The sequence below is a fragment of the Eschscholzia californica genome, unplaced genomic scaffold (genome assembly GCF_041429995.1).
Source record: "Eschscholzia californica isolate CP2 unplaced genomic scaffold, dmEscCali1.0.p SCAF_5, whole genome shotgun sequence".
In the NCBI taxonomy this organism is placed as follows: domain Eukaryota; kingdom Viridiplantae; phylum Streptophyta; class Magnoliopsida; order Ranunculales; family Papaveraceae; genus Eschscholzia; species Eschscholzia californica.
The window spans coordinates 25,507,472-25,565,094 of record NW_028238472.1 but is presented as its reverse complement, the minus strand read 5'-3'; the positions used below and the strand labels follow the sequence as shown (position 1 = coordinate 25,565,094).

At 41.0% G+C, this 57,623-nt stretch overlaps 3 protein-coding genes across 3 annotated transcripts; 1 reads left to right on the top strand and 2 right to left on the bottom strand.

Moving 5' to 3' along the window:
- The first annotated feature begins 6,598 nt into the window (after positions 1–6,598).
- LOC147537980 (uncharacterized) lies at positions 6,599–9,688 on the top strand. Its single transcript, XM_086642896.1, has one exon. The coding sequence runs from the start codon at positions 6,599–6,601 to the stop codon at positions 9,686–9,688; it is 3,090 nt and encodes a 1,029-aa protein (XP_086499022.1).
- A 6,173-nt stretch (positions 9,689–15,861) lies between these two features.
- LOC147537979 (uncharacterized) lies at positions 15,862–17,411 on the bottom strand. The gene is made up of 2 exons (XM_086642894.1): positions 16,925–17,411; positions 15,862–16,427 (listed from the first exon to the last, which is right to left on the bottom strand). Exons 1-2 carry the CDS (start codon positions 17,409–17,411, stop codon positions 15,862–15,864), a joined length of 1,053 nt encoding a protein of 350 aa, XP_086499020.1.
- A 10,411-nt stretch (positions 17,412–27,822) lies between these two features.
- LOC147537978 (uncharacterized) lies at positions 27,823–28,572 on the bottom strand. Its single transcript, XM_086642893.1, has one exon. The coding sequence runs from the start codon at positions 28,570–28,572 to the stop codon at positions 27,823–27,825; it is 750 nt and encodes a 249-aa protein (XP_086499019.1).
- Between the last annotated feature and the right edge of the window lie 29,051 nt (positions 28,573–57,623).

Genomic DNA, 57,623 nt, shown 5'->3' with positions numbered 1-57,623 from the left:
CCTGTGTACGAGCAATCAAACAATCCCAAATCGGTAACACAGTCAAACATCTCATTGGAACCTTAAGATGGTGAGTTGTTACCACCTCTCTTTTCATTGGCCAACATCGTGGTGTTAAAGTCACCTAGCACCAGCCACGGAGCCTCAGAACCCGTCATAAGAAACTCAAGGTCCCTCCAAAGCTCCCGGTGATAAAAAATACTATTACTTCCGTACACCACTGCCAAATGGAATCCCGAACCATCTGTAAACCGAACACCACCTGCAATAACTTGCCCTCCAACATGGGACACAGTAAAGTCGACCCTACTAGGGTGATGCATTTTCCCGGAAGCGTGAGTACGGAATGAAGGGGGGGGGGGTATCGTAACAGAGTAACCAGGAAGATCCGGATCACCACACTTTGATAAAGTTGCCACCACAAAGTGATAAAGAAACCGGTTGAGCTAACACCACACCTGGATAAAGTTGCCACCACCAGATGATAAAGACGCTCGAAAATCCACCGCCAATGGCTCTTCCAAAACAAGAGGATAAAGGAATTGGTCTAAAACAGATCCAAAGTCACAAAGACTCTATAATTTCCAATTCAATATTCTCTGATTTTTCCATTGTAAACTTTCTTAGTATAAATGGGAAAATAAAAGTTAGTCTAAATGCATAGAGGATAATACATTAAATGAGGAAATAAAAGCTAGTCTAAATGCATAGAATCTAGTTACATTGGAAACTTTCTTAGTTTAAATGCATGAATGTAGAAAGACTAGACTAAATTTAATTCAAGTTAATAAAACGAGAATGACTCTTTAAGTCGGCGAGAAACTTCTTTAAAGACCATAATTATCCAGTAGATTGGTCTAATTTCAGTAAAGTAACGCTCGGACCCTAGGTAGGAATGTCATCGTATCCTAGCGATGTTTGTTTCAGACCTGTTTCGTGATCCAGAGCTGTTTGGGTCAGCTCGGGTTGATCTAGCTCCGATGCTCCCGCATCTGACTCTCCGGTTTGGAAAGGATTTGTCCTCAAATTTTTTGAATTGTCATCTTCAAAATATAGAGAAAGATCACCTACATTGAATGTAGCCGAAACACCATAGTCACTTGGAAGCTCTAATTTGTAAGCGTTATCACCAATTTTCTCAAGTATCTTAAATGGACCTTCTGCTTTGGCATCAGCTTCGACTTGCGTTTCTTTGGAAACCTCTCCTTTCTTAGGTGTAACCAGACCAGATTACCTGGTTCAAAAGACTTAGTTCACCTGTTCTTGTTAGCCTTGTTCCTGTACTTCTCATTAGCTCTTTCAATTTCTGCTCGAACCTTCTCATGAAGCTTCTTCATAGTAGTTACCCTTGCCTTTGCTTCAAAATCTGCCTTAAACCCTAAAGGTAGTGAAATCAAATCAATTGGAGTAAGTGGATTAAGACCATACACAATCTCAAAGGGTGAACGTCTTGTAGTGTAGCTTGTTGACCTATTATAAGCAAACTCAACATGAGCTAGCTTCATATCCCATTCCTTCAAGTTCTTCTTTATCAAGCCTCTCAAAAGAGTAGTTAAAGTTCTATTTGTCACTTCTGTTTGATCATCAGTTTGTGGATGACAAGAAGTACTAAAAAGTAGCTTAGTACCAAGTAATCTCCACAAAGTCTTCCAGAAATAGCTCAGAAACTTTGAATCACGATTGGACACAATAGTCTTAGGAATATCATGAAGGCGTACAACCTCCTTAAAATACAAGTAAGCAACCATACTAGCATCATCAGTTTTGTGACAAGGAATAAAATGAGCCATTTTGCTGAATCTATCAACTACCACCATGATAAAATCTTTACCCCTCTAAGTTCTCGGTAGTCCCACAATAAAGTCCATGCTCACATCATCCCAGGGTTGTATTGGAACAGGTAAAGGTGTGTACAGACCTGGTTGGAAATGACTTTTCATTCTTTGACACGTGACACATCGTTCTATGACTGAATGAACATCTCGTACCATCTTGGGCCAGAAGCAATGCTCCTGAAGCATGTCCAACGTTTTGTTAATCCCAAAATGACCAGAAAGACCTCCGCCATGTGCTTCACGAATCAGCAACTCCAAACAGAACTCCTTGGCACGCAGAGCTGGTTTCATTTAAAAAGAAATCCATCTTGCAAATGGTATTGATTTGTAACTCCCTTGTTGCACTCATTATAGACTTCAGCAAAGTCTAAGGCCTCATTGTATAGAGAGTTCAACAAATCAAATCCCATAATTCGAGAATCCAGTATAGAAATTAAAGCATACCTTCTTGAGAGTGCACCAGCAACAATATTTGTTTTTCCAGCCTTGTACTTTGACACAAATGAGAAGGATTGTAGAAATTCTACCCATTTAGCATGTCGGTTGTTTAGCCTGTGCTGGTTGTTTATGAACTTCAGTGCCTCATGATCAGAATGTAAAACGAACTGATTTAACCTCAAATAATGCTCCCAGTGAGTCAAAGCTCTTACAATAGCATAAAACTCCTGGTGATGGTAGACACGGGAGCGAGCAACAACTTTGTAGACGCAGAAGAGGCGAAGCGATTGGGTCTAAAGCTCCATAAGGACCCAAGTCGCATGAAGGCCGTTAATTCGGCGCCAAAGCCCGTGAATGGAGTAGCCCGTGATGTGCCCATGGAGATTGGCAAGTGGTCAGGAAGGACTAATTTTACTTGTGTGCCTTTGGATGATTTTCAGGTCATCATTGGTCTAGACTTCATGGTGGAGCACAAGATGGTGCCGATGCCGTACTTGGGAAGCATATGTTTCCTTGGAGATAAACCGTGTATGGTGCCGATCGTTGCCGAGAAGAGTCGAGGCGACAAGATGATCTCAGCTATGCAGTTGGAGAAGGGCCTAAAGAAGGGAGAAATGACATACGTGGCAGCTTTGAAGATGGAGACCACAGGAGTAGATGCAGAGCCTGTACCTGCCAAGATCAAAAGCATCCTGAAGGAGTTCAAGGATGTGATGCCAGCAAAGCTCCCAAAGGCGTTACCCCCACGGCGTGTTGTTGATCACCAGATTGAGATGGTTCCAGGAGCTAAGCCACCTGCTAGAGCTCCCTACAGGATGGCTCCCCCAGAGTTGGCCGAATTGAGAAAGCAACTCGATGAGCTATTGGAGGCGGGATTCATCCGTCCTTCGAAAGCTCCTTATGGTGCTCCTGTGCTATTCCAGAAGAAGCACGATGGTAGTTTGAGGCTATGTGTGGATTATAGGGCATTGAACAAGGTGACCGTGAAAAACAAATACCCAATCCCACTTATAGCGGACTTGTTTGATCAACTTGGTTCGGCAAGGTACTTTTCGAAGTTGGACTTGCGTTCCGGATACTATCAAGTTCGGGTTGCAGAAGGTGACGAGCCAAAAACCACGTGCGTGACGCGGTATGGTGCGTTTGAGTACTTGGTGATGCCTTTTGGCTTAACCAACGCGCCTGCCACGTTTTGTACTTTGATGAATCAGATCTTCCATGAGTTCTTGGATAAGTTCGTGGTGGTATATCTGGATGATATTGTTGTGTATAGCCACAGCTTGGAAGATCATGCAGAGCACTTGAGGCAGGTGTTCAGGGTCTTGAAAGAAAACCAACTATATGTGAAGGAGGAGAAGTGTTCGTTTGCGCAAGGACACATCGGTTTTCTGGGCCATATTATAGGCGATGGGCATATCCGAATGGAGATGGAGAAGGTGAGAGCTATCCAAGAGTGGAAGGTGCCTACTTCAGTGTCGGAGCTTAGATCGTTTCTTGGACTTGCAAATTACTATCGCAGGTTCATAAGGAAGTATTCAGCCAGAGCGGCACCTTTGACAGATTTGCTGAAGAAGGATAAGCCTTGGGTTTGGTCGAAGGAATGTCAAGAAGCATTCGAGGACTTGAAGCAGCAGGTTGCAAAAGATCCCGTATTGGCATTGCCCGACATATCCAAGCCTTTTGAAGTTCACACAGATGCATCTGATTTTGCACTTGGTGGGGTATTAGTGCAAGATGGTCACCCAGTTGCATATGAGAGCCGAAAGCTTTCCGAAGCGGAACGACGTTATACTGCTCAGGAGAAGGAGTTGTTGGCCATTGTTCATTGCTTAAGGGTCTGGAGGCATTATCTATTGGGGTCGAAGTTTCTGGTGAAGACCGATAATGTTGCTGCCTCACACTTCATGACTCAAAAGAAGCTTACTTCCAAACAGGCTCGCTGGCAGGAGTCATTGGCAGAGTTTGATTTTGAGATGGAGTATCAGCCAGGAAGGGTGAACAATGTTGCGGATGCACTGAGCAGGAAGGCGGAGTTGGCCGCCTTAGTTACTTCGGGGCAGAGGAGCATGTCCCAGTTGAAGACCACCATTATCGACAAGGTTCGTGAGCGGCTGCAGAGTGATAAAGAAGCCAAGATCTTGTTCGATATGGTGAAGAATGGGCGTTCCACAAGGTTCAGAATCAAGGATGATTTGTTATATACCACAGGTGGGCGTCTATATGTACCGCGCTCTGCGGAGTTGCGGCGGGAGCTTATCAGGGAGTGCCATGATACGGTCTGGGCTGGCCATCCTGGCAACCGACGTACTTGGGCATTACTTGAGAAAGCTTATTATTGGCCGGGCATGAGGAATCAAGTGGAGGAGTATGTACAAACTTGCCTCATTTGTCAACAGGACAAGGTGATGCGGAAGAAACCTATGGGACTTTTGGAGCCATTGCCGGTGGTGCAGCGTCCGTGGGAGAGTGTCTCCATGGATTTCATTAGTGGCTTGCCAAAAGTGGGGGAGTATACTTCCATCATGGTGGTGATTGATCGGTTTTCGAAGTATGCAACCTTTATTCCGACACCAGCTCACTGTACTGCGGAAGAAGTGGCCTTCTTGTTCTTAAAGCATGTTGTGAAGTATTGGGGAGTGCCTCAGACTATTATCAGCGACCGTGATTCAAGGTTTACAGGGCGGTTTTGGACCGAGCTCATGAAACTCTTAGGATCGCAGCTGAACTTCTCAACGAGCAATCATCCGCAGTCAGACGGCCAGACGGAGCGTTTCAACGCTCTACTTGTTAGGCACTTTGTTCGTGCCAACCAGAAGAATTGGGTGAATTTACTGGATGTAGCTCAGTTCTGCTTCAACTTGCAGGAGAGTTCTTCAACCTGCAAGACACCTTTTGAACTGGTAACAGGGCAGCAACCGTTAACTCCCCACACGGTTGAAACAGGTTATACAGGTACCAGCCCACGGGCATTCACTTTTGCTAAGGAGTGGCAACGAACAGTAGAAATAGCCAAAGCTCACTTGGAGAAAGCTGCTGAACGCATGAAGAAGTTCGCGGATGACAAGCGAAGACCACACAACTTCAAAGTAGGTGACTTGGTGCTTGTCAAGATCAACAGGGATACATCCAGGTTCGTGAAGAAGCTACATCAAAACTTGGTGAGACGGTACGATGGTCCTTTTCCTATCATTGCTCGGGTCGGGAAGGTCTCTTTCAAAGTACAACTCCCAAGATGGATGAAGAATCACCACCCTGTATTCCATGCCAGCAACTTGAAGCCGTTCAACCAGGATCAGGAGGATCCCCAACGTGCCAACCAACAAAGATCAAATCCGAGGCCGGAGCTCCAACTGACCAAGGAGGTGCAAAAGATAGTTGCTGATCGTCTTGCTCAAGCTCATCACAATTCACCACCAGAGCTCGAGTACTTAGTGAAGTGGAGGAACCTGCCAGATGCCGAAGCCAGTTGGCAACGCGCCAGCTCCTTGCTAGACCATGCCGACAAGATCGTGGAGTACTTGGCAGCGAAGTCGTCGAGGACGGCGACATAACAAGTGGGGGAGTCTGTCACGGCCATCTTGTCAAGCCATGTTGGTATTGCCGATGGCCCGTGTCTTTTTGCTATTTTGATGCATTGTAATATGTCTAGCATATGCCTTAGGCTATCTTGGCATATGTCTCATGCATTTTAGGAAGGTGCCTCTTGTATATAGTAGCTTCCTAGAGAATACCCTTGGCACGGGGACATAGATGTCATTTAGGCCAAACAAAGGAGTATGCCTGGTGAAAATATTGATGTTTCCTTGTAAAATTAGGCTAAACGGTTATTTGACACTATGTAGGGGAGTGGATGGTAAGCTTTGAGTGGAAGACCCCTACCTTCCAAATTGTGGGCAACCAAAGAGCCGGAAGCTTCCCTAGCCTTTAGGAAGCTTACTTAGTCATATGCTTGTTGTAAATTGTAGCTTTCAACTTACCATCAATAAAATCTTGTTGCTTTCAATTGTAGCTACCCAATATACTTGTACCCATCTCTTGTAATATTACTTTTGTTAGGCTGACTTGTACCTAGAGTGCGCACAAGTGCCGCACGACACCTTCCAAAGAAGTAGGGTCGTGACACTAGGCCTTTTAAATTCTTCAATTGCTGGACTGAAGAAGAGGGGTTCTTGAAAATTGTTGATGATGCTTGGGGTAAGACTGTGAATGGGAATCCTATGTTCAGACTTGTATCTAAGTTGAAAAATGTTAAGGTTGCCTTGACTAAGTGGAAGAAGGAGAGGTTTTGTGGGTTTGCTAGTAAAGTCCATAAAGCTAGGGAAGCAATGGAGGAGTGGCAGACCCTTTTGCAAAAGAACCCTATGTGTGAGGTTACTAGACAAGAGGAAAGGAGATCTGTGGGCACTTACTCTAAATTAGCAAGGATGGAGTCTATGACCAGACAAAAGTCTAGAGTGCAGAAGATTGAGTTGGGGGATGGAAATACTAGATTTTTCCATGCTTCCTTACAGGAGAGGAGATCAAGGAACTATATTCAGGTTTTGTATAATGGGTTGAATGAGAAATTGATAGAGCCTGATCTAGTTGCTGAGGAGTGTGTAGCTTTCTACCAAAAGATGTTTGGGGTCTCTGAGTACCCTGAGGAGACTCCTCCTTTACTAACAGATATGAAGTTTGAATCTGTTTTGCAGGAACATGAAGGTGAGCTGTTAACCAGGAAGGTAACTAGGGATGAGGTGGTGGAGGCCTTGGCTGCTATTGGCAATGAAAAGGCTCCTGGGCCTGATGGCTTTACTGCCTATTTCTTCAAAGTTTGCTGGGATATTGTGGGTGATGACTTTACTGAGGCTATAATGAGGTTCTTTGGATCTGGGAAGCTATTAGGGGAGGTAAATTCCACTTTCGTGACCTTAGTTCCTAAGTCTCCCGATGCTTCTAAAGCTAGTGACTTTAGGCCAATTTCTTGTTGCAACATTATTTATAAATGTATTGCAAAATTTTTTACTATGAGGATGAAAGAATGCATTTCCAAGTTGATAAGTCCTTGTCAGTCTGCCTTCATTTCTGGTAGATGCATCCAGGATAACATATTGCTTGCCCATGAACTCACTAGGGATTATCACAAGTCTGTTGGTCCTGCTAGGTGTGCTTACAAGATTGATCTCCAAAAAGCTTATGACACTATTGAATGGCCTGCTCTAATGAAGGTTATGGAACTAATGGGTTTTCCTAGTAAGTTTAGGCAATGGGTGTTTGCTTGTGTTTCTTCTTCTAGATTCTCAGTGATGGTCAATGGAGGCTCATATGGGTATTTTAAAGGAAAGAGGGGGTTGAGGCAAGGTTGTCCCATGTCTCCTTATCTCTTTGTCCTTGTGATGGAAGTTTTCAATGTTTTAATTATGAGAAAGGTGGCTGAGGGAAGCTTTAGTTTACACCCTAGATGCACTAAACCTTTAGTGACACACCTTGCTTTTGCTGATGACTTGCTGGTGTTCTCTAAGGGTGATTCTGCCTCTGCCAAGGCCCTCTTACATGTTCTGGAGGTTTTCCATTTGTGTACTGGCCTGAGAGTTAATCATGGGAAGAGCTCCATGTTTGCTGCTGGAGTGACTGAACCTATATTGGCCCAGATAGGTGACATCTTGGGTTTTAATTGCTGCTCTTTGCCTGTGAGATATTTGGGGGTTCCTCTAATCTCATCCAGATTGAAATACTCTGATTGTCTTCCTCTTCTTGATAGGATAAGGACTAGAATTAAGTCTTGGAAAACAAAGTTCTTATCTTATGCTGGTAGAGTGGTCATCATTAACACTATTTTGGTCAGTATGGTATTGTTCTGGTTGAGTGTTTTTGCTCTTCCTAAGAGAGTCCTTAGGGAGATGGATCACATGTTGAGTAGATTTTTATGGTCTGGAGCTGGGAATGAGGTTAGAAGGGCTGCCTTGGGTTGGACCAAGGTCTGTTTTCCTATGTCTGAGGGGGGTTTAGGCATTAGGAATGTGTATATCCTCAATTTTGCTTGCTGCTTAAGGCATATTTGGGACCTGTTTTCCAATAAAGACACCTTGTGGGTGAATTGGGTACAAACTAACTTGATAAAGAAGAGGGATTTCTGGCTGATGGATGTTCCAAACATGGCATCCTGGGTTTGGAGGAGGCTTTTACAGTTCAGGAAGTATGGGCTTCTATTTGCTTGTCATGTTATTGGAAATGGTCAGAGCACCAGGTTTTGGAAAGACAATTGGCATCCTATGGGGTTACTTAATGAGGGTTTTTCCAATATTTTCAGATACAATAGCAGGCTTCATGCTGATGCTAAGGTCAGTTCTTGTATCTCCAATGGCCAGTGGGTGCTCCCTTGGGAATTTGCAGAATTCCTTGAGCCTTTTGCAGCTAGGATCAGTGAAGTGTCCATTGATGAGGAGTATGAGGACATTAAAATCTGGATGGCTAGTGACTCTGGAGTTTTTACCTTGAAAGACACATATAATGGCCTGAGATTAAAAGCAGTTGTTGTGCCTTGGCATGGGCTGGTATGGTTTTCTCATAATATTCCCAGGCAGAGCTTTATGTCTTGGTTGGTGCTAAAGGGTGGGCTAACAACTAAGTGCAAACTTTTATTTTGGGGTATTGAGGTTGATCCAGCTTGTATTCTTTGTGGACAAGGAAGTGAGGATGAGTCTCATCTTTTTTGTGTTTGTGAGTTCTCTCAGTACATTTGGGGCAGAATCTTAAGATTGATGGGTATAGTGCAGGTCATCGAGAGGCCTTGGGAAGAAGAGGTGGTCTGGTGCACATCTATGTTCAGTGGTAAAGATGGTTTTGCTTTGGTAGGTAAACTTGCTTTTAATGGGTTTATCTACCATATATGGTGGGAGAGGAACAGGAGGATCCACAATGAGAAGGCCTTAAGTAAGGATGTTGTGCTACACAAAATCATTGAAGATGTGAGACTCAAGCTTAGTTCTCATCCTAGTAAAGCAGTTGATAATGCTAGAAATAGAGGGGTGGCTGCTGCTTGGAATTTGGAGTTCAACTTTATTATTCCTAAAACAGTTGAGTGTAAATGGCAAGGACCTCCAAAGGGTGTTGTTATGATCAATTCAGATGGATCTTATTCCCAGGGGAGAGCAGGATATGGGTGTGTCATCAGGAATGAAGAGGGAACTGTTCTGGTTGCTGTTAGAGGCAATGCTGCTCCAATCTCAGTGACCTTCCATGAACTTCAGGGTATAGCAGCTGGGCTGAAGATTGCTAGGGAGATGAAGATGTCCCAAGTTCTCATTGCAACTGATTCTAAGGTCTCTAAAGCTCTGTTAGATGGGAAAGGGGCTAAGGTTCCTTGGAAGTTAGATTTCCTTTACAGAAACATCAAAAAGATGATGGAGGACTTTGTAGTGTGCTCCATTCAGTAGGGGTGAACATTGGGTATCTGAACCGCCCAATCCAAACCGATCCAAACGGTTTTGGCCGGTTCGGATACCGATCCAAAGGTATTATGGATTGGCTCGGGTATTCAAACCCCAAACCCGAGGGCGTCGGATCGGTATATGGATATGGGTTTCGGATAACCGAGGTAACCGATCCGAACCGTCCCACGACCCATCAAACTAAAAAACCCAGAAACCCTAACTCCCAAATGCCAAATTTCCCAAAATTATTTCGCCCTCTCTCTCCTCGAACAGACGAACTCTCGCCTTCTCTCCCTCGAAATCCTTTCGCCCTCTCGATCATCTCTCTTCCATTCTCTCTTCCATTCGAAACTCAACTACTCAAGCTACCAGTCCACCATCTCTCTTCCACCGAACTCTCTCAAGCGAAGGATTAAGGTAATGAACTATTGAATTCCATGGTGATTATTAGGGTATATTTTTGAAAGTTCTTTAGTTAGTTTCATTTAAGTGTTTATTAGAGTTTATTTTTGTTCATTTCAGGTGATTAAAGTCATTAAATTTGTAGTTTAAACCTCCCTCTCTCTACAAAATCAGGAGGTAAGAAAAATCTAGGGTTCATTTAATTTTTTTTCTTTATATTGCTAAATTTAAATGATTTGATTAAGATCATCTATGTTAATTAGTTAATTACTAATACATATATATGAATGATTTGATTAAGATCTGCATGTGTTATTATCTAATTATCTCCTAGAATTCATGATAGTGATAAAATTAATTAGTCAATTCTATATATATAGATATATTCATTTGTGTGCATATTCATGTGACATAATAATTATTGTATTTTATAACAGCCTTTGTGTTGGATTTGATAGAGTAGAGAGTTGTGTAATAACAAAAGTAAACACTTTGGTCGACACTAGTTGAAGCAACACAGATAAGGAGCAAAACTTGAGTCTGTACCTTATTATATATCTATACTAGTTGAAGCAACACATTTCAATTCATTTGGATATGCTTTGAGATCCAAGCATCCCATTTAGTGGTTGACTTTTTGATGAATCAACAGCCGCAAGGTCTTGGACCAACCAAAGTTTTTAGCCGTCAGATCAACCCCTTGCTTTAAGTATTTTGGTCAATAGTCCTTTAATTGACGGAAATACCCTAACCAAACACAATAGTTTCAAGTATAATTAGTTTGGAAAGGTAAGGGTTTTTTGTCATTGCACATTAGAGAGGTAAATTTGCGGTTATAAAACACAAAGGCGGTTATCTAATTTTCTATTTGTATAATTGTATATATAAAGATAGAGTCTTTTATAATTATTTAATGCTTTCCTTTTATCTTTCTTTCAGGTTTAATGTGGTTTTGAATATTTATCACTTCGAATTGTTAGTATGGCTACCGCTTCCTCGTCTGCATCAGTTACGGTAATTATCTTTCTCACTTATCTTTTATCTTTATAATGTGGTGTTAAACTTGTTTATATTCCTTAATTATTCATCTCTTTAAGACTTGGTTTCTTCTTCATTTTCAGATGGGACATGCAGCTCCGTCATCATCGGAGCCTACAGATCTCACTCTTGATCCTCCAACACCTATGGAGCAAAACGATGAAATTGGAGGGACAACCCAATCTGCGGCAACCTTGACTCAATATCAAGGAACTACCCCTTCTGGTAAGAAAAAACCTGTTAGACCTCCTTCTGAAGCTTGGACTCACTTTACCAAAATAGGAGGAGATAAAGCTAAGTGCAATTATTGTGGCGCACAATATGCATGTGACTCGAAAAAAAATGGAACATCTAATTTGAAAAGTCACATAGCATACAAGTGTAAGAAGTATCCCGGTAGAGAGACAAATCAAAAAAGTTTGTCTTTCGAAAAAGTTAAGGGTGAAGGAGGGAAACTAAGTACCACTACTTTTAGTGCAGCGGCTTGTCGTAGAGCATTAGCCAGAATGATTGTGAAAGACGAATTACCATTTAGTCACGTTGAAGGTGAAGGTTTTAGAGATTATAGTTACACTCTTGAGTGTAGGTTTACTGTCCCATCTCGTATCACAGTTGCACGTGATGTCTTGTCCATGTATCTGGAGGAGATGAATGTTTTAAAGACATTCTTAATATCATCTGGTCAAAGAGTGTGTCTTACTACAGATACATGGACTTCTGTGCAAAATCTTAATTATATGTGTCTTACTGCTCATTTCATTGATAGTGAATGGAAATATCATAAGAAAATCTTGAATTTTTGTCAAGTTTTGAGCCACAAGGGAGAAATGATTGGTAAAGCAGTAGAATCTTGTCTACTTAGATGGGGAATTGACAAAGTGTTCACAATTACCGTTTATAATGCTAGCTCTAATGATTTGGCTGTGGCACATTTGTCAAAAACTGTAAACAATTGGAAGGGGTCAATAATGGGGGGTCTCTTTATGCACATGAGATGTTGTGCCCATATATTAAACCTTGTTGTTACTGCTGGGCTCAAGGAGTATGGGCCATCAATTGACAAAATTCGAAATATAGTGAGGTATGTTAGGGCTTCTCCTGCGAGATTGCACAAGTTCAAAAAATGTGTTGAAAGAGAGAAAATAACTGCGAAGAAAAACTTGTGTCTAGATGTTACTACTAGATGGAACTCTACTTATCTAATGTTAGAGAGTGCAGACCCATATCAGAGAGCTTTTAAGCGATTAGAGCAACAAGATAAAACGTTTGCCCGTGAGTGTAGTGAAGGTGAGAAGAAAGGGGTTCCTACAGATGAGGATTGGGAAGTAGCTCGTGCTTTTATTAAATTCTTGAAAGTTTTTTATGATGCAACTTTGAAATTTTCTGGATCTTTACATGTTACATCTGATTTGTTTATTTGGCAATTATGCATGATTCATACTCAAATAAGATTGTGGTCAGAAAATAAGGATCCATTTTTGAGGTCAGTAGCAAATAATATGAGAGAGAAGTATAACAAATACTGGGACTATGGTAAGATTAACCCGATTCTTTTTATTGCTACATTACTTGATCCACGACAAAAGGAAACAGGCCTACGATATCGTTTGGAATTGCTTTCCTTTTCTAATGAGCAGATATGTGCTTTAACATCAAAGGTAATGAAAACTTTAGAAGAATCATACGATGAATATAAGTTACTTTACCTTGGTGCCAATGAAGGTGTTAGTGAAACCGTACATCAAGTTGAAAATAGAAATGATGATAAAGAGGTTGATATTGAATCACTCATACAGTGTTCAGTTGGATAACCGAACCGAACCACGGACGGATTGGCTCGGCCATTGTTTTTCAGAAACCGCTACTTCCGGTTCGGTCTATGGATGCCTTCAAAATTTCGGTTATCCAACCGATGAACAGCCCTACCATTCAGTATGTGTACAGGGAGACTAACCAGGTAGCTGACTGGTTATCTAAGCACGGGCCAGGTACTAATGAGGAGATCCTAATGCCGGGGGATTTGGATGAGGAGCTGCAGCAACTCATTGAAGAAGACAAGCAAGGGGTTGTTAGATTAAGAAAGAAATGAATTGTTTTTGCTGGATTCTTAAGTTGTATTTTTTGCATTATTTGTTTTGGATGGTTATTTTTTTTGGGTTTGAGGGTTGGAGGGCTTCCTCCTTCTGGGATTGGCTGATTGCCTTGTAGCTCTCTTGGTTTTGTTTGGGTTCAGGTTTCCCCTCAGCCTGCTGATTTATGCAAAAAAAAAAGCTATTGGTAAATCCCAACATGGAGGGACTTTTGCTTATGAGATGTAAAAGGTTTTAGTTCCTTCTCAAGCTTTCTCCTTCATTTTTCTAATTGATTTGCTTGAGGGTGTTTCTTGAATGAAAATGTTGATTTTCGTGTGCATTATCTTTCCTCGAGATCTTTGTGATGGAATAGCCATTCCCTTTCATTTTTAGTTCTGTGTGGTCATAGGAATGCCGTTACTAATTTGCTATTAAAGCTACCTGCGCTTTCTCTATTTGTGGTTTTTTTAATGTGTGTTTATGTCGCTTATTGTTTGGTAAATGTGAAATGAAATGTGAGTGAATTGTGCTGTATTCGCAGGGTCTTTCTTACCTTGCTTCTTTGAATAATTGAAGCGTGCCGAAATTTATTTGATTTTCCAAGAGATTTTTGGACGGGACTTACTCCAGGAAGATATGATTAGGTTCCCTCCAGGTGTTTTTCCTACTTCTATGGATTCTATAAAAGAGTTCTTTAGCGTTGGATTGTCTTTCTCTATGATGGTCCACCTATATGTATCGATTAACATTTGATCTTTTTAATACCTACAGGGAGCATCTGATTTCGGAAGACCAGTTGATCGTGTTTTCCTCATGTCCCTCAGGTAAGTTGTGGTATTGATATCTCTTTTTCTTTCTGGCGCCAAAATGTATGCTACGCCTTTTCCTTCTGAACAAGCTAACAAGTATGGTCATCTTTGGTGTTATTAGTAGTATCAATGAGGGTTAGGCTTTTATTTTCTGGCTGGAACTCAAGACTTCGCCTCTAAACCTCACTTTTATTTTCACACTGATGAATCTTTTATCTTGGAAATCTGTTTCTGTCCTTTTTCTTGGTTCATTTGATTTTCACAGGCATCTTTGAATTGGACTTACTGTGAGTGATTGGTTTGTTCTCAGGAATCGTGATTCGTGGTAAATGTATACATAATGTAACATTTTATCTATTTATCACATTTTACAGTTGTTGATTTATACTTATTTTAACATTTTATCTATTTAGTACTATTCAGAAATCGTGGTATCTGTATACATAATGTCCATGTTACTCCATGTCCTTTAGAAAGACGGTATTATTACATTTCTTTTAGGGAAGTCCAGTTTTTTCTGCCACGTTGATGTTGGGAGGCAATTGTTACAAGGCATTCTGTCTCTTCTTTTATAAGGTTGTTTCAATAGTTGCATTACATAGTATTTACATGTGTCTTAGTGGTGTTTCATTTTAGGACTGAGTTCTTTTGTTATATGTGGAGGGGTTATCTGATTGAATTTCCCTCTTTCAGTTTCTTTTCAGGTGGTCTTCTTGGATTGTTGTACATATTTGTTTGTCTTTTTGCCAGGCTTCTATGTGTTATGGGAAGGCTAGCCTTTTTCTGACACGTTGATGTTGGGAGGCGATGGGTTACAAAGTATTTTATTTCTTCCAGGGTTATGAGTCTTACTCCAGAGATGCATTACCTTGTTTTGTGAATTGAGGGGGTTTCCATCTTTTGTTGTTGCTTTACAGAGGTGGTAGTTATTCATATATAGAAATAGTGAATCTATTTTGTGTTTTTTTAAGGAACTTGCACATAGTTGCATTACATAGTATTTACATGTGTCCTGGTGGTGTTTCATTTGAGGCTTGAGTTCTTTTGTTTTTTGTGGAGTGGTTATCTAATTGAACTTCCCTCTTTCAGTTTCTTTTCAGGTGGTCTTTTTGGATTGACGTACATATTTTCTTGTCTTTCTCTCAGGCTTCTATGTTATGGGAAGGCTACCCATAAGGTGTATCTTCTTTCATTTAATCGGTAGGAGTGTTCCGATTTTTTGTTTGGGGTGTCTATGCTATCATTTTTTTACTTTAAGGACATGTCAGAATGAATCTGCTTATCATAGCATTTTTTATCGTTGGTGTTTCAAGACTGTCATGTTGAAAAGTTACTTGGTCTATCTTGAGTTTGTTTTTTATTTCTTGTTACTTGGTCTATCTTGAGGGAGTTTTCATGTTGAGTTGCTTAGTTTGCAGTTTGTATGTATTCTTACAATCGTGTATTGAGGTTACCTTATGGGTTGCACTATGTTTCTAATTAAGTTGTATGCTTATTAATGGTCTAGTTTTAGAGGATGTGTACATCGTGATGTTATCAGTATTTGCAGTTTTATTCATTTTCCAGTTTTAGCGGCAGTGTATAATTCGTGCCCGGATTCTATACCCTAGTTTCCATGTTTACTTTTCTGCCTTCCGAAGGTTCTCTACTGGATCTGTTATTTCTGGGATATGATTATCATATTATGAAGTTGTGAATTGGATTGGTAATTGGCCGTTTCTGTGTGGGTAGAGTAAGACAACATACTAACAGAGGTGGAATTTAGAAATTCGACTTGATCCGGGAGACAAGGTAAGGTGAAGTTAAGCAAGGAAAGACCGCTGCTAGCCTAGAGTAGACAAAAGAGTGATGCCAACTAACGACGCTGACAGTTAGAATTAGATAGGAATGCATGTGTGTATCTAAAGGTGTCACTAACAAAAGAGTGATCCCCACTAAAATGGTCAGCACACCAGTCAACCTCAGCCTCAATAGAAGTGGAGCACTGTCTAGAGAAACCCAAAGCAGTCCATAGCTTAAGCCAGAGCTCCTTAGAAAAATAACAAATAAGAAACAAATGAGACTCAGATTCAATGCATTCACCACAAATACCACATCTGAGCTCCACATTCATGCCCCATGCCTGAAGCATTTCCCTAGTCTTGAGACCTCCTTGTAAAACAAGCCAAGTTATAAAACAGTGCTTAGGAATGCACTTAGGAAACCACAACAGCTTACTCCAACTAACAGCTGACCCTCTAAGCTTAAGAGCCCCATATGTATCCTTTAAAGAATAAGTTCCCCTAGAATTTACCCTCCAAACCACTTTGTCATGAACATCAACCTGCAATTGAATCTCATGAAGTCTGGAAAACACAGTAGGCAGCTCATAATATAAGAAGTCAGGAACAAACCAATCCCCGTCCTTGATAAAGCTTGAGACTGTAATATGCAAATGCAGATAGGAGCTATACTTAAGTGGGGTTCAAAGAGATCAATGAGAGGGCCCAAAGGATGCCAAGAGTATGTCCAGAAAAGAGTAGCAGCTCCATCACCATTAATATGTACCAAAAATTTTTGAGCACACTTCCTTCCCTCAGGGACTCTCCTCCAGCACCAAGAGCAATCTTTTGGAGAGGCCATGAGCCAGAAATTCTAATTTTTGATGAGGTTCTGCTGATCCCATCTCACCCAAAGAGTGTCCTTGTGAGAAACAACATCCCAAATATGCCTAAGGTTAAAAGCCTGGTTGAGGGTTTCAAGATCTCTTATGCCTTACCCTCCCTCAGACTTAGCAAGACACATAACTCTCCACTTAACAGTTTTCCTTTTAGAGCTCATCTCAATGCCAGTCCAAATGAACTTATGTAAGATGCAATTGATTTCTTTATAAACCCTCTTGGGAAGAACAAACACAGACATCCAATAAATAAACATACTGTTGAGGACAACATTGACAAGAAGCAGTCTACCAGCAAAGGAGAGGTACTTGGCTTTCCATGATTGAACTCTGCTGGAAATCTTTTGAATCAAAGGGATGCAATCAGTATAAGCAAGCCTAGTAGAAAGAAGAGGCAGCCCAAGGTATCTAACAGGCAAGGAACCTTCTGCAAAACCCAAAATGTGAAGCAACTCAAGCTTATGCTCAGCACCCACACAAGCAAAGAATACTGAACTCTTCCTGCCATTCACGGAAAGCCCAGTACACAGATGGAACTCATGCAACACCTCTTTAATGGCCATAGCAGAAGCTATATCACCCTTCATGAAAACCATCAAGTCATCAGCAAAGCATAGATGGGTCACAATAGGATTCTTGCACCTAGGATGGAGCCGAAAAGTACCAGAACTATGCTTCCTAAGGAGGAGGACATCAAAAACCTCCATCACCATCACAAAGAGATAAGGGGATATGGGACAACCCATGTCTGAGCCCCCTCTTCCCTCCAAAATACCCATTAGCAGCACCATTGACAACCACAGAGAACTTAGGAGTTGTGATACATACCTCAATCCAATGGACAAACCTATCAGGTAAGTCAAACTTCTTAAGAATCTTGAGAAGAGAGCTCCACCTAACAGTATCATAAGCCTTTTGCAAGTCTATCTAAACAGTGCATCTAGGCTGGCCATCCTTCCTACCATAAGCCCTCACAAGCTCATGGGCAAGCATAATACTATCTTGAATGGATCTCCCTGAGATAAAAGCTGATTGATTCTCACTGACTAAGTTCTTAACTACACTCTTTAGTCTCACAGTTAAGATCTTTGTAATAGTTTTATAGATGACATTACAGCAGGCAATGGGTCTAAAATCAGACATGGTATTCACATTAGGAACTTTTGGAACCATAGATAAAAGAGTAGCATTCACCTCACCCAACAACTTCCCAGACTTGAAGAAGCTTAAGACAGCTCTAGTGAAATCACCACCCACCACAGACCAGCACCTCTTAAAGAAATAAGAAGAAAATCCATCAGGACCTGGAGCTTTATCAGAACCAATTATAGAAAGAGCAAAAGTAACTTCACCTCTAGTGCTGGGCTTTATCAGAACCCTCAGGACCAGGAGCTTTATCAGAACCATCAGGACCAGGAGCTTTATCAGAACCAATGATTAACCGATGGTGCTCTGAACGAGGTGGATGCGGGGTATAGAGCCATTATTCGAGATTCAGAGGGGATTGTTGTTAGAGTAGCCACGGGTCAGGTTGATGGACAGACTATCTTTATACACGAGTTGCAGGGTGTTGAGTTGGGATTGGAGTTAGCACTTAGTGCTGGGCTGCAGGAAGTTGAACTTGGTCTTGATTCGATGAATATCAAGTTACTTCTTGCAAAACCAAATCAGAAGAACAAATGTCGTTTGCCCGAGTTTGTGTGGAAGTGCGAGCAGATAAGAGCCTACCAAATGAAATCCCTATCAAAGTTAAAAAGGAATTATTGACTACATGGTTACGATACAGGTAGAGTATTCATGGAAACCGGAAAGGTGTGCGACATGTAAAGTGTTTGGTCATGACGATTCGACGTGTCCCAAACACGTGGATAATAGAGCTAATAGTGGTGTTCAGCAAAATTCTCAGAGACAATAGAGAAGTGACAAGAGAGTAGATAGTTCTGTAGCGCATCCATTGGTTCAGAAAGGGAACGGACCGAATAAGCAGGTCAACAATCTTAAAGGCGGTCAAAACAGTGGTCAACCTAATAAAAAAGTGGTGTATGGGCATCATGAAGGGGGTAGGAGAATGGTCAGTTGTACACTAAAAAATCCACAAATTCAACATAGGGGCAGCTCCAACAACAAAACAAGTACAACCGAGCAGAAAGTTAGCTAAAACACATCTATCTTCTCGTGGTAAATCAACTTCAAATGGTCTTCTCACAGGTAACCCTTTTTCAGCTTTGTCCACTTCCAATGGTTTAGATATTGCTGATTCGAACCAAGAACATGAAAGGGAGGCCTTGGATAATGCCAACCACCACTATGATGGAGATGAACTCATGTTAAATAGTGCCCGTACAGTCCCTACTATTACTCAGAATTTAATGAGATTAGAGAGCCAAACTGAGACCTCTGAGGGGGTCGAAACACCAGCCCAATAGTTTAATGATTAATTTAGCATGCTAGAATGTGAGAGGTCTAAATGACGCTCTCCGTATAGTGTGCATGATTTTGTGCGATTGAATAGAATTGGTTTGTGTGGATTGTTAGAAACTCATGTTCAGGAAGTTAATAAGACTCGTATTCAGCAAAGTCTTAATTCCAACTGGACCTTTATTGATGAACAATACTATACGGCTGTTTCGGGAGGCCGGATTTGGATTGGCTGGAATCCTAGTAGGGTCGACTTTACTGTGTCCCATGTTGGAGGGCAAATTATTGCAGGTGGTGTTCGGTTTACAAATGATTCGGGTTTCCATTTGGCAGTGGTGTATGGAAGTAATAGTATTGTTCATCACCGGGAGCTTTGGAGGGACCTTGAGTTTCTTATGACGGGTTCTAAGGCACTGTGGCTGGTGCTGGGTGACTGTAACACCGCGATGTTGGCCAATGAGAAGAGAGGTGATAACAACTCACCATCTCAAGGTTCCAATGAGATGTTTAACTGTGGTACCGATTTGGGATTGTTTGATTGCTCGTATACCGGTTGTTTCTATACTTGGTCTAACAGGTACATGGGAGTTGCATTAGTTCCAAGATTGATCGGGCACTTATTAATAGTAGTTGGCTGACTTCATTTTTTTTTTTGAAGTGGTCAGCGGGGATTAAAGGGACCCCAACCCTATATTGTTGAAACAAAAATCCAACAAAGGTACAAAGGCAAAAGCCCACAACTAAGAAAGCTAAAAAGCAAACAAAACTCAAGGTACTTCAGGCCAATGTTTCCTAATACGAATGACCCCCTTCATGTCTTCCTCCACAATAGTAGCAAGCTCCCTAGGCAAAGCAGTAACATCCAGGTGAACCACATCCCTCAACTTCATCTTTGAAAGATAATCAGCAGCACCATTAACTTCACGAAAAACATGCTTCAACTTACACCCCATAAACTTATGCATTCTGCCCCTAACTTCAGACCAAAGAGCACGGGCTCTCCAAGGAACCTGATTAGCCTGCCCCTTAAGAGAAGACACCACAACATTAGAATCAAGAGCTAAGATAATATACTGCAATCCCATGGATTCAGCTATTTCCAAACCAAGGTTGACTCCCTGCAGTTCATGAACAAACACACTATGCACAGGAGAAGGGGCAGCACTAGCAGCCAAGACCATTCCTTGAGAATTCCTGATCAGAGCTCCATACCCAGCTCTATCCTTATCCATGGCCCCATCAGTGCTAACCATAACCCAACCCTCATCAGGAGCATTCCATCCATGGCCTTTAACCACTGGTCTGACCAAAGTTCTGTTAACATTCAACATCTCAAGAAACCTGATGTTAGGAGCAGTAGCTTCAATCCTTCCCACCCAGCCAGAAACCTTAATCTTAAGTTCTGAGATAACCACATAGACAATGGCCATTTCAGACCTACTCTTATGTTGAAAGGCCCTGAAATTCCTTTCTCTCCAGACATGATAAACAAAAGCATTAAAAATTAGACAACCCATCTTCTTCCTAAAGGTGGTACCACTGAACTGAGGAATACACCAATCAATGGCCTGATTCCAATCAGAAAAAGGAATGCTATGTAGATCAAGGAGAAGCAAAAGTTCCTTCCAGATGAAGACAGAGAATTTGCAACCAAAGAGCAAGTGGAAATCAGATTCATCCTCATGAGAGCACAAGTAACAATCCCTCTGAACCTGCATTCCCCAAGAGAGAAGCTTCAAGTTGGTCTTCAAACCCCTATGCAAAGCCACCCAAGTAATGAAGCAGTGTCTAGGAATGGAAGATGAAAACCAGACCAGATCATTCCAAGGGACCTGATTACCTTTCTGTCTGAGATGCTCATAAGTCTCTTTTAAGGTATAGTCCTCATACGTACTCACCAGCTACACAACCCTATCATCAGGGACTACCCCAATAAGAGAAGAATGTAAGGAAGGTACAATAATATATCCAAGAGAGGAAGCAGATGAGGAGGAAAAATACCATTTCCCCTCAAGAATAAAATCAGAAACCATAGATTGGAGATTAAATTAGTACCAAACCTCCTAAGTTCCACAAAAAACTCATAAAGCAACCCTAAAGGATGCCAAATATCCAACCAGAACTTAAGAGTAGTACCATCCCCAAGCTGGTGAAAAACCATGTGCTGAGCTTGCTCCCTACTCCCTAGAATCCTCCTCCAACACCAAGAACAGTCATTAGGGACCTTCATAACCCAAAAGCCCTTATCCTTAATAAGGTTATTAGTGACCCATCTAACCCAGAGAGTATCCCTGCCACTAACAAGATCCCAAACATGCCTAAGGTTGAGAGCTGCATTTAGAGTATGCACACTTCTTATGCCCAACCCACCTTCTGCCTTAGAAAGACAAGCTATTTGTCTCCTCATTGCTGGTCTTTTGTGCCCAAGCTCAACTCCACTCCATAGGAAATTAAAGAACATGGAATCAAGCTCATTAAGAACCCTTTTGGGAAGCACAAAAACAGAAGTCCAATAGATAATCATACTACACAACACAGCTTTGAGAAGGCATCTCCCAGCAAAAGAAAGGTATCTAACCTTCCAAGACTGAATCCTGACTTGCACCTTCTGAATAAGAGGAGCACACCAGCTCGTGCTCAGGGCTTGGGACCTTCCATGGTTCCCCTTGCAAAGAGTTTGGGGCCAACTCGAGTACAGGTTCAGTCACCTGGTGTGCTGAACTTGGCAAAGGGTGTGAAGGGAGCTGGACAACCTGCTGGATTGAGCCTGATTGATGAAGTAATGGAGGATAGTGGTGCTGGTTGGTCTGTGGTTACTAATAAGAGGAACAAGAAGGCTGGTCCTAATATTGGGTTAGTTTCTACTGGGTGCAATGAGGAGAATGAGCTGGCTAAAGGGATAAAGAGACAGTGTGTGAGTGTGGTTAAGCTTGAGGAAGATAAGCATAAGGAGGATACTACAGTTGAGGTAGGAATGTCTGAGGAGGAGTGTTTAAATGAAGATGTGGATGCTGAGTTTGAAGAGGAAGGGGTTCATGATGTGGATGGGGATGGAGTAGCTAATATAGTAGCTTTATTTACCAAAGGAGTTGAGGGTAGGATGGCAAAGCCAGGGTTGAGGGGTAGGGGTCCTTATAGGAATTTCAATGGTTAGTTTAGCTAGTTGGAATGTTAGGGGGCTGAATAATCCCCCTAGAATAAAGGATGTGAGGGATCTTGTTAGAACTAAGAAGTTGTCTATGGTGGGGTTGGTAGAGACTAGAGTAAAGGAGGTGAATAAGGTAGCTGTGCAGAGAAGTATTTGTCCCTTTTGGACTTTTTTAGATAACTATGAAAAGGATGATGGTGGGAGAATTTGGTTGGGGTGGGACTCAAGGGTCTTGGATGTCCAGCTATTGTTTAAAACAGACCAAGTCCTTGCTGTTCAGGTGAGAATGTTGGATGGAAGGGAGTGTTTGGTTGATGTTGTGTATGGTAAGAACTCTAAAGAGATGAGAAAGAGTTTGTGGAAGGATATGATAGATCTTTGTGAGTCCTTTGAGGCTCCTTGGATGTTTTTGGGTGATTTTAATTCTATAGTGAGTAGTGATGAGAAGATGGGTGGCCAGGTAGTGAGGGCTAACAAGTTTGAGGACTTGGCAGAGTGTATCCAGCGGACCAGTTTGTTTGACTGTGTTTTTTCTGGTTCTCTCTTTACTTGGTATAATGGGCAGGAGGGTAAGAATGGTATTTGGGCTAAGTTGGATAGAGTGCTAATCAACATTGATTGGCTGGAAGTATTTCCTGGGTCTAAGGTCTGTTTTGACTTACCCAGGTCTTCTGATCATGCTCCAGCCATTGTGAATCTTTTTTTTTGCAAAGGTAAGCGGGATTTTAAGGGGGCCCCCTAAACAAAAAACCGAGGTCTCTTACAAGCAAAAAACAAGAGCAAACCAACAAAACAACAAAACAACAGAACAACAAATCAACAAATTCAAGCAGCCTTGGGCCAATGTCTTCGAAGTCTGACAACACCACCACAATCCTCCTTCAGAATGGACACTAATTCTAAAGGCAGGTTTGAAATATCCAGGATCACAGTGCCCATGACTCCCATCTTAGAGAGGTAATCCGCTGCTTGATTAACCTCCCTATAAGTGTGCTTCCAACTGAAAACTTTGAACCCCAACAGCAGCCTTTTGATCTCAGTCCACATTCCTCTAACCTTCCAAGGTACAGTAGTACCATCTAGAGAGTTGAGAACAACAATTACAGAGGAGGAGTCAGAGGCAATAGACACTGTATCAACCCCTAGCTGCACAGCCCAAGCAAGACACCCTGAAGTTCATGAAAGAGAACACTAACTCCTTGAGAAGATCCTGCTCCAGCTCCAAGAGGAGCTCCTGAGGCATTCCTGAGAATAGCTCCAAAACCACCTTTATCTCTCTCCATGGATCCATCAGAGTTGATTAACACAACACCCTCTGCAGGAGCTGCCCATCTATAACCTTTAACATAAGAAGAAACCAAGGGATGAGAACTGTTCCAGTTCTCCAACAACTTCTTATTCAAAGCATTACACTCTATTCTACCCTTTCATGAAGCTATTTTGATTTCAATTTCACTAGTGATAAGGTGGACAATGGCAACCTCAGTCCTGTACTCTTTCCTGAAAGCCCTGCAATTTCTTTCTTGCCAGATATGATAAAAGAAAGAGTTGAGAACAAGACAGCCAAGCTGACAAAAGAAACTCACCCCCTTGAAGTGCAGAAGGCACCAAGATATAGCACTATTCCAGTCAACAAAATCAGAGCACACCAACCCCATGAGGTTCATAAGGTTCTGCCAAACCACTTTAGAGAAAGAGCAATCAAAAAATAGATGAAAGTCAGTCTCATCATCTTTAAGACACAAGAAACAGGCTTTAGGAACATTCATACCCCAGCCTATAAGTTTCATGTTGGTTTTAAGACCCTTGTGAAAGGCCATCCAAGTAACAAAGCTATGTCTAGGTATAGAATTTGGAAACCAAATCAGCTTGCACCAGGCCACATCCTGCCCCTTCCTTCTCACATGCTCATAGGTATCTTTCACAGTATAAACTCCAAAGGGATTTACCTTCCAAACAGCAGTATCCTCAGCAACCATCCCAATAGGAACCTCATGCAACCTATCTGCAATAGGATCCAAAAAGGACTCCATATTCTCAGGAACCTTCCATTCCCCCTGCCAGATGAAACTATTAACCTCCATATTTAAGCTAAGATCAGGTAAGAATCTTCTGCTTTCCTCAAACCAAGGCTAAAGCAGACCTAAAGGATGCCACAAGTCTAGCCAAAACTTCACCTTGTTGCCATTGCCAATCATATGTGTAATAAGATCTTGAGCTTTACCCCTGCTGCCCAAAATTCTTCTCCAACACCAGGAACAGTTAGAAGGGATATTCATAAACCAAAAACTCTGGCCTTTAATGAGATTTCTAGAAACCCATCTCACCCATAAGGTATCTTTCCCACTCACAATGTCCCAGATGTGTCTAAAGTTGAGAGCTTCATTCATAACTTCAATGTTTCTAATGCCAAGACCACCCTCCTCCTTAGGCAGCAGCACCATATCCCTTCTAACAGAAGGCCTTTTAGAACCTAAATCAACACCACTCCAGAGGAATTTAAAGAATAAGGAATTTAGCTTCTTAAACACTCCCTTTGGAAGCACAAAAACAGCAGCCCAATAAATCAACAAACTAAACAAAACAGCTTTGATAAGCAAACATCTCCCAGCATAAGACAAATACCTAGCCTTCCAAGAGTGTATTCTATTCTGAACACTTTGGATAAGAGGTAAACAGTCATTATAAGAGAGTCTGGAAGAGAGAAGAGGAAGACCTAGGTATCTAATAGGCAATAAACCCCATTGAAAACCCAGGGTCTGTTGAAACATCTCCTTAGAATCAGAAGCCCCACCAGCCCAGAACATAGAGCTCTTCTCACAGTTAACCCCTAGACCTGTGCTCTTCTAGAGATTATCAAGCACACTTTTAAGAGCCACAGCTGAGCCTCCATCCCCTTCCATGAACACCATCAAATCATCAGCAAAGCATAAATGAGTAACAATGGGGTCCTTACATTTAGGATGAAGGTGAAACCTTCCCTCTTCAGCCTCCTTATGTAGCAAGGCAGAAAAAACCTCCATAACCATCACAAACAAATAAGGAGAAATAGGACATCCTTGTCTCAATCCTCTTTTGCCCTTGAAAAAACCAAAAGAACCCCCATTCACAACAATAGAGTAGTTAGGAGTGGAAACACATACATAAATCCAGTGAACAAACTCCTTTGGAAGGTTAAACTTATGCAAAATCTTCAGCAAAGCTGACCACCTCACTGTGTCATAGGCTTTCTTAAGATCAATCTTTACAGTACATCTATCTTGACCCTTCTTGCAATTATAGTTCCTAACTATCTCATGGGCAAGCATAATATTATCCTGTATAGTCCTTCCAGATATAAATGCAGATTGATTCTCACTAATCATGGAGAAAATCACACCCTTCAACCTCATAGTAAGAATTTTAGTAATACATTTATAAATAACATTGCAACAAGAAATAGGTCTAAAGTCTCCCATAGAAGAAGGATTTGGAATCTTAGGAATAAGAGAGACAAGGGTAGAATTTACCTCTCCAAGCAGCTTTCCTGATTTAAAGAAGTTCTGGATAGCAGCCACAAAATCATCTCCTACAATGCTCCAGCAACTTTTGAAGAAAAAAGATGAAAAGCCATCTGGACCAGGGGCTTTCTCAGACCCAATGAAAGAAAGAGCCTCCAAAATCTCATCCCTGCTTACTGGCTTGATCAGATCCTCACTATTTTGAACATAAAAAACCTTCTGAAACTGAAAAGATTCAAGAATAGCATCCTCAGCTTCACAACCTTCTTCTGAGCCCAACATCCTCTCATAAAAGGCCACACACTCAGCTGCCACTGCTTCCTGGCCCTCAATAACCTCACCATTAACTCCCACAAGTTTCCTAATAGTATTCCTAGCTTTCCTTTCTTTGATAGTACTATAGAAAAACTTGTTGTTATTGTCATCCAATGTGAGCCACTTGACCCTAGCTTTCTGCCTCAGCATAGATGCTTCAGCCTTGGCCACACGAGAATACTCCTCCACTGACTTCCTTTCAACCTGCCTAAGAAGGACATTCTGAGGATCCTCCTGAAGCTGCATCTGAACTTTAATCATATCTTCTCTAGCCTTACAAACAGTGGCAGAGAAGTCCTTAAACTTATTAGCCTTCCATTGAATAATACAACTCTTGACTGCCTTAAGTTTGGAGACCAATCTAAACATAGGATTACCCCTGGCCTTGCAATCCCAAACTTCACTAATCATCTCTTTAAAATTTGGCTCATCCACCCAACAATTAAAAAACTTAAAAGGTCTTCTACCTCTAGCCACCTCCCCCTCAAGAGTAACCAAGGCAGGAGAGTGATCAGAAGTCCCTGGTTGCTCAAAGACAGCACTAGCATTAGGAAACAACTCCAACCAATCAGAATTGATAAGCACTCTATCCAATTTAGACCAAATACTCTCATTTCCCTCTCTGCCATTTGACCAAGTAAAAAAGCAACCAGTAAAAGGACAATCAAACAAAAAAGAGTCTTGAATACACTCCACAAACTCCTCATAATGACAAGGCCTAACTGGCTGTCCACCCTTCTTCTCATCACAACTCATAACAGAATTAAAATCACCTAGGACTATCCAAGGAGCTTCAAAAGAGAGAGACAAATCTAGCAAGTCCTTCCAAAGGGTTCTTCTCTCAGCAATGGAGTTCTTACCATAAACCAGAGCAAGCAAGAATTCTGTCCCATCAAGTAAGAACACATGAATAGCTATAACTTGGTCTGATTTAAACAAAAGATGCACCCCCACCTCTCTAGGGTCCCATCCTATCCGAATTCTACCTCCCTCATCTTCCTCATAGTTATCTAAGAAGTGCCAAAAAGGGCTAATACTCCTCTGGACACTATGTTTATTAGATGCCTTAACTCTAGTTTCAACCAGCCCCAAAAGAGCCAACTTCTTTATTCTAGTGAGATCCCTAACATCTCTTATTCTGAGAGGGTTAAATAACCCTCTCACATTCCAACTACCTAAGTTAACCATTAATAGTCCTAGCAGGACCCCTCCCCCTCAACCCAGGTTTAGGCTGCACAACAGCCACATCCCTAGTAAACAGAGCAACTTTATTTGCTACCCCCTCAAGCTCTACCTGTTCTTCAGCCATAACAACACACTGCCTCTTAGGACCTTTATTGCCATCAATTTCATCAGGTAAGATAGTATTAACAGTCCCCAAGAAAGTATTAGTTTTCTTGTTCCTCTTATTTGTAACCACTGACCAACCTTCACCAGTGGCATCCATAGGAACACTAACATCAGTATTGGGGTCATCAGCTTTAACCATGCTTTGTACAAGACCAGGACCACCAGGAACCTGATCCTGACCATGAGGAGCATCCAAACTTTTTGCAGAAGGAGCCTTCTCAGGCTCTAACTTCTGAGCACAAGCTGGAGCAGACCTAGAAAGAACCTCATGAGCATTACTAGATTGACCCTTCATATGAACACTAGGCTGATCAAAACTATGTTTAGGAACCCATACCTTAGCACGAGAATCCCTACCATCCTCTTCAGTACCCATCGAGTGCTTATCATTTTTACCAGACTTCTTAGTGGCATTTCGTCGAACACCTAAAGCACACTTACCAACTGAGTGACCAAATGTGTTACACATCTAGAGCATTTTAATGGCTTCCAGGCGTATTCAACCTGAACTTCAACACGTCGAGCACCATCCACTAACAAAGGTATGATTGAAGGAAACAAACTATCCTTACTAATCTCCATCAGTACTCTAGCATAGGACATTCTGGACCTACTCTCAGTCGGTTTATCCAGCATAATTGGAATACCCAAAAAGCTAGCAATCTGAGCTAAGCCTTTCCTATTCCAAAGAAAACCAGGAACCTTCTTTAAACACACCCAAACAGGTAAAGAATCCATTACATCCAAGTCTTCTTCAATAAACATCTTCCAAGGACGTACTATGAACAACCTATTTGCTATATAGAGTGGCTCCAGCTCCATTACCTTCTGCCTATCCTCATCAAGATCAAATCGGATGATATATACAGAGTTTCCTTGTACTGTAACGTGCATCTCCCCTTTAGGCTTCCAGACTCGTAGAAGAGTAGATCTAACCAGCACAAAATCCATCCTTCGACCAATAAACGATCCTACTAACCACTGTTCACACTGTTTAATATCCTCTTGATAATCAGCAGTAGAGATAACCTGAACAGTTTCCTCATTAACCTTCTCAGGAGGAGAAAACACCAACTTCTCTCTATCAATATCATCCTTCTTCTGAAATAAATTTGCCCAGCTAAATCTAACTGGAATCTCTTCACTATTACCTTGCGAATCTCCCTCCTCCACCATAGGATCAGGTGGAGGAAGAAGGAGCTTGCTCCCTGGAGCCAGACCAGCCGCCACTAAACACTAAAACAGAGGCAAAAACTTGACCAGAAATCTAAGAAGAACGGAAAGAAAGGAACGGCGCCGCCAACTCTTGGAAAACGCACCACCCAGCTGTTTCTCTCTCCTACCCCTCGATTTTTAACATCGGTCCTGGCTCTCCATTGTGAATCTTGATGATGTAGAGTTTAAGTTCTTTAATTGCTGGTTGGAAGAGACTGGGTTTATTGAGATGATAGAAGAGGTATGACAAGGCAAGTTTGAGGGTAACCCTATGTTTAGATTTGTTTCTAAGCTCAAAGCTGTTAAGGGTTGCATTATTCAGTGGAAAAGGGGTAAGTTTAAGAATTTCCCTGATCAAGTTAGTGTTGCTAGGGATCATATGGAGAGGGTGCAGGGTCTTATACAGGGGGAGCCTTCTAATGTTGAATTGAGGAGGGTGGAGAGAGAAGCTGTAGAGAATTATGCTCATTTGGCCAATATGGAGGCAGCTATGCTTAAGCAACATGCTAGGGTCAAATGGCTTAATTTGGATGATGGGAATAACAGGTTCTTTCACAATACTATTAAGGAGAGGAAAGCTAGGAATTCTATTAAGCAGGTGGTGGGAGATGATGGAGTGATGGTGGAGGACCAGGATATGGTGATTCAAGAATGTGTGAACTTTTATGAGAGAATGCTAGGGACTGAGGAGAGTGATGTGGAGGAGGATGCTATTTTGGATTCCTTTCAGTTCCAACACCCCTTGGAGTATGGTGAGAGCTTGGAATTGGTGAAGCCTGTTAGTAGAGATGAAGTTCTTCATGCCTTGTCTACCATTGGTTCTAAGAAGGCCTCAGGACCTGATGGTTTTTCATCTTATTTCTTTAAGAAGTGTTGGAGGATAGTGGGAGATGATTTTGTACTTGCTGTCCAAAACTTCTTCAAATCTGGGAAGCTGCTGAAGGAGGTAAATTCCACTCTTGTTTCTCTTGTCCCTAAGATTCCTAATGCCTCTTCTCTTGGGGGCTTTAGACCTATTTCTTGTTGCAATGTGAACTATAAATGTATTACTAAGATTCTAACTGAAAGGCTAAAGCTAGTTGTGTTTTCCATGGTGAGTGAGAACCAATCTGCTTTTATTTCTGGGAGGTGCATACAAGACAACATCATGCTTGCTCATGAGATTGTGAGAAACTATACTCAGAAGAAGGGGATGGCTAGGTGTACAGTGAAAATAGATCTTAGGAAAGCCTATGACACTGTGAGGTGGTCTTCCTTGCTCAAGATTCTTAGGAAATTTCAATTGCCTGAGGTTTTTGTTAATTGGATTTTTGTTTGTGTTTCCACACCTAGATACTCTATTGTTGTTAATGGAGGTGCTCATGGGTATTTTCATGGGAAAAGGGGATTGAGACAGGGTGACCCTATATCCCCTTATTTGTTTGTTATGGTGATGGAGGTGTTCTCAGCCTTGTTGCTCAAAGAGGAGAATGAGGGTAGATTCCACCTTCATCCCAAATGCAAAGATCCAAAAATTACTCACTTATGCTTTGCAGATGACTTGATGGTGTTTTTTAGAGGTGATGAAGAGTCTGCTTCAGCCCTTAATAGGGTGTTATTGAGCCTAAAGAAGGGTACTGGTCTCGGTACTAACTGTCATAAGAGCTCCATGTTTTGGGCTGGGTCTGATTGTAGGGAGAAAGAGCAAGTACAAGCTGTTTTGGGGTTTCAATGGGGTTCTTTGCCAATTAGATATCTTGGTTTGCCTCTAGTTGCTAGCAGGCTTTCCTATAATGACTATACTCCCCTCATCAATAAGATTCAGGGAGGATTAAGTCTTGGAAAGCTAGGTTTCTGTCTTTTGCTGGGAGATGCTTGTTGATAAAGGCAGTTCTTTGTAGTGTACTTATCTATTGGACAGCAGTGTTCATGCTTCCTAAGAGGGTGTTTAGGGAGATTAATGCTCTTTTCTTCAGATTCCTATGGTCTGGGGTGGAGATGGGTGTCAAGAGGCCTACTATTAAGAGAGATGTTGTTTTCTTCCCTAAGGAGGAGGGAGGTTTAGGTATTAGAAGCATTGAAACTCTTAATGATGCTATGAACCTCAGGCATGTTTGGGAGCTGGTGAGTGGTAAGAATTCTCTATGGGTTAGATGGGTCAAGAAGAATTTGGTGAAGGGGAAGAGTTTTTGGGTGATGGAGATACCTCATGACTGCTCCTGGTGTTGGAGAAGAATCCTAGGCAGTAGGGATAGCGCCAAATCCATTATCTTTCATATGATAGGTAAGGGTGATAAAGTTCAGGTTTGGCTTGATGTATGGCATCCTAAGGGGCTTCTTTACTCTGAATTTAAGGAGAATGCAAGGTTTGCTTCTAATCTTAAGCTAGATATGAAGGTGGCTGAGATTATTAAGGATGGGATGTGGAACTTTCCTAATCACTTGAGACATTTATTGGATCCTATTTTAGGTTCCATGGAGAATGTCTCTATAGGGAAGGTTGATGAAGATAGAGCTGTGTGGACAGTTAGTAGTAATGGGGAGTTTAATGTGAAAGCTACCTATGACCATGTGAGACAGAGGCGTGCTGCAGTTGAGTGGCATAGGTTGGTATGGTCTGGGTGCTCTATCCCTAGACACTGTTTTATTGCTTGGGTGGCTAAGCAGAGGGGGCTGAAGACAAACATGAAGTTGAACTCTTGGGGCTTTCTTGTTCAGAGGAGGTGTCATCTCTGTGGGACAGTAGATGAAACTGATTTTCATGTCTTATTTGAGTGTCCTTTCTCAGTTAGAGTTTGGAAGGGGCTAATGCTTCTGCAGGGTATTAGTCCTTGTGTGTTTGTTGATTGGGAGGATGCTATCAGGTGGTGTATCATTAACTTTCAGGGAGACAAGTTTTGTAATAAGATGGGTAGAATGGTGTTTTCAGCTTTCATATATCACATATGGAGGGAGAGAAATTTGAGAGCTTTTCAATGTTGTAGTAGGAGTGAGGAGGCTGTGATTCTTATTATAAAGAAGGAGATGGTGATCAAAATGATTTCTTGGGAGGGCAGGATTGAGTTTACTTCTGAGAATCGTAGGTTATTGGCTGAGTTGAATGTTGATAAACCTATGGTTAGGAAGGGATTCAAGGGATTGAGATGGAAGGCTCCTAATGAAGGGATAATGCTGATTAACACGGATGGGGCTTTAGATGCCATTAGGGCAGGATATGGTGCAATCCTTCGAAATGATAGAGGAGAGGTCTTGGCTGCTAGTGCTGGTTGTACTTTACCATGTGATGTTCTTACTCATGAGCTTCAGGGAGTATTACTTGGGCTTGAGGTTGCTAAGAGGTCGGGATAGACATGAAATTGAGTGGGAGTACAAGAATGGATTATGTTTTCCTGAGTAAAATCAGGATAAAGTATCTCCGGGCCACTTGATGAGAAACGACTGAAAAATGCATGGCCATGCTCAAACGGATTAAGAGTTAATCGTTTGGATTGGAAGTTGTTCTCGGGATCAAGAGAGTCTGATAAATATGACATATCAGATGAGATACGAAAAAACATGGGAATCGAGCATTGCACTTGTTCTAAGTACAAGTGGGAGACTGAAGGATATGATGCCTAAAGTCTGAAGGAATGGTATCCTTCCGAAGGAGTGTCCTTCGACCAAGGATGCAATGCGTGCAATTTGGCTATTAGGATCTTAATGACCTTATTCGGAAGATCATTAGTCCGGTCCAATTAGGGGTCGTAATGCTTAGCTAGAAGCCAACTACGATCGTCGAATCAAGAGTTGATTCGCAGCTAACATAGACCGGATCCTACAAGGGTTACACAACAGAATAATGATTTGAACGGAGAGAATTGACTAGATGGATAATGGCAAATAAGTGGATTGGATCCGTTATTGGTAAGTCCTGAAAGATTCGGAGAAGTCCGAAAGAGATAAACATGTCCGGGCCCAAAAGGGAGGCCCGGAATGGCTTTAGGGAAGCCGGCCATGTGATGGCCGGCCAAGGCAATAGGGCCGGCCATGTGATGGCCGGCTAGGCCCTAAGTGGGCCGGCCAAGGAAGCCCATAAAGGGCTATGTTGGCCGGCCACACTTAAGTGACCCAATGGAGGGTATTTTGGGTGTTGCCTAATAATTAGGTTTATGGAATCCTAGTTTGAGTCTAATACCTCTTCTAGGGAATTCTATATATACCTAATTATACAACCTAAAGAGAGGGGCAACTGAGTGTCTGAAAGAGTTTCAGAATATACATCTCAGAGAGAGAGAGAGAGAGAGAAAAGGAGTTTTCTCAAGTATCTAGTCAAGAAGAAGGAGTTCTTCATCTAAACCTTCAAGAAGGTCCTAGCTGACTGAAAGGAGGGAGTTCAAGTCATTATTCGGTGTCTCAAGTAGAGGAGCTACACTTGGAGCTCTTATCTTCCGAATACTGATCGGAATTTAGTTCGTGGGAAAGCGATTAAGAGGTAATCATCTTTCCAATCTAGTTCATTGGTATGTTCATGTATAGATCCTGGATATAGTGTTTAAACATATGATGTTTGAGATTCCGCTACCAACACTATTCAATTAGGTGTATGAGATACACTAGGTTATTCCCCTACAGTGGCATCACGAGCCGTTTGCATGAACTATCTTTGACTAGATGAATTAGATTCATACTTGAACAACTAGATATTAGTGTTTTAATGTTTGAATAGAGATTTAAACATAAGTTTGATGAGATCAAATTAGGGTTTTGGATGAGATTCATGACCTAGAAACACTAGAAACATAGTTTTATGAAAAGAGTTTTCATATACAAGTGTTAGGGTTTTAGAATTTTGATAAAAATCATCAAAACCATGAAGATTGGTTGATGAATTGATCAAAAACAGTACCTAACAGCAGCTGGAACAAAAAGAAAGAAAAGAAAAATAAGTTGGAACGGCAGGATTTCCAAAAAAGTTTGGAAACCCTACTGGCCGGACCGGCCAGGACGCGTCCAGGATGCGTCCGGGCCGGACCAGCACGTCTCGGACAGACAGTCCGAGACAGATAGGGACGCGGACTGGAAATCCCAGTCCGTGAAGGACCGGGAATCCTAGTCCGAGCTGGACTAGGAGTCCGAGACTCTCGGGTCTCGGACATCCCAGAGCGTCTCGGACGCGTCTGGGAATCCCAGTCCAACACGAACTAGGAGTCTGAGACTCTCGGGTCTCGGACGTCCCAGTGCGTGGGACGCGTCTGGGACATCCCAGTCCGAGACGGAATAGGATTCCGAGACAGGAGCGTCTCGGATATCCCTGACGCGTTTGGGACGCGCTCGAGGGAACCTATTTAAAGTCTCGGTCTAGGACCGAGACACTGGACGGGCGTCCGGATGCATCCAGGATGCGTCTGGAGCAACCAGAAGCATCTCGGATGCGACTGGAAGCTTCCGGACGCAACTCGGATGCGACCGGAGCATCCAGAAGCGTCTAGGACGCGTCCAGAAGGCATCCAAGATAGGATGGCCTCTCCGTCAGTGCACAGAAGCGTCTGAGACGCGACTGTGAAGCACGGGTACATCTCGGACCGAACACCCGAGATGGCACGTGTGCTGTCCCGAGACCAGACACGTCTGGGACGCGTCTGGGAGTTCCAACAGCTCTCGGATTAAGCATCCGAGAGGCATATGCAGCGACCGGATGGTCTGGACGCGTCTGGGACGCGACCAGGACGCGACCAGGACGCATCCTAGACATCTCACCCGAGATGTCTATGGTCTGTCCTAGGACAGAAGCGTCTAGCTGGGCTAGGACGCGTCTGCCCGAGAGACATAGCACGGCAAGAAGGTGCTGTCTCTAGGACCGGACCTTGACCAGGCTGAGTCAAGAGTTGACCAGAGACCGGTCAAGGGACTTTGACCAGGGTTGACTCAGATCCTTTTGAGTGAGACTCAAGGGCTTTTTTTTTTGCCATGATCTGAATGGGAGTTTTTCAGACTTTTCTCCCGGTTCCGAGCATAATTTTTCCGACTAAGACCCGGGTTAGAGGAGTACCCGAACGGAGTTTTTCCTTATTTTGATTTTGGAAACAATTAAGGAAGAAACATAATGTTCTAGTTTGAGTATTGAGAATACGAAACTTTAGAAACATTAGACATAGAGATGTCACAAATTCCCACGAATAGCTATGAGATAGCAAAACCTAGAAACGAATCTAGGGTACATACTTTATTTATTATGATTGTCATATTTTTGTATGTATGGATGTATGTGATTGCGTAGAATAGTATACCTTTAGATAGGATTATCGTTTCTTGTTCTAAGCGCAAGGAGTTGTGCCCGAATAATACTTAGAGTATAGGGTCTTAGAATCTATTGACGAACTGAATGATGAGATCATGGTTCAAGTGGGAGTAGTCAATAGAGGTTCTTGGATATGAATCCAATCGAACCATAGGCGAACAAGAAATAAACTTAAAAGATGGGATCTTTTAAGGGGTAATACTAAGATTTAACAAATCATTACGCAAACCCACATAAACTTTTACGTAATAAATCATGAATGGTTATGCTAGAGTTCACAGTAACGCAACTTGATAAATTACGTAATAAGTCCCAAAAAGAATTTTGAGTAAAGTCTACCCAGATTAAGACACCTGTTGAGCCCTTGTTCATCGATGGTGGGTCATGCCAAAGCAGGGTGCCATCTTTTACCTCGGGACAATACGGGTAGATCTATGAAGAGGTCTACATGTCTAAATGGTTATTCTCAAACGAGTCAGCAAAAGGGTTTTGGACTTCGAGGCTAAAGGACGATTTAATGTTTAAATCGTTAACCAAGAGTCATATGAGATATGATCAGTAAGGAGTTACTCACCCAGGAGGGTGAAGTTAAGGGCAGTGCCAAAGTACGCTTAGCTTCACAGGAATGGGATCTTGGAATTATATTATTCTAAGGGGACAACAAAAGTAGAATAATATAGGCAAATTAGGAAAATTGCCAGGATAAAAAGTTTAATCACTTTCGCATTTCTTACATGTAGTTTAATTATGACAACAAACATCTTCAACCTCTACACCATACTTGAGAAATTGAACGATACCAACTTCGTTCAATGGGAGAGGAACCTTAGAAAGGTTCTAGGAAAAAGCGCAGAAATATTGGACATTCCGATCCCCATGCTTTCAGAAACTTCTTCTGATGAAGAACGTAAGCAAGTAGACGATATTCGAAGGAAGTCAGCGCTAGTGACCGGTTTAATGCTAATGGCCATGGAAAGAAAATATATAGATATGTTCATTGAAATGGAGGCATACACCATTATTCGACGGCTAAGAGAAGTGTTTGGAACACAATGTCGAATAGAAAGATTTAGAATCACAATGGTGATACTGGGAATGCGACTGGAGAAAGGGAAACCCGTTCGTTATCGTGTTTTGGAGATGATTGATCACTTCAAAGACATGGAATGGATGGGGTCTCCTATGGCAGTCGAACTGGCAGTTGACATAATCCTGAATTCATTGGATGAAAGGTTTCAGGATGTAGTAGCAAACTTTGAAGATAAGTTTGGACGGGTATCCTTCGAAAGTCTACTGGCGATTCTGGAAGTTGCTGAAAGTAGTTTCAGCACCCCTGAAACTCTAGAAGAGATTCTAGGAATTCAGGAGACTGTAAATACGGGAACGGAAGACGTTAGGAGAAGGAAGCCGTCTGGCAGGAGAATGGGCAAGAAAGCACCAAGACCCAGAACTATCCTTCCTAACAAGAGATGTCTTGTGTGCGGTAGTACATCTCATATTCGATTAAGAGATTGCCCGCGATTCTTGGAAGAACAAAATGACGGAGCTGGGAGTTCCGGTCAAGGTAAAAATTATTAAAAGTTATTCAATTAAATACACATTCCTCAAGGTATGCGATACCTAAAAGACTCTTATCATTGTGAATGACAGGAGCGAGAGGGAGCTGAGTATTTATTGAAGAGGAAATGAACCTGTCAAAAGCTGAGAAGGCAAGAGTTGCTGGAAAAGCTCAAGAAGGATCATAGACTCGATAGGCAATACTTTAAAGTAGTTTTAGTATTTCTTTTTCTTTTTAGAACATTGACTCTGTAATGAGATTATGGGAGTGAATAAAATATGAGATATTTTATGATGTTCTTAAAAGAGCCTATCTAACTTTTAAGTAAATTTTAACGAACGATCCGACTTAGTCATTCTAAATCTTGTAAGAGTACAAGAGTTCAGTTAATCGTAGAAAACAATGTTGGACATGAAAGTCTGCGATTAGTGTGATTAGAATGGACGTAAGACTTGATTGTGGAGAAGTTTTAGAAACAAATCCAAAATCGAGAAGTGGGTCTGGATGACTAAAGAATATGATGAGATCATGAGTTCGATAGTCATCGGTCTTCCAAAACACAAAGTCTAATACGTATCTGCCAAACCACTAAAAACCTAAAAGCTATAGTGAATAATTGAGTCCATCCGGATATGGATATTATTTTAGAAGGAGTTCTAAAATTATCAATTATTCTAATGTCTAAAGCGTGTTAGACATAAGTTCTTCAAGAAGAAGAACGGGGTTTTCTCGCCAAACATCGGAACACAATGAGATTGTTGCTCTCGATGGTGTCTTCATTAAAAGGAGGGTCCTTCTAAGAAGACAAGTGGGAGGAAAAATCGAATGGGATTCGATAAAGAGCAACAAGGGGAAGTAAGGAGTTACTTGCCTTAAAACAAAAGAGAGTAAGAGTTACTCGACTTAAAACGAAAGAGAGTAAGAGTTACTCGTCTTACGTGACAAGGGAAGTCGGCTTGAATGGTTCAAGAGACGATCGCCTGGAAACTTCTTAAGGAGTTAAGAAGGTTGCTCAAAAACCCCAATGAGTCTTGAGAAGATTCAAAAGAACTATAGCAGAAACCACTCTGAAATTGGATCGGAAATCCAAAGAGATAAGAGTAAGAATGGTTAAATCTTGTGAGACAAGAAGGTAAGTGGGAGTGAAACAAGAGTTGTTTCAGGTCCTGTATGTAGGAGACATACAAGAAAGGACAAGAAGACGAGGGTGAATTAACCATGGGCATCAAAAGTCTATGGAGATAGACCTGAGATGATAAAGACTCGTTCAAAAGGAGTTTTGGAGAGGTCTGAATAAGAAGTTCTCTTGGAGAGAAATTCTACCCAACTCCCGTGATAAACACAGGAGAGACACTTATGTTAGAAAACATAAGAACGATCATGAGATGATTGTTGTTTACCCGTACATCTAAAAAGTACTTGGAGTACGAAAAGATGTCGTCGCCCATACAAGTCAGAAGATTGAAGAAAGTCATAAAAGTAATCTTCCGAAAATAAAGATAGGAATCTTTTAGGAAGGGCTAACAGATGGGAAAGAGTTTTCCATGCTGGGAGTCGTTACTTAACTCTACTAGATAAGAAAGTAAAATTAGAACTTGGGAAGTACTAATTTCAGTGGGAGAAAAACTGATAATATCATAACAGCTTACGAAGAGTTCGAAAGCGAGATAATTACAAAGCGAAGTGAAAAGGAAACTAAACTGTTGCCTTGGAACGATCATGAGATGCTCGGGTCTAAGGAATTAGGATCCAGGAGGAGAATCCTAAAAAGACTTGTAAAATTGAGAACGTGAAGGAGTTCACGCGGGTGCTCAAATTTTACAAACTCTTGTTATCCGAAATAAACTGGGTTTATTTCGTCGTCTAAATTGTGGTTTAGAATTTAGACGACTGTCCAAAAGGATGGAGTGTTTCAGGTAGGTTTATTAGATACGTGATCTAATGAAAGAAACCCTACTAAGTGAACATGGAAGCACATCATCCTACTATCCCTAGTCCAGGTCATTAGTTGGACAATAATGACTTATGAAGACTAGCATGAGTGATTGACAAGATAGCGCTGTTTCTTGGGCTATGGGAATAGGAGTATTCAAAGGTCAACTTCATGGGTGTATAGATGATACACTGGAAACCCGCCGAATGAGAGTACTTCAAGAGTTGAAGTTATAAAATGTCATAACTCTCATTTAAGCAAATTGGAGAGATTCCTCAAAACATGAGTACTCACTCAGTTTATGGAAGGAATGTCGAACTTTGGTACCGTCAAACGCCATCCGTAAAAAGTGGTTATAAAAGCGGCATACTGGGGGAGACAGGATAGACATGAAATTGAGTGGGAGTGCAAGAACGGATTATGTTTTCCTGAGTAAAATCAGGATAAAGTATCTCCGGGCCACTTGATGAGAAACGACTGAAAAATGCATGGCCATGCTCAAACGGATTAAGAGTTAATCGTTTGGATTGGAAGTTGTTCTCGGGATCAAGAGAGTCTGATAAATATGACATATCAGATGAGATACGAAAAAACATGGGAATCGAGCATTGCACTTGTTCTAAGTACAAGTGGGAGACTGAAGGATATGATGCCTAAAGTCTGAAGGAATGGTATCCTTCCGAAGGAGTGTCCTTCGACCAAGGATGCAATGCGTGCAATTTGGCTATTAGGATCTTAATGACCTTATTCGGAAGATCATTAGTCCGGTCCAATTAGGGGTCGTAATGCTTAGCTAGAAGCCAACTACGATCGTCGAATCAAGAGTTGATTCGCAGCTAACATAGACCGGATCCTACAAGGGTTACACAACAGAATAATGATTTGAACGGAGAGAATTGACTAGATGGATAATGGCAAATAAGTGGATTGGATCCGTTATTGGTAAGTCCTGAAAGATTCGGAGAAGTCCGAAAGAGATAAACATGTCCGGGCCCAAAAGGGAGGCCCGGAATGGCTTTAGGGAAGCCGGCCATGTGATGGCCGGCCAAGGCAATAGGGCCGGCCATGTGATGGCCGGCTAGGCCCTAAGTGGGCCGGCCAAGGAAGCCCATAAAGGGCTATGTTGGCCGGCCACACTTAAGTGACCCAATGGAGGGTATTTTGGGTGTTGCCTAATAATTAGGTTTATGGAATCCTAGTTTGAGTCTAATACCTCTTCTAGGGAATTCTATATATACCTAATTATACAACCTAAAGAGAGGGGCAACTGAGTGTCTGAAAGAGTTTCAGAATATACATCTCAGAGAGAGAGAGAGAGAGAGAAAAGGAGTTTTCTCAAGTATCTAGTCAAGAAGAAGGAGTTCTTCATCTAAACCTTCAAGAAGGTCCTAGCTGACTGAAAGGAGGGAGTTCAAGTCATTATTCGGTGTCTCAAGTAGAGGAGCTACACTTGGAGCTCTTATCTTCCGAATACTGATCGGAATTTAGTTCGTGGGAAAGCGATTAAGAGGTAATCATCTTTCCAATCTAGTTCATTGGTATGTTCATGTATAGATCCTGGATATAGTGTTTAAACATATGATGTTTGAGATTCCGCTACCAACACTATTCAATTAGGTGTATGAGATACACTAGGTTATTCCCCTACAGTGGCATCACGAGCCGTTTGCATGAACTATCTTTGACTAGATGAATTAGATTCATACTTGAACAACTAGATATTAGTGTTTTAATGTTTGAATAGAGATTTAAACATAAGTTTGATGAGATCAAATTAGGGTTTTGGATGAGATTCATGACCTAGAAACACTAGAAACATAGTTTTATGAAAAGAGTTTTCATATACAAGTGTTAGGGTTTTAGAATTTTGATAAAAATCATCAAAACCATGAAGATTGGTTGATGAATTGATCAAAAACAGTACCTAACAGCAGCTGGAACAAAAAGAAAGAAAAGAAAAATAAGTTGGAACGGCAGGATTTCCAAAAAAGTTTGGAAACCCTACTGGCCGGACCGGCCAGGACGCGTCCAGGATGCGTCCGGGCCGGACCAGCACGTCTCGGACAGACAGTCCGAGACAGATAGGGACGCGGACTGGAAATCCCAGTCCGTGAAGGACCGGGAATCCTAGTCCGAGCTGGACTAGGAGTCCGAGACTCTCGGGTCTCGGACATCCCAGAGCGTCTCGGACGCGTCTGGGAATCCCAGTCCAACACGAACTAGGAGTCTGAGACTCTCGGGTCTCGGACGTCCCAGTGCGTGGGACGCGTCTGGGACATCCCAGTCCGAGACGGAATAGGATTCCGAGACAGGAGCGTCTCGGATATCCCTGACGCGTTTGGGACGCGCTCGAGGGAACCTATTTAAAGTCTCGGTCTAGGACCGAGACACTGGACGGGCGTCCGGATGCATCCAGGATGCGTCTGGAGCAACCAGAAGCATCTCGGATGCGACTGGAAGCTTCCGGACGCAACTCGGATGCGACCGGAGCATCCAGAAGCGTCTAGGACGCGTCCAGAAGGCATCCAAGATAGGATGGCCTCTCCGTCAGTGCACAGAAGCGTCTGAGACGCGACTGTGAAGCACGGGTGCATCTCGGACCGAACACCCGAGATGGCACGTGTGCTGTCCCGAGACCAGACACGTCTGGGACGCGTCTGGGAGTTCCAACAGCTCTCGGATTAAGCATCCGAGAGGCATATGCAGCGACCGGATGGTCTGGACGCGTCTGGGACGCGACCAGGACGCGACCAGGACGCATCCTAGACATCTCAGGTGAGATGTCTATGGTCTGTCCTAGGACAGAAGCGTCTAGCTGGGCTAGGACGCGTCTGCCCGAGAGACATAGCACGGCAAGAAGGTGCTGTCTCTAGGACCGGACCTTGACCAGGCTGAGTCAAGAGTTGACCAGAGACCGGTCAAGGGACTTTGACCAGGGTTGACTCAGATCCTTTTGAGTGAGACTCAAGGGCTTTTTTTTTTGCCATGATCTGAATGGGAGTTTTTCAGACTTTTCTCCCGGTTCCGAGCATAATTTTTCCGACTAAGACCCGGGTTAGAGGAGTACCCGAACGGAGTTTTTCCTTATTTTGATTTTGGAAACAATTAAGGAAGAAACATAATGTTCTAGTTTGAGTATTGAGAATACGAAACTTTAGAAACATTAGACATAGAGATGTCACAAATTCCCACGAATAGCTATGAGATAGCAAAACCTAGAAACGAATCTAGGGTACATACTTTATTTATTATGATTGTCATATTTTTGTATGTATGGATGTATGTGATTGCGTAGAATAGTATACCTTTAGATAGGATTATCGTTTCTTGTTCTAAGCGCAAGGAGTTGTGCCCGAATAATACTTAGAGTATAGGGTCTTAGAATCTATTGACGAACTGAATGATGAGATCATGGTTCAAGTGGGAGTAGTCAATAGAGGTTCTTGGATATGAATCCAATCGAACCATAGGCGAACAAGAAATAAACTTAAAAGATGGGATCTTTTAAGGGGTAATACTAAGATTTAACAAATCATTACGCAAACCCACATAAACTTTTACGTAATAAATCATGAATGGTTATGCTAGAGTTCACAGTAACGCAACTTGATAAATTACGTAATAAGTCCCAAAAAGAATTTTGAGTAAAGTCTACCCAGATTAAGACACCTGTTGAGCCCTTGTTCATCGATGGTGGGTCATGCCAAAGCAGGGTGCCATCTTTTACCTCGGGACAATACGGGTAGATCTATGAAGAGGTCTACATGTCTAAATGGTTATTCTCAAACGAGTCAGCAAAAGGGTTTTGGACTTCGAGGCTAAAGGACGATTTAATGTTTAAATCGTTAACCAAGAGTCATATGAGATATGATCAGTAAGGAGTTACTCACCCAGGAGGGTGAAGTTAAGGGCAGTGCCAAAGTACGCTTAGCTTCACAGGAATGGGATCTTGGAATTATATTATTCTAAGGGGACAACAAAAGTAGAATAATATAGGCAAATTAGGAAAATTGCCAGGATAAAAAGTTTAATCACTTTCGCATTTCTTACATGTAGTTTAATTATGACAACAAACATCTTCAACCTCTACACCATACTTGAGAAATTGAACGATACCAACTTCGTTCAATGGGAGAGGAACCTTAGAAAGGTTCTAGGAAAAAGCGCAGAAATATTGGACATTCCGATCCCCATGCTTTCAGAAACTTCTTCTGATGAAGAACGTAAGCAAGTAGACGATATTCGAAGGAAGTCAGCGCTAGTGACCGGTTTAATGCTAATGGCCATGGAAAGAAAATATATAGATATGTTCATTGAAATGGAGGCATACACCATTATTCGACGGCTAAGAGAAGTGTTTGGAACACAATGTCGAATAGAAAGATTTAGAATCACAATGGTGATACTGGGAATGCGACTGGAGAAAGGGAAACCCGTTCGTTATCGTGTTTTGGAGATGATTGATCACTTCAAAGACATGGAATGGATGGGGTCTCCTATGGCAGTCGAACTGGCAGTTGACATAATCCTGAATTCATTGGATGAAAGGTTTCAGGATGTAGTAGCAAACTTTGAAGATAAGTTTGGACGGGTATCCTTCGAAAGTCTACTGGCGATTCTGGAAGTTGCTGAAAGTAGTTTCAGCACCCCTGAAACTCTAGAAGAGATTCTAGGAATTCAGGAGACTGTAAATACGGGAACGGAAGACGTTAGGAGAAGGAAGCCGTCTGGCAGGAGAATGGGCAAGAAAGCACCAAGACCCAGAACTATCCTTCCTAACAAGAGATGTCTTGTGTGCGGTAGTACATCTCATATTCGATTAAGAGATTGCCCGCGATTCTTGGAAGAACAAAATGACGGAGCTGGGAGTTCCGGTCAAGGTAAAAATTATTAAAAGTTATTCAATTAAATACACATTCCTCAAGGTATGCGATACCTAAAAGACTCTTATCATTGTGAATGACAGGAGCGAGAGGGAGCTGAGTATTTATTGAAGAGGAAATGAACCTGTCAAAAGCTGAGAAGGCAAGAGTTGCTGGAAAAGCTCAAGAAGGATCATAGACTCGATAGGCAATACTTTAAAGTAGTTTTAGTATTTCTTTTTCTTTTTAGAACATTGACTCTGTAATGAGATTATGGGAGTGAATAAAATATGAGATATTTTATGATGTTCTTAAAAGAGCCTATCTAACTTTTAAGTAAATTTTAACGAACGATCCGACTTAGTCATTCTAAATCTTGTAAGAGTACAAGAGTTCAGTTAATCGTAGAAAACAATGTTGGACATGAAAGTCTGCGATTAGTGTGATTAGAATGGACGTAAGACTTGATTGTGGAGAAGTTTTAGAAACAAATCCAAAATCGAGAAGTGGGTCTGGATGACTAAAGAATATGATGAGATCATGAGTTCGATAGTCATCGGTCTTCCAAAACACAAAGTCTAATACGTATCTGCCAAACCACTAAAAACCTAAAAGCTATAGTGAATAATTGAGTCCATCCGGATATGGATATTATTTTAGAAGGAGTTCTAAAATTATCAATTATTCTAATGTCTAAAGCGTGTTAGACATAAGTTCTTCAAGAAGAAGAACGGGGTTTTCTCGCCAAACATCGGAACACAATGAGATTGTTGCTCTCGATGGTGTCTTCATTAAAAGGAGGGTCCTTCTAAGAAGACAAGTGGGAGGAAAAATCGAATGGGATTCGATAAAGAGCAACAAGGGGAAGTAAGGAGTTACTTGCCTTAAAACAAAAGAGAGTAAGAGTTACTCGACTTAAAACGAAAGAGAGTAAGAGTTACTCGTCTTACGTGACAAGGGAAGTCGGCTTGAATGGTTCAAGAGACGATCGCCTGGAAACTTCTTAAGGAGTTAAGAAGGTTGCTCAAAAACCCCAATGAGTCTTGAGAAGATTCAAAAGAACTATAGCAGAAACCACTCTGAAATTGGATCGGAAATCCAAAGAGATAAGAGTAAGAATGGTTAAATCTTGTGAGACAAGAAGGTAAGTGGGAGTGAAACAAGAGTTGTTTCAGGTCCTGTATGTAGGAGACATACAAGAAAGGACAAGAAGACGAGGGTGAATTAACCATGGGCATCAAAAGTCTATGGAGATAGACCTGAGATGATAAAGACTCGTTCAAAAGGAGTTTTGGAGAGGTCTGAATAAGAAGTTCTCTTGGAGAGAAATTCTACCCAACTCCCGTGATAAACACAGGAGAGACACTTATGTTAGAAAACATAAGAACGATCATGAGATGATTGTTGTTTACCCGTACATCTAAAAAGTACTTGGAGTACGAAAAGATGTCGTCGCCCATACAAGTCAGAAGATTGAAGAAAGTCATAAAAGTAATCTTCCGAAAATAAAGATAGGAATCTTTTAGGAAGGGCTAACAGATGGGAAAGAGTTTTCCATGCTGGGAGTCGTTACTTAACTCTACTAGATAAGAAAGTAAAATTAGAACTTGGGAAGTACTAATTTCAGTGGGAGAAAAACTGATAATATCATAACAGCTTACGAAGAGTTCGAAAGCGAGATAATTACAAAGCGAAGTGAAAAGGAAACTAAACTGTTGCCTTGGAACGATCATGAGATGCTCGGGTCTAAGGAATTAGGATCCAGGAGGAGAATCCTAAAAAGACTTGTAAAATTGAGAACGTGAAGGAGTTCACGCGGGTGCTCAAATTTTACAAACTCTTGTTATCCGAAATAAACTGGGTTTATTTCGTCGTCTAAATTGTGGTTTAGAATTTAGACGACTGTCCAAAAGGATGGAGTGTTTCAGGTAGGTTTATTAGATACGTGATCTAATGAAAGAAACCCTACTAAGTGAACATGGAAGCACATCATCCTACTATCCCTAGTCCAGGTCATTAGTTGGACAATAATGACTTATGAAGACTAGCATGAGTGATTGACAAGATAGCGCTGTTTCTTGGGCTATGGGAATAGGAGTATTCAAAGGTCAACTTCATGGGTGTATAGATGATACACTGGAAACCCGCCGAATGAGAGTACTTCAAGAGTTGAAGTTATAAAATGTCATAACTCTCATTTAAGCAAATTGGAGAGATTCCTCAAAACATGAGTACTCACTCAGTTTATGGAAGGAATGTCGAACTTTGGTACCGTCAAACGCCATCCGTAAAAAGTGGTTATAAAAGCGGCATACTGGGGGAGACAGGATAGACATGAAATTGAGTGGGAGTACAAGAATGGATTATGTTTTCCTGAGTAAAATCAGGATAAAGTATCTCCGGGCCACTTGATGAGAAACGACTGAAAAATGCATGGCCATGCTCAAACGGATTAAGAGTTAATCGTTTGGATTGGAAGTTGTTCTCGGGATCAAGAGAGTCTGATAAATATGACATATCAGATGAGATACGAAAAAACATGGGAATCGAGCATTGCACTTGTTCTAAGTACAAGTGGGAGACTGAAGGATATGATGCCTAAAGTCTGAAGGAATGGTATCCTTCCGAAGGAGTGTCCTTCGACCAAGGATGCAATGCGTGCAATTTGGCTATTAGGATCTTAATGACCTTATTCGGAAGATCATTAGTCCGGTCCAATTAGGGGTCGTAATGCTTAGCTAGAAGCCAACTACGATCGTCGAATCAAGAGTTGATTCGCAGCTAACATAGACCGGATCCTACAAGGGTTACACAACAGAATAATGATTTGAACGGAGAGAATTGACTAGATGGATAATGGCAAATAAGTGGATTGGATCCGTTATTGGTAAGTCCTGAAAGATTCGGAGAAGTCCGAAATTGATAAACATGTCCGGGCCCAAAAGGGAGGCCCGGAATGGCTTTAGGGAAGCCGGCCATGTGATGGCCGGCCAAGGCAATAGGGCCGGCCATGTGATGGCCGGCTAGGCCCTAAGTGGGCCGGCCAAGGAAGCCCATAAAGGGCTATGTTGGCCGGCCACACTTAAGTGACCCAATGGAGGGTATTTTGGGTGTTGCCTAATAATTAGGTTTATGGAATCCTAGTTTGAGTCTAATACCTCTTCTAGGGAATTCTATATATACCTAATTATACAACCTAAAGAGAGGGGCAACTGAGTGTCTGAAAGAGTTTCAGAATATACATCTCAGAGAGAGAGAGAGAGAGAAAAGGAGTTTTCTCAAGTATCTAGTCAAGAAGAAGGAGTTCTTCATCTAAACCTTCAAGAAGGTCCTAGCTGACTGAAAGGAGGGAGTTCAAGTCATTATTCGGTGTCTCAAGTAGAGGAGCTACACTTGGAGCTCTTATCTTCCGAATACTGATCGGAATTTAGTTCGTGGGAAAGCGATTAAGAGGTAATCATCTTTCCAATCTAGTTCATTGGTATGTTCATGTATAGATCCTGGATATAGTGTTTAAACATATGATGTTTGAGATTCCGCTACCAACACTATTCAATTAGGTGTATGAGATACACTAGGTTATTCCCCTACTGGTCGAGCTCAGGTTGTGTTACCTAGTGTGACAGAGTCTGCCAAGAGCAAAGAGGAGATGGTTCCTGAGGTTTTTTTTTACTGGCTCTTATGCTGTTATGGCAGATAATGGTGGTGGCTGGTCAGTGGTCACTAATAAGAGAAATAAGAAGGCTAGTTCTGATATTGGTGTTGTTTTTTCTTCTTCTTCGGGGGAGCAAAGGATTGCTAAAGGATCTAAAAGACAATGTATGGGTGATTTCTCATCTTATAGGAGCCCAGAAGGGGGTTTGGTGTTTAGTGCCAGTAGTAAAGAGAATGTGGTCAGTGCTCAGGTCTCAGAGATGGTGGAGAATGAGTCTGATCTTTAACTTGCACAGCATGAGGATGTTGCTACTAAAGTAGCTTTGTATACAGAAAGGGGAGCTCTACTTCCTCTAGTTCTGGTGGGAAGGTAAGGGGAACTTCTCGAGTTTTCAATGGTTAGTTTTGGCTACTGGAATGTGAGAGGGTTAAATAACTCTCTCAGAATAAGAGATGTGAGAGATCTCATTGGGTTTAAGAAACTTAGTCTTATGGGGTTGGTTGAAACTAGAGTTTTAGAGGGGAATAAGCAGGCTATTCAGAGGAGTATAAGTCCTTTTTGGAGTTTTTTGGACAATTATGAAGAAGATGAGGGTGGTAGAATTTGGCTGGCCTGGGATGCTAGGGAATTGAGGGTTGATTTGTTGTTTCGGTCAGCCCAATTACTTACTGTCCATGTAGAGATGCAGAATGGTAGTGGGTTTCTGTTGGCTGTTGTGTAAGGTAGTAACCTTGCAGTTGAAAGGAAACTTCTCTGGAAGGATATTAAAGAGCTGACTGCTGAGTTTGAGGTGCCTTGGTTATTTATGGGAGACTTTAATTCTATCTTGGGGTGCGATGAGAAGATTGGTGGTAAAGAAGTCAAGGTCAGCCAATATGAGGAGTTTTTGGATTGTACTCAGGTATCTCTCCTTTTTTACTGTCCTTTTACTGGTAGTTTCCTTACTTGGTCTAATGGGCAGGAGGGTGCAGCTGGCATTTGGACTAAAATTGATAGAGTTCTAATCAATAATGATTGGCTTGATCTGTTTCCTGGTACTAAGGCAGATTTTGGAGAGCCTAGGTCTTCTGACCATTCTCCTGCTATTGTGACTCTTGATGAGGTGTTGGTTAGAGGTAAGAGGCCTTTTAAGTTCTTTAATTGTTGGGTGGAAGAATCAGGGTTTAGGGAGCTTGTGGAGGAGGTCTGGAGTCAGGAAGTTGAAGGGAATCCTATGTTTAGATTTTTGACTTTTCCGGCAAGGGGGCGATGGTCGGTGAGTCCCGTGTTCTTGGATAGGGGTTTTTCAGTCGGTTTGGCGGCTGGGGAGCAACTGCTCTTGCTCCCTCCTGTTTCTAAGGAGGGAGCAGGACTTAATTCTTCTGCTTTTGGAGCAGATTTTTCTAACAGTTCGAGTTCTTCATCTTCTCAACTTCCTGGTGGTTCTGGTTCGAAGGAGCAGGAGTGGAATTCGAGCTGGGCTTCGTTGTTTCGGCCTGATGCAAAGAAATATCGTGCTAAGTTGGGTTATTCACTTCCTAGGGTTTGTTAGGAGGGTGAATTACCTGAGATTGACCTTGATGATTTTGAAGAAGAAATTAAGGAATGTGAGGATTTACTTATTGGCTCTTTTGTTGGTCAGAGATTACCTTTTCCTCTTGTTAGAAGAGTCCTTACAACTCAATGGAAACCCAAAGGTGAGATGTTTCTGACTGTTCATGGTGATGCTTCTTATATCATTCGATTTACTCTTGAGGAGGATCGACAAAGAGTATTGGAAATGGAACCATTATATATTGTTAATAGACTTTTCTTTATTCGACCTTGGAGTTTGTTTATTGAAGAAGACATTGCTACCATGGATACTCTTCCTGTTCGGGTGTGCTTCAGGAAGGTGCCTATGTTTTTATGGAACCCTAAGGGGTTGACTTTGATTGCAAGTCATTTGGGGAGGCCTATTATGATGGATCCACCTACCACTCGACGTTCAAGGTTGGCTTATGCTCGAGTGTGTGTGGAGATTCCTAAGGAGTGTACAATGCCTGAGGTAATTTCATTTCAAGTAATAAAATCTAGGACTATAGATATTCCTGTTGAATATGCTTGGAGGCCTTTAAAATGCTCTGGTTGTGGTGTTTTTGGCCATTCTGTGGGTAAGTGCAAGTCCACTGTTCGACCTAATGCCTAGGAAGGAAATGGGACTGGTCCTGCTGCTGGGGCAAGTTCTGGTGCACCTAAGGTTGTAACTAAAGGTACTCCTGGTGTTCCTTTTGCTCGTGCTCAGAATGTGACACCTGAAAAGGTGTCTTCTGCTAAGAGTTTTGGTCCCCATCTTGCTTGTGCTCAGGGAGAGGTCCCTCTTGAGGTTCCCCCTGCAAAAAGTAAGACTGAGTTGGCTACTATTTCCTCTGATAAGGCTGCTATGGTTGTGGATGAGGGTAATTGGACTCAGGTCACAAGGTCTAAGAAGCATAAAGCTTGTGATGGGGCCAGAAGGCCTGTGGTTATGAAATGACTTGCTTACCTCCCCACATGACTCTTAACATTGTCTCATAACCGATGATTATGTCAGCTGCAAGCCCCTACACGAAATAACCATAACCATTTCGCAACATCAAGCACACTGCGACTATATTAAGATATCACTACAAGCTGTTCCTACGCGAACCCTGTTACGAAACAGTTAATTAGGTAGAATGAAGTACTTAAAGGATATTAAAAATGATATCTTCTCTTAAAAAGAACAATGTGTCTTTCGGATAGTTTGATAAGAAACAGTACTCACTTCAGAACAAAGATATAGAACTGCTACAGCAGTAAAGACTCACCCACCTACGACACAATAAAGAGGTGTTCCAGACTTCCAGTGATATTAGGTGACATGAGTTGTTTTTGTGTTGCTAATTATACAATGGCAGTATCACGCCTAAGGGAAGACTGAAAGAACAAGGAAGCAAAAAAAGTTCACGCTGCGGGATATTGTTCTAGTATCCCACATGCTTGGGGGAGCATTCTGAGACTGAGCTACAGGTTCGAGCTCAAGCTAAGTAAGTGTGAGGCGGTTTGGATGGGCTCATGAAGCATTCCACATAACAAAGCCTGCACCTGTTGGGCTTGGGTGGCATGAGGGAGGATACTATCTATAACTAATAGGCTAAGGTCGTTAGAGTTGTAGGTTTAAAATCTCGTAAAGTGTCTTGATATAAAGTAGTCCAACATGTTTAGCAGTTGCAATAGAAATTCAGTTAAAGTTGTGTGCCTGCTGCATCATAAGCAATATCAATTCCGTTAGATCTGATGAGCACATAGATGGTTTATCCCGAGAACATACAATCTAACCAGGAGAGCTGCTTAGAGTTTACGAAGAAACATTTAATATTTTAAAATTTAAACCCATAGGAGACTAGAAGGAAAATAAGGAAAACCAAACTACAGTACCAGTATATTCCTCTTTCTTCTCATATTCCTTAATGAAGTGCTTAACGAAAGTCGTTCGTATAAGATTATCAATATTTTCAGAATTTTCCTCTTTTAGGGATGGATGCCATAGCTACACAATTTCTCTTATCGTTGAAAGCAGGGCCATAAGAGTTTTCGTATTTGTGGCAGCATTAATCCGCAAACAAAACCATATACACAAGTCTTTCGAGCATAAAAGGAAAGCCAGAAGAAACAAAATTATGTTTGGAACTTGATTTTGTACCAGCAAACCTAATAGGTAACCCAGAACATCAATCTGCATTGGGCTAACTACACCACATGGAAATTGGATCTCCTCCAATTAGGTAACCCACAACAGCCCCCGCATCTTGAAATTCCCAAATTTAAAATCCTCCTTCCTTTTTGCGGGCTCGGTCCCAGCAAGTACCAGTACCAAACATCGGATAGGTGGAGTTAAAAATGGTTGTTAGAGAGGTAATATCAAAGAGCTCCTATATCAAAGAGCTCAATCTCTTACAGCCAATGTTACCGGGTACGTGCCAATCCATATCACCAAATTGATCAGAACATGTAAATAAATAAATAAAATTACAAGCAAAGACTTCAGGTTATGCCGTAACTACACAAAGTAAAAGATGACAGATAGCAGTAATCAAACAAACTTATAATCAAGCCAGCTTCATGAAACGGTCCATATGCTAAATAAGCTTTAAACCTTAAACCATGTAAGACTTTCTATATACATCTAAGAATCTGAAAGTCCTCTGACCTTTTCGCGTATCCAACTTGTACACGCTCTTATCAGTGCAGCCGCTCTTGCGCTAGTTAACATTTTTTCTCGTGTCGTACTGGAAGTATGGTAATGTCATAGATACAACTAGTCAGAACCCAAATAACTGATGCATAAAGCCATAAACATGTAGCATCATATAGATATAAAATGAAAAGGTATCCCAGAGCATACAAGATGCACCAGTGCTGGCAAAGTACTTTTAGTTGCCACAAGACTCGTCTTATATTGGAAAGATAACTAGAAGGAAAATTACTATTTGAAGCCATAAGGTCATGAAAAAGCTGAATAGTACTTACAAGTTACAACGAAAGGCAACCTCGTCCTTGTTGGCCGAGGTCGACGATTCTTCTTTCATCATGATTCAAGAGCGCAAACTAGAAATATGCAATTAAATCGTATGATTTTTCATGAACTTGATTTTGATTAACGCTTGAAATTCTTGAAAGCATTTCTTACTTGCAATTGTTGTCATTTCTTCTTCCGTCGACAAAACGACTGATTGAAAATCTCAATCAAGATTAACCAGGATCAATTTGTTACAATAATTGTTAAGACACAAACAGATATGAACTGAACTCTGCAACTTCCAGAAGTTCAATCACATAATGAGTTCTTAATAACTGAAAGTTCATTGCAATGGTGAAACTTTTAGAAGAAATGCGACTTAATCAATTAAAGAGATACTCATGTGAACTGAATTAACCTTTAAATATAGAACTATCTCTGATGACAAAGATAGTAAAGAGACAAGGGCCAAATGGTGGTTTTATTCTTACAGAACACATAAGTTCCGAAGTCCAATTTATTCCTAAATCCTAATTGAACAACAGGACCCAGACTTAGAAGGCCCATTATTAACGAGGCCTTCTTCCCTGACTGCCTTCCAAAACGATTGCATTACCAATAAATTGAAGGTTTTTGTCACACTATGCTCTAATTACTAAGGAGCTACATCAACAGAAATGCTTCCCATTAATGATTAGGTATTTGAACTGAAATCAGAAAAATTACCTGGAGTGCCATTTTAAACATCCATTTTGCCGACGCTTTTTCTTCTTTTTTGAAACCTAGAGGCTAGAAACCCTCTATATCCTGTTATATACAGAAAATTCAAGTTGTGTATAGAACAAAAATCTGTGGTAAAACTTGAAATACTAAAACGATGAAACACAATTCTAACACAAATCAAATTCTAGAAACAGTACCTTCCAAGTATTTAGGCACAACAGTCCCTAATCCAATCGAGCAGCCTTCTCATGCAGAAAATAGACCTAATTACCTCTAAAATGTGAAAGATCAAAGACTTCAAGAAGTATTTGATGTCATAAATAAGGAACAGATTAATTCAAAGACTTCAAGAAGTATTTGATGTCATAAATAAGGAACAGATTAATTCAAAGACTTCAAGAAGTATTTGATGTCTAAACAAATTACTTTTTGAAGGCATAAGGGCATGAAAGAGCGACCTGAATTCTTGCTGGCCGAGGTCGTTGATTCTTCTTTCATCGATCGATCGACCATCTTTATGAAGATGCGAGAATGCGAACTGAAATTTGCACTTGATTTTGATTATAATGCTTTAAATTCTCGGAAGTATGTCCCAGTTTCCATTGTAGTCATTTCCTCTTCCACCGATCGACAATCTCGATCAAGATTCACCAGGTTCAATTTCTTACAGATATGAAGTGATCTCTGCAACTTGAATCGCATTAGTTCTTCATAATTTGGATTTTAGCTGTAATAGTGTACATTTTTAGACGAACTGTGACTTAATCGATATGATAGATCGTCAAGTTCAACTAAATGTTCAAAGGAACTCCATCAACCTTTAATTGAAGAACTACATCTGATGGTGAAGCTTGTTAAACATATATGACTTGCGTACGTTCCAGAGAACTTCAAACGCCCCGCTTACGCTCCCATTTTCACTGTAAACTCCTCCAACTGCTTCATCTGTTGGTGTTAATCTTATCCAGCTTCTGGAAGTAAGTATGTACAAAGTGACAAGTTAAACTTGATCACTTTTTTTACTTTTCATGGATTCATGAATCATCAACATATCAGTTCCCTGTAGAGGAAGTGCGTTTTTCTAATATTTTATCATGGATTTTTGAATCATCAACTTACCACTTCACAATGTCAAGAGGGATCTCTTAGACAGTTGGCAAGCATTAAAACTAAACCCTCTCTTTGATTCCTAACAGTGTCTTTTTGTGATCACCAATGTGGACTAGAACCATTAGTGGTTAAGAAAGACTGGTGTCCAATGGTGGTCTTTAGTCTTACAGGACTTGTACATCCAAAATGCCACTTTCATCCTGACTGAACAACAAGACCCGCACATTTAAAATGCAATTTACTAATTTCATGCCCTGAAGGCTGAAGCTACTTATGACTTTGTTTCATATGGTCATACCTATCCAGTTGCTCCCTTTGTGCAGGAATCTGACATAGTTCTTCTCATAGAGTGCTGATAAAAGTATTCTGGTTCAAGCGAATTACTCTTTTAAACCCTAGAAACCAACAATATCCTGTCATATACAATTTTCGATCATGAATAAAATCTTTACTGCAAGGTATTAACATGAAGTAAGTAAAACAGAGAAATGATCAAATTTAAGGTTTTCAAGATGCTCAAACAAAATTCACAATTGGAGATATAAAAGGACAATATATATATATATATATTATATAGGTTTAAACATACCTGGGTTCCTTTAGTTGAAAATCCAAATATGTTGAAAACTAAGTCCAAAACACCCAAAACAAGAATACTTTTTACGTTTTACCATACAAAAATTATGTGTTTCTCTTTAAACACAACCAACAAAAGCAAAACTCAAAATCATTAAAATGGGCAAAAAAACAGTTTGCTCGTAATGACTTGACAATGTCATCCCATTTTTGTACGTTTTTATACTTCAAAAAACCACAAGAATACATGAAAAGTAGGATCTTCATGAGTCCATAAAAGCATTTACACACCTAACAATGAGGAAGTGTCAAAAAATCAAATTTGAGATTTTTAAGATGTTAAGAAAACACTTGGAATTGGAAATATAGAGAGACAATAAATATTGGTTTGTATTCGAACAGACAAGGGTTCCTCTGATTGAACACCCAAATCTATTGAGCACATCTTAGCACCCAACAGAAACAAAGGGAAGCAAACCTTAGTTATTAATCTGACAAAACACCATTGCAGAATTTAGGAAATATCAGCTTGAATCAGAACTCATACGTCTGCAACCTTAACCTACAAAGATATGATATATAATCCATGATGGTCCAGATGATTGTTTAAGCATATAACAGAAGTAAACCACAAGAGCATGGTCTGAATTCGTCTTTTTGGAGCTTGCACGGTCAAACCCTTATTTCTATAATGAAAAACATTTCAAAAATACGAAGAAAATTTTTATGCAAGTAAAGACCACTAATAATTTTAGCAGTTAGACTTTATAAACCATGAACTTCCACGAAATTAAAAAGTACCTCTTCATCAAGAGCTGCAACAATTCAGATCTGTAAACATGCTTAAACAACACCAATAGAAATCAAGTGGATGTCAGAGCTACATAGACAATGAAGGAAAGTGGATTTCGCCAAATAGTCAGTCAATAAAAGTGGATTTCAAACCTACGCAGTCCAGTTTATATGTTTGTGTGCATGCATATGTGAATGAATGCACATGTGCAGTAAGAAAACGATGGTGAGCATCTCTCAACAAGAACCAAAAACCAAATGCCGGAGATGGATAAACACAAACACTTGCAGTGGTCGTGTGGACGAGAAAATTAAACACAAACACAGATACAAAAATACAAACAAACACAAAACCAAACCCAGCAACAATACAATCCACAAGAAAACTCTACAAAGCCCAACCAAACACAAAACATAAACACAGAGAAAGGCCGACAAAAATAACAGTTCCCACAACATGACATATGGTAGTGCTGTAGTGGAAGATGTAGGACTTGAGGTGATGATTCTCAGAACTCTATTATGTCATAAATCTATAAAAGTCATTTGTATCTAGAGCTTTTAATTACTTTACCATAAGTCAAGATTTCAAACTATCATCAATCTTAACTCTGTAAGTTCTGTCCTTTTAGCATATGTTTTCTGCCGCATCCTTAATTTTAACATAAAATCAATAAAATGGCCTTAGCTGCTCGGGTACCTGGCCTGCCTTGATTCCTCTCCCTAACAATTTGCATTCGCAACACAAGATACTTCTAACTGAAAATTCAAAAGCAACCGTATCAACTTCAGTCTGGTATCAGATGCCTAAGGAACTAGTAAAACTACTCACTTTGCTCTTTAAGGTAGATCCAGTTTGAGCTATCACTTCAATTGTTTGTTCCACAACTGCATAACCTACATTAATTTTCAAGGGAAGACCCCATTAGTTATAACAACATTTAAACAAAGAAATGTTTTAAGTTAACTCAGACTATTTTCGACCGTTCAATAGCCTGATCCTTCTTCTTATCCAGTTTCTTATTCCCACCATCAATAAGCTCTTCATTAGACATTGCTAAAAAAAAGTGGATTGAAATTAGAACGTATTCCTGAAGCACAAAGCTTCTCCAAGCCAGTCTAGGGAACTCTCTTATTTACAGCGAAGACAACCAGTGAGCAATTTCCTTCATCAAATCAAACCTAATGCTCGAAATTGGATCAAGTCTGATTCACTTAGATAAAACTGTAAAACACATTAACTTTGTCGCCAAATGTGTATTGGAGTTGCTTGTGTCGCCTAAAATGGTTCATCAGGAATTATCCATTTTTTTTGCTCCTCAAGTTTGCATTGCTACAGAATAAAGGACACAAAATAGGAAATTTTATAAGTATAAAAATTAAATTAAAAATTAGAGAAATCGCACAAGATCAAGTTAATTTAATATACCAGTTCCTAAGTTCTTAATAATATTGAATGAAAAAGAAGGCATTAAATGTTTGAGGTTGTTATTTGATGTGTAGTGACAGTGACAGATCAAATCTCACCTGACGCGATTTGAATATTTTCCTGGATTGTAGGTTCACTACCTCCCCTGCTCCCATATCAAAGACCTCACGCTCTTAAGGTCAATGTTAGCTGTATACGTGCAGTATTACCAAATTGATCGGAAGTAGTAGACCAAAAATAAATAGATGCAAGGACTGCAGGTTATGCAATAACTAACCATAGTGAAAGACGACAGATAGCAGTAATCAAACGAAATTATAATGGAGCTAGCGTTATGGACTGATTGAAGCCCATATGGTAAACAAGCTTCAAACCTTAAACCATGTAAGTCCTTGTATTTAGATCTAAGAATCTAAAATTCTTATTGCCTTTTTAAGTAGCCCAACTTGTATACGCTCTTACCAGTGCAGCGGCTCTTGCACAAGTTAACATGACATAGAAACAACTAGTCAGTACCCAACTTGTTTACGCTCTTACCAGTGCAGCGGCTCTTGCACAAGTTAACAATATCATGACATAGAAACAACTAGTCAGTACCCAACTTGTATACGCTCTTACCAGTGCAGCGGCTCTTGCACAAGTTAACAATATCATGACATAGAAACAACTAGTCAGTACCCAACTTGTATACGCTCTTACCAGTGCAGCGGCTCTTGCACAAGTTAACAATATCATGACATAGAAACAACTAATCAATACATATTTACATTGATGTACTCAAAATGACCGCCAATGTAAGAATAGGCCATCTACCTGAATTGTCTGGCTATGCTGCCTGTAAATATTTATCCGGATGATAGCTATATCTTCAACTCAGGATTGGCACTTTTCACCAGATCATAATCTATATGCTCCTGCAAATGACAAACATTGCGTACTTCATTCAAATATTTTAAGAATGATGCACATTTAATACAACAAGAATGGTAAACATATAACGGAACAGGGCAAAGCACATAACAATTGTACAAATGACAAAATGTACGTGTTCTTGAGATAGACGGAATTTTTTTAGAACATGCAGAATTTTCTAAGGAAGTCTCTAGAGACGAAGAACTTTACCCTTCTACCAAACAAGTAGATTATAGAGATAAGTATAAAGTACACAGCCTATGTTTTAAAAATCGGTAGATGCACACGCCTCAATGTGTGCCTCGAGGCGAGGCGGTTTGTTTTCGCCTCGAGGCGTACGCATTACAAAAAAAAACTTCCAAGCATTGTGTCAGTTTATACAACATAAGAAGTAACGACATTTATATTTCTTGTTTGTCAAACAGTAAAAGCTTTATATTGTTGTAACAAAGTGAAAAAGACTATACTATCTTATTTTTTGCATATCAATGTGGTGTCATTTATTTTTCTAAAGAATTAGTTTATGCCTTTTGCGCATCAAGGGATAGCCTCAAGACGGCGCTTTGTATTTTCGGAGAACCCGCCTTGAGGCACGAAAATGTTTTATAGAACATCAACTACAGTTATTTTAGCTTCGGAATCAAAACGAAACTCAAGAGTCTAATATTTATTAGTACTTCCCAACTTTACCATTAGTATAAAATAACA

Coding starts and splice junctions, on each gene's coding strand:
- LOC147537980 (XM_086642896.1), top strand. CDS start 6,599: ATGGAGGAGTGGCAGACCCTTTTGCAAAAGAACCCTATGTGTGAGGTT.
- LOC147537978 (XM_086642893.1), bottom strand. CDS start 28,572: ATGGTGGAGGAGGGAGATTCGCAAGGTAATAGTGAAGAGATTCCAGTT.
- LOC147537979 (XM_086642894.1), bottom strand. CDS start 17,411: ATGGGTTGTCCCATATCCCCTTATCTCTTTGTGATGGTGATGGAGGTT. Junction 16,428..16,924: donor TGTCAATGTTGTCCTCAACA/GTATGTTTATTT, acceptor TGCATATTACAG/TCTCAAGCTTTATCAAGGAC.